Raw genomic sequence first — 72089 nt, 5'->3', positions numbered from 1 at the left:
CTGAACCCTTCTTTATTTTGAAAAGTTTCAAAGAAGTCGTTTTCCAGAATCTGCAAAGGGATATTTTGGAGCCCTTTGTGGCCTCTAGGGAAACCGAACATAATTTCACATAAAAAATAGACAGAAACTTTCTGAGAGATTTCTTTGCAATGTGTACCTTCTTCTTACAGAGCTGAAGCTTACTTTTGATTGAGCAGTTTGGAAACAGTTTTTTGCAGAATTGGCAAATGGATATTTGGAGTTCTTTGCGGCCTCTGGTGGAAAAGGAAATATCTTTACATAAAAACTAGAGAGAAGCATTCTGAGAAACATCTTTGAGGTGTGTGCATTCAACTCACAGAGTTGAACCAATCTTTTGATTGAGCAGTTGGAAACTTTCTTTTTGTAGTATCTACAAATGTATGTTTGGAACGCTTAGAGGACTATATTTGAAAAGGAAGTATCTTCACATAAAAACTAGACAGAAGCATTCTGAGAAACTTCTTAGTGATGTGTGCATTCATCTGGGGGAGTTGAAAGACTCCTTTGATTGAGCAGTTTGGAAACAATCTTTTTGTAGTATCTGCATGTGGATATTTGGAGCGCTTTGTGGCCAATGATGGAAAAGGAAATATCTTCACACAAAAGCTAGACTGAAGCATTCTGAGAAATTTCTGTGTGATGTGTGCATTCATCCCACAGAGTTGGAACTTTCTTTTCATTGAACAGTTTCAAAACACTCTTTCTGTAGAATCTTCAAGTGGATATTTGGAGAGCTTTGCAGCCTCTTCTGGAAAAGGAAATATCTTCACATAAAAATTAGACAGAAACATTCTGAGAACCTTCTTTTTGATGGGTGCATTCATCTCACCACGTTGAACGTTTCCTTTGATTCAGCAATTTTGAAACACTCTTTTTGTAGAATCTGCAATTGGATATTGCAGCGCTTTGAGGCCTATGTTCAAAAGGAAATATCTTCACATAAAAACTAGACAGAAGCATTCTGAGAAACTTCATTGTGATGGATACATTTTTCTCACAGACTTGAAGCATTCTTTTGATTGAGTAGTTTTGAAACACTCTTTTTGTAGAATCTGCAGGTGGACATTTGGAGTGCTTTGAGGCCTACAGTGGAAAAGGAAGTACCTTAACATAAAAATTAGACAGAAGCATTCTGAAAAACTTCTTTGTGATGTTTGCATTCATCTCACAGAGTTGAACCTTTCTTTTGATAATGCAGTTTTGAAACATTCTTTTTGTAGAATCTGCAAGTGGATATTTGGAGCGATTGGTGGCCTACGATGGAAAAGGAAATATCTTCACATAAAAACTAGACAGAAGCATTCTGAGAAACTTCTTTCTGATGTGTTCATTCAACTCACAGAGTTGAACAACTGTTTTGTTAGAGCAGTTTGGAAATAGTCATTTTGTAGTATCTGCAAATCGATATTTGGAGTGCTTTAAGGCCTGTGGTGGAAAAGGAAAAATCTTCACGTAAAAATTGGACAAAAGCATTCTGAGAAATTTCTTTGTGATGTGTGCATTTCTCTCACAGATTTGAACATTTCTTTTGATTTAGCAGTTTTGAAACACTCTTTTTGTGGTATCTGAAATTGGATATTTCGAGCGCTTTGCAGATTCCAGTGGAAAAGGAAATATCTTCACATAGAAACTCGACAGAAGCATTCTGAGAAACTGCTTTGTGATGTGTGCATTCATCTCACCGAGTTCAAACTTTCTTTTTATTGACCAGTTTTGAAATACTCTTTTTGTTGAATCTGTAAGTGGATATTTGTTGTTATTAGAGGCCTTTTTTGAAAAAGGAAATATCTTCATATAAAAACTAGACAGAAGTATTCTGAGAAACTTCTTAGTGATGTGTGTATTCATCTCACAGAGTTAAACCACACTTTTGATTGAGCAGTTTGGAAACAGACTTTTTGTAGTATCTGCATGTGGATATTTAGAGCACTTTGATGCCTATGGTGGAAAAGGAAATACCTTAACATAGAAATTAGAAAGAAGGATTCTGAGAAATTTCTTTCTGTTGTCTGCATTCATCTCACAGAGTTGAACCTTTCCTTTGATTGAACATTTTTGAAACACTCTTTTTGTAGTATCTGCAAGTGGATATTTGGAGTGCTGTGAGGCCTATGGTGGAAAAGGACATATCTTCACATAAGAACTGTAAAGCAGGTTTCCTAAAAACAGCCTTGTGATGTGTGCATTCATCTCACAGAGGTAAGGGTTTATTTTCTCTGTTCAGTCTGGAAAATCTCTTCTTCTACAATCTGAAAAGGGGTATTTTTGAGCACTTTGAGGCCTATGTTGACAAAGGAAATATCTTCAAATACAAAGTAAAAAGAAAGTTTCTCAGATACTTTTTTGAGATATGTGCATTCATCTCACAGAGTTGAATCTCTCTTTTGATTGAGCAGTTTGGAAATGGCATTTTTACAGAATCTGCAAATGGATATTTTTGAGCACTTTGAGGCCTATGCAGAAAAAGAAGCATCTTCAAAGAAAACTATAAAGAAGGTTTCTAAGAAACTGTTTTGTGATGTCTTCATTCATCTCACAGATGTAAATGATTCTTTTCTTTTATCAGTTGGGAAACTCTGTTTTTTTAGAATCTGCTAAGGGATATTTGTGAGTGCATAGAGCCTTATGGTGAAAAAGGAATTGTCTTCACATAAAAACTAGACAGAAACCTACTGAGAAACTTCTTAGTGATGTGTGCATTCATCTCACAGAATTGAAACTTTCTTTTGATTGAGCAGTTTGGAAACATCTCTTTGTGGAATCTGTAAAGGGATATATCTGAGCACTTTGAGGCCTATGGTGAAAGAGAAAATATGTCCACATAAAAACTAGACTAAAGAATTCTGAGAAACTGCCTTGTAATGTATGCATTCATCTCACAGATTTCAACAATTCTTTTGATTGAGCAGTTGGGAAACCGTCTGTTTGTAGAATCTGCAAAGGTATATTTGTGAGCGCTTTGAGGTCTGTGGTTAAAAGGAAATATCTTCACATAAAAACTATAAACAAGGTTTGTGAACAACCTCTTTGTGATGTGTGCATTCATCTCACAGAGTTGAACCATTCCTTTGACTCAGCAGTTTGGAAAGAGTCTTTTTTTAGGATCTGCAAAGGGATACTTTTGAGCACTTTGAGGCCCGTGGTGAAAAAGGAAACACATTCACATAAAAACAAGATAGAAGCTTTATGAGAAACATCTTTTTGATATGTGTATTCATCCCAGAGAGGTGAACCTTTCTTTTGATGAGCAGTTTGGAAGCAGTATTTTGTAGAATTTCCAAATGGTTATTAGTTAGCACTTTGTGTCCTATGTTGAAAAAGGAATTATCTTTACATAAATACTAGACAGAATATTTCAGAGAAACTGCTTTGTGATGTGTGATATCATCCCACACGGTTAACCATTTCTCTTCATTGAGCAGATTGGAAATTCTGCTCTTGCAAAATCTGCAAAGGGATATTTGTCAGTGCTTTGAGGCCTATGGTGAAAAAGGAATTATCTTCATGTAAAAACTGGACAGAAGCTTTCTGTGAAACAACTTGGAGATGCGAGAATTCATCTCACAGAATTGAAACATCCTTTTGATTGAGCAGTTTGTAAACAGTATTTTGGTAGAATCTGCAAAGGGATATTTGAGATGCTTTGATGCCTATGGTGAAAAAGGAAATATTTTCACATGAAAACTAGAGAAAAGTTTTCTGAGAAACCTCCTTGTGATGTGTGCATTCATCTCACAGATTTGAACCTTTCATTGGATGGAGCAATTTGGATACAGTATTTTTGCAGAATCTGTAAAGGCATATTTTTGAGAACTTTGAGGCTTATGATGAAATAGGAAATATCTTCACATAAAAACTAGACAGAAGCTTCCCAAGAAACTTCTTTGTGATGTGTGCATTCATCTCATAGAGCTCAACCATTCTTTTGATTGAACAGTTTGGAAACAATCTTTTTGTAGAATCTGCAAAGGGATATTTATGAGTGCTTTGAGGCCTATGGTGAAAAAGGAAATATATTCACATAAAAAGTATAAACAAGGTTTCTCAGAAACAGCTTTGTGATGTAAGCATTCATCTCACAGAGGTAAAATTTTCTTTTCTCTGGTCAGTCTGGAAACTCTTCTTGTAGAGTTGGCAAAGGGATATTTGAGTCCTTTGAGGCTTATGGTGAAAAAAGAAATATCTTCACATAAAAATTAGAGAGAGGCTTTCTGAGAAACGTCTTTGTGATGTGGGAATTCATCTCACAAAGATGAAACTTACTTTTGATTGAGCAGTATGGAAACTATCTGTTTGTGGAATCTGCAAAGGGATATTTATGAGCATTTTGACACCAATGGTAAAAAAGGAAAGGTATTCATATAAAAGGTATAAAGAAGGTTTCTTAGAAACAGCTTTGTGATGTGTGCATCGATCTCACAGAGGTAAATGTTTATTTTCTCTGATCAGTCTGGAAACTCTGTTCTTGTAGAATCTGCAAAGGGATATTTGTGAGTGCTTTGAGGCCTATGGTGAAAAAGAAAATATCTTCACATAAAAACTAGACGGAAGAGTTCTTAGTGGCTTCTTTGTGATGGGTGCAATCATTTCACAGAGTTCAACCATTATTTTGATTGAGGAGTCTGGAAACTGCCTTTTTGTAGAATCTGCAAGGGATATTTTTCAGGACTTTGAGTGCTATGGTGAAAAAGGAAATATCTTCACATAAACAATGGACAGAAAATTTCTGAGAAACCTCTTTGTGATGAGTGCATCCATCTCACAGAGTTCAAACATTTATTTGGTTGAGCAGTTGGGAAGACGTCTTTTTGCAGAATCTGCAAAGGGATATTGCTGAGCACTTTGAGGCTTATGGTGAAAAAGGAAATACCTTCACATAAAAACTATAAAGAAGGTTTCTGATAAAATTCTTTGTGATGTATGCATTCATCTCATGGAGTTGAACTATTTTTTTGATTGAGCTGTTTGGAAACAATCTTTTTGTAGAATCTGCAAAGGGATATTTTTGAGCGCTTTGAGTCCTAGGGAGAAAAAAGAAATATCATCACATTAAAAGTATAAAGAAGGTTTCCGAGAAAGAGTTTTGTGATGTGTGCATTCATCTCACAGAGGAAAACATTTGTTTTCTTTGATCAGTCTGGAAATTCTGTTCTTGTAAAATCTGCTAAGGGATATTTGTGAGCAGATGGAGGCCTATGGTGAAAAAGGAAATGTCTTCATATAAAAATTACACAGAAACCTCCTGCAAAACTTCTTAGTGATGTGTGCATTCATCTCACAGATTTGAAACTTTCTTTTCTTTGAGACGTTTGGAAACAGTCTTTTTGTAGAACCTGCAAAAGGCTATTTGGAGCACTTTGAGGCCTATGGTGAAAAAGGAAATATATTCACATGAAAACTAGACTGAAAGTTTCTGAGAAATTTTTGAGGTGTGTGCATTCATCTCACAAAGTTCAATAATTATTTTTACTGAGCAGTTTGGAAACAGTCTTTTTGCAGAATCTGCAAAGAGATATTTGTGAGGGCATTGAGGCCTAAGGTTTAAAAGGAAATATTCACATAAAAACTTAATAGAAGCTTTCTGAGAAACTTCTTTTTGAAATGTGCATTCATCTCACAGAGTTGAAACTTTCCTTTGATGAGCAGTGTGGAAACAGACTTTTTGTAGAATCTGCAAAGGAACAATTTTGAGCACTTTGCATCCAGTGGTGAAAAAGGAAATACCTTCACATGAAAACTAGACAGAATGTTTCTGAGAAACTGCTTTGTGATATGTGCACTCATCTCCCAGATGTTTCTGTTTCTTTTCATTGAGAAGATTTGAAACTCTTTTCTTGTAAAATCTCCAAAGGGATATTTATGAGCCCTTTGAAGCATATGGTGAAAAAGGAAAAATCTTCACATAAAAACTTCACAGAAGCTTTCTGAGAAACATTCTGGTGATGTGAGCATTCATCTCACAGAGTTGAAACATTCTTTTGATTGAGCAGTGTGTGAAGAGTCTTTTTGTAGAATCTGCAAAGGGATATTTGTGAACCTTTTGAGGCCTATGGTGAAAAAGGAAATATCTTCACATAAAAACTAGAGAGAAGCTTTCTGAGAAACCTCTTTGTGGTGTGCATACATCTCACAGAGTTGAACCTTTCTTTTGATTGAGCAATTTGGTAAAAGTATTTTTGAAGAATCTGTAAAGGGATATTTGTGAGTACTTTGAGGCCAATGGTGAAAAAGCAAGTATCTTCACTTAAATTCTAGACAGAAGCATTCTGAGAAACTTCCTTTTGATGTGTGCATTCATCACACAGAGTTAAACCTTTGCTTTGGTTGAGCAGTTTGGAAACAGTCTTTCTGTAGAATCTGCAAATGGATATTTGGAGTGCTTTGAGGCCTATGGTGAAAAAGGAAATATATTCACATAAAAACTAGACTGAAGGTTTCTGAGAAACTTCTTTGAGATGTGGGCATTCATCTCACAGTGTTCAGTAATTCCTTTTATTGAGCGGTTTGGAAACAGTCTTTTTGTAGAATCTGCAAAGGGACATTTGTGAGGGCTTTGAGGTGAGGCCTATGGTGAAAAAGGAAATATCTTCACAGAAAAACTATAAAGAAAGTTTCAGAGAAACTTCTTCATGATGTGTGCATTCATCTCACAGAGTTGAAACATTCTTCAGATTGAGCAGTTTGAAAACAGTCTTTTTATACAAACTGCAAAGGGATATTTAGGAGCGCATTGAGGCCTATTGTGAAAAAAGAATTATCTTCACATAAAAACCAGAAAGAAGCATTCTGAGAAGCTGCTTTAAGATATGTGTATTCATCTCACAGAGGTAAACATTTCTTTTCATTGAGCAGTTTGTAAATTCTGTTATTCTAGAGTCTACAAAGGGATATTTTTGAGTGCTTTGAGGCCCACATTGAAAAAGGGACTATCTTCACATAAAAACTAGTGAGAAGCTTGCTGAGAAACTACTTTCTGATGTGTGCATTCATCTAACAGAGTTGAAACTTTCTTTTGATTGAGCAGTTTGGAAAGTCTTTTTTTAGATTCTGCAAAGGTATATTTGGGAGCGCATTGAGGACTATGTTCAAAAAGGGAATATCTTCACATAAAAACGAGAAGGAGGTTTTCTGAGAAACTTCTTTGTGATGTGCACATTCGTCTCACAGTGTTGAACCACTCTGTTTATTGAGCAGTTTGGAAACATTCTTTTCATAGAATTTGCAAAGGGATATCTGGGAGCACGTTGAGGCATATGGTGAAAAAGGAAATATCTTCACATAAATAGTATAAAGAAATTTTCTGAGTAACTCCTTTCTGACATGTGCATTCATCACACAGAAGTAAAAGTTTCCTCCCATTGAGCAGTTAGTTTTTATGTGAAGATGTTTCCCTTTTCACCATAGACCTCAAACTGCCTATATATATCCCTTTGCAGATTCTACAAAAAGACTGTTTCCAAACGGCTCAAAGAAAGTTTCCACTCTGCGAGATGAATGCACACATCACAGAGAAGTTTCTCAGAAAGTTTCTGTCTACTTTTTATTTGTTGATACTCCCTTTTTCACCATAGGCCTCAAACCACTCATAAATAACCCTTTGCAGATTCTACAAAAAGACTGTTTCCAAACTATTCAATCAAAAGAAAGGTTCAACTCTGTGAGGTGAATGCACACATCACAAAGAAGCTTCTCAGAAAGCTTCTGTCTAGTTTTTATTTGATGATGTTTCCTTTGTCAATATAGGCCTCAAAGTGCTCACAAGTATCCCTTTACAAAATTTACAAAAAGACTGTTCCCAAACTGCTCAACCAAAAAAAAGCTTCAAATTTTTGAGATGAATGCACACATCACAAAGAAGTTTCTCCAGTTTTTATTTGAAGGTATTTCCTTTTTCACCATAAGTCTCAAAGCATTCAAATTATCACTTTGCAGATTCTACAAAAACATTTTCCAACCTGCACTATCTAAAGAAAGGTTCAAAGCTGTGAGAAGAAAGCACACATCAAAAAGAAATTTCATAGAATGCTTCTGTCTAGTTTTTATGTGTAGACATTTCCTTTTTCACCATAGGCCAAAAAGGGATCCCAAATATCCCTTTGTACATTCTACAAAAGGACTGTTTCAAAACTGCTCAATCCAAAGACAATTTCAACTCTTCGGAATGAATGCACACATCACAACGAAGTATCTCAGAAAGCTTCTGTCTAGTTTTTGTGTGAAGATATTTCTTTTTTCACCATAGGCTTCAAAGAACTCACAAATATCACAAAGCATGTTCTACAAAAAGACTCTATCCAAACTGGTCAATGAAAAGAACACTTCAAATCTGTGAAAAGAATGAGCACATCACAAAGAATTTTCTCAGAAAATTTCTGTCTAGTTTTTATGTGAAGATATTTCCATTTTCACCATAGACCTGAAATCACCTACATACGTCCCTTTGCAGATTCTACAAAAAGATTGTTTCCAAACTGCTCAATCAAAGAAAGCTTTCTACTCTGTGAGATGAATGCACACATCACAGAGAAGTTTCTCAGAAAGTTTCTATCTAGTTCTTGTTTGTCGATACTCCTTTTTTCACCATAGGCCTCAAACTGCTCATAAAAAACCCTTTGTAGATTCTACAAAACGACTGTTTCCAAACTGCTCAATCAAAAGAAAGGTTCAACTCTGTGTGATGAATGCACACATCACAAAGAATTTTCTCAGAAGGCTTCTGTCTAGATTTTATTTGTGGATATTTCCTTTTTCACAACAGGCCTCAAAAAGCTCACAAATATCCCTTTGCATATTCTACAAAAAGACTGCTTCCAAACTACTCAATGAAAGAAAATTCAACTCTGTGAGATGAACGCACACATCACAAAGTGGTTTCTCAGAATACTTCTGTCCAGTTTTTATATGAAGATATTTCCTTTTTCACCACATGACACAAACCACTCAAAAACATCCCTTTGCAGATTCTCCAAAAAGACTCTTTCCAAACTGCTCAATCAAAAGAAAGATTCAACTCTTTGAGATGCATACACCCATCACAAAGAAGTTTCCCAGAAAACATGAGTCTAGTTTTTATGTGAAGATATTTCCTTTCTCACCATAAGCCTCAAAGCCTTCACAAATATCACTTTGCAGGTTCTATGAAAAGACTGTTTCCAAACTGCTCAATCAAAAGAAAGTTTCAACCCTGTGAGAGGAATGCATGCATCACAAAGAAGTTTTTTGGAAAGCTGCTGTCTATGTTTCATTTTTCGATATTTCCGTTTTCACCATAGGACTCAAACCACTGAAACATATCACTTTGCAGATTCTACAAAAAGACGGTTTCCAAACTGCCCAATGAAAAGAAAGGTTCAACTCTCTGAGAGGAATGCGCACATCATGAAGAAGTTTCTCAGAATGCTTCTCTCTTGGTTTTATGTGAAAATATTTCCTTTTTCACTGCAGAACTCAAACCACCCATAAATATCCCTCTGCACATTCTACAAAAAGACTGTTTCCAACCTGATAAGTCAAAAGAAAGTTTCAACTCTGTGAGATGAATGCATACATCACAAGGAAGTTTCTCAGATTGCTTCTGTCTACTTTTTATGTGAAGGTATTTCCTTTTTCACCATATGCCTCAAAACGCCTTCAAATATCCCTTTACAGATTATACAAAAAGACTCTTCCCAAACTGCTCAATCAAAACAAAGGTTCAACTCTGTGAGATGAATGCACACATCTCAGAGAAGTTTCTTTGAAAGCTTCTGTATAGTTTTTATGTAAAGATATTTCCTTTTACACGATAGGCCTCAAAGAGCTCAAAAATGTCTCTTTACAGATTCTACAAAAATACTGTTTTTGAACTGGTGAATCAAAATCAATGTTCAACTCTGTGAGACGAATGCACACATCCTAAAGAAGTTTCTCAGAAAGCTTTTTTATAGGTTTAGGTGAAGATATTTCCTTTTCCACCATAAGCCTGAGAGCATTCACAGATATCTCTTTGCAGATTGTACAAAAAGACTATTTAAAAACTTCTCAATCAAAACAAAAGGTCAACTATGTGAGATGAATGCACATATCACAAAGAAGTTTCTCAGAAAGCTTCTGTTTAGATTTTATTTGTAGATAATTCCTTTTTCACCATAGGTTTCAAATTGCTCACAAATATTCCTTGCAGTTTCTAAAAAAGACTTTTTCCAAACTACTCAATCAAAAGAGAGGTTCAACTCTGTGAGATGAACACACACATCACAAAGAAGTTTCTCAAAAAGCTTCTGTCTAGTTTTCATGTGAAGATAATTCCTTTTTCAACATAGGCCTCAATGGGTTCACAAATATCGCTATGCAGATTCTACAAAAGACTGTTTCCAAACCACTCAATCAAAAGGAAGATTCAACTCTGTGAGATGAATGCACACATCACAAAGAAGTTTCTCAGAGAGCTTCTGTCTAGATATTATTTGTGGCTATTTCCTTTTTCACCATAGGCCTCAAAGGGCTCACAGATATCCCTTTGCAGATCCTATAGAAACACTGTTTCCAACCTGCTCAATCTGAATAGGGGTTCAACACTGTGAGCTGAATGCACACATCCCAAAGAAGTTTCTCAGAATGCTGCTGTCTAGTTTTTATGTGAATATATTTCCTTTTTCACCATAGGCCTCAAATCGCTCACAAATGTCCCTATGCAGATTCTACATAAAGACAGTTTTCAAACTGCTCGATGAAAAGAAAGGTTCAACTCGGTGAGACGAAAGCACACAACACAGCGAAGTTTCTAAGAATGCTTCTGTCTAGTTTTTGTATGAAGATATTTCCTTTTTTACCATAGGCCTCAAAGGGTTCACAAATATCACTATGCAGATTCTACAAAAAGAATGCTTCCAAATGGATCAATCAAAAGGAAGCTTCAACTCTGTGAGATGAATGCACACATCACAAAGAAGTTTCTCAGAAAATTTCTGTCTAGTTTTTCTGTGAAGATGTTTCTTTTTTCACCATAAACCTCATATTGTTCACAAATACCACTTTGCAGATTATACAAAAAGCTCTCAAACTGCTCAATCAAAACAAAGGTTCAACCCTGTGAGATGAATGCACACAGCACAAAGAAGTTTCAGAGAAAGCTTCTTTCTAGCTTTTATTTGTGGATATTTCCTTTTTCACCTTAGGCCTCAAACTGCTCACAAATTTTTGCAGATTCTCCAAAGAGACGTTTTCAAACAGCTCAATCAAAAGACAGGTTCAACTCTGTGAGATGAATGCACACATCACAAAGAAGTTTCTCAGAATGCTTCTCTATATTTTTTTTGTGAATACATTACCTTTTTCACAATATGCCCCAAAATTTTCACAAATATACCTATGCAGATTCTATAAAAAGACTGCTCCCAAAATTCTGAATCAAAAGGAACCTTCAAATCTGTGAGATGAATGCATACACACCAAGGAAGTTTCTCAGAAAGATTCTGTTTAGTTTTCATTTGCATATATTTCCTTTTTCACCATATGCCTCAAAGCGCCCAGAAATATCTCTTTGCAGATTCTATCAAAAGACTGTTTCCAAAATGCTCAATCAAAAGAAAGGTTCAAACCCATGAGATGAATGCACCCATCACAAAGAAGTTTCACAGAAAGATTCTGTCCAGATTTTATTAGTGGATATTTCCTTTTTCACAATAAGCCTGAAAGGGCTCACAAAAATCCTTTGGCAGAATCTACAAAAAGACTGTTTACAAACTGCTCAATCAAAAGAAAGTTTCAACTCTGTGTGATGAACACACACATCACAAAGAAGATTCTCAGAAAGATCCTGTCTAGTTTTTATGTGAAGATATTTCATTTTTCACCATAGATGTCAAACCTCCTACATATATACCTATGCAGATTATTCAAAAAGCCTGCTTCCAAACTGCTCAATCAGAAGAAAGGTTCCACTCTGTGAGATGAATGCACACATTACAAAGAAGTTTCTTAGAATACTTTTGTCTAGTTTTTATGTGAAGACATTTCCTTTTTCACTGTTTGCCAAAAATGGATCGCAATTATCCCTTTGCAGATCCTACAAAAAGATTGATTCAAAACTTCTCAATCAAAAGAAGGGTTCAACTCTATGAGACAAATGTACACATCTCAAAGAAGTTTGTCAGAAAGCTTCTGTCAACCTTTCTGTGAATATATATCTTTTCTCACCATGGGCCTCAAACTGCCCACAAATATACTTTTGCAGATACTTCAAAAAGACTATTTACAAATTGCTCAATCAAAAGAAAGGTAAAACTCTGTTTGATGAATGCATATATCACCAAGAAGTTTATCAGAAACCTTCTGTCTATTTTTCATTTGAAGATATTTCCTTTTTCACTGTAAGTATCAAAGTGTTCACAAATATCACTTTGCAGATTCTACAAATAGACTGTTTCTAAATTGCTCAATCAAAAGAAAGGTTCAACTCTGTGAATTGAGTGCACACATCACAAAGAAGTTTCTCAGAAAGCTTCTCTCTAGTTTTTATATGAAGATATTTCCTTTTCCACCATAGGCCCCAAAGCGCTCCAAATATCCACTTGTAGATTCTACAAAAAGATTGTTTCCAAGCTGTTCTATCAAAAGAAGGTTCAACTCGGTGAGAAGAATGAACACATCACAAAAAAGTTTCTCAGAAAGCTTCTATCTAGTTTTTAAGTGAAGATATTTCCTTTTTCACCATAGACCTCAAAGCTCTCTCAAATGTCTTTCTTCAGATTCTACAAGAAGACGGTTTCCAAACTTCTCAATCAAAAGGCAGGTTCATATCTTTGAGGTAAATGCACACATCACAAAGAAGTTTCTCAGAAAGCTTCTGTCTAGTTGTTATGGGATGATATTTGCTTTTTCACCATAAGCTTCAAAACCTTCAGAAATATCAGTTTTCAGATTGTACAAAAAGTGTGTTTCCAAACTGCTCAATGAATAGAAAGGTTCAACTCTGAGAGATGAATGCACACATCACAAAGAGGTTTCTCAGAAATCTTCTGTCTGGTTTTTATCTGAAGATATTTCCTTTGTCACCATAGGCCTCCTATCACTCACAAATATCCCTTTGCAGATTCTACAAAAAGACTGTTTCCAAACTGCTCAATCAAGAGAATGGTTCAACTCTGTGACACGAAGGCACACACCACAAAGAAGTTTCTCAGAAATATTCTGTCTAGTTTTTATGTGAATATATTTACTTTCTCACCATATGCCTTAAGACACTCACAAATATCCCTTTGGAGATGCTCCAAAAAGATGGTTTCCAAACTGCTCAATCAAAAGAAAATTCAACCCTGTGAAATGAATGCACACATGACAAAGAAGTTTCTCAGAAAGTTTCTGTGTATATTTTATTTGTAGATATTTCCTTTTTCACCATAAGCCTCAAACTGCTCACAAATATCCCTTTACAGAATCTACAAAAAGACCGTTTGCAAACTGCTCAATCAACAGCAATGTTGAAATCTGTGAGATGAATGTACACATCACAAAAAATCTTCTCAGAAAGTTTCTGTCTATTTTTTATGTGAAGATATTTCCTTTTTCAACATAAGCCTCAAATCGTTCACAAATACCATTTTGAAGATTCTACAAAAAGACTGTTTCCAAACTGCTCAATCAAAAGAAAGGTTCAACTCCGTGAGATGAATGCAAACATCACAAAGAAGTTTCTCAGGAAGATTCTTTCTAGTATGTATTTGTAGACATTTCCCTTCTCACCATAGGGCTCAAACCGCTCACAAATATCCATTTATAGATCTACAAAAGACTCTTTCCAAACAGCTCAATTAAAAGAAAGGTTCAACTCTTGAGATGAATGCACACATCAAATAGAGGTTTCTTAGAAAGCTTCTGTCTAGTTTTTATGTGAATGTATTTCCTTTTTCACCATTAGCCTCAAAGCTTTCACAAATGTCCCTTTGCAGATTTTACAAAAAGACTGTTTCCTAACTGCTCAATCTAAAGATCAGTTCCAAACTGTGAGATGCATGCTGACATCACAAAGAAGTTTCTCAGAAAGATTCTGTCTAGTTTTTACCTGAATATATTTACTTTCTCACCTTTGGCCTCAAACCACTCAGAAATATCCCTTTGCAGATTTTCCGAAAAGACACTTTACAAACTGTTCAATCAAAAGAAAGTTTCAACACTGTGATATGAATGCTCACATCAAAAAAAAAGTGTCTCAGAAATCTTCTGTCTAGATTTTATTTGTGGAAATTTCCTTTTTCTCCATAAGCCATAAACTGCTTAAAAATATCCCTTTGCAGATTCTACAGAAAGACAATTTACAAACTGCTCAATCAAAAGAAAGTTTCAACTCTGTGAGATGAATGCTCACATCACAAAAAAGTGTCTCAGTAAGCTTCTGTCTAGATTTTATTTGTTGATATTCCCTTTTTCACTTTAAGCCATAAATCACTTAAAAATATCCCTTTGAAGATTCTACAAAAAGACTGTTTCCAAACTGCTCAATGAAAATAATGGTTAAACTCTGTGAGTTGAATGTGCGCATCACAAAGAAGTGTCACAGAAAGATTCTGTCCAGATTTTATTAGTGGATATTTCCTTTTTCACCATAAGCCTGAAAGGGCTCACAAATATCCTTTGGCAGAATCTTTAAAAAGACTGTTTACAAACTGCTCAATCAAAAGAAACATTCAGCTCTGTGTGATGAATGCACACATCACAAACAAGGTTCTCAGAAATATTCTGTCTAGTTTTTATGTGAAGATATTTCCTTGTTCAACATAGGCCTCAAAGCGCTCCAAATATCCAATTGCACATTCTACTAAAAGACTTTTTCCAAACTGCTCAATCAAAAGAAAGTTTCAACTCTGTGAGATGAAAGTGCACATCACAAAGAAGTTTCTCAGAAATATGTGTCTAGTTTTTATGTGAAGATAGTTCCTTTTTCACCACAGGCCTCAAAGGGCTCACAAACATCCCTTTGCAGATTATACAAAAAGACTTTTTCCAAACTCCTCAATCAAAAGAAATGTTTAAATCTGTAAGATGAATGCACACATCACAAAGGAGACTCTCAGAATGCTTCTGTCTGGTTTTTATGTGAAGATATTTCTTTTTCAGCATAGGCTTCAAACCACTCAGAAATATCCCTTTGCAGATCGCACAAAGAGACTGTTCCAAACTGCTCTATGAAAAGAAACTTCAATTCTGTGATGTGAATGAAAACATTACAAAGAAGTTTCTCAGAATGCCTTGGTCTAGTTTTTATGTGAAGATATTACCTTTTCCACCATAGGGCTCAAACTGCTCAGAAATATCCCTTTGCAGATTCTACAAAAAGACTGTTTGCAAACTGCTCAATGAAAAGAAACCTTCAACTGTGTGAGACGAAAGCACACATCCCTAGAAGTTTCTCAGAATGTTTCGGTCTTGTTTTTATGTGACGATATTTCCTTTTTCTCCATAGGCCTCAAATCCTTCCAAATATCCATTTGCAGATTCCACAAAAAGATTGTTTCCAAACTGCTCAATCAAAAGAAAGTCTCAACTCTGTGATATGAAAGCACACATCACAAAAATTTCTTAGAAAGCTTTTGTCTAATTTTATGTGTAGATATTTCCTTTTTCAGAATAGGCCTCAAAGTGATCAGAATTGCCCTTGCAGATTCTACAAATAGACTTTTTCAAAACTGCTCAGTCAAAAGAAAGGTTAAACTCTGTGAGAGGAATTTTTTCACCACTTGCCTCAAAATGCTACAAACATCCATTTGCATATTCTATGAATAGACTGTTTCCAAACTGCTCAAAATCAAAACAAAGGTTCAACTCCATGATATGAATGCACACATCACAAAGAATTTTCTTAGAAATCTTTTGTCTAATTTTTATGGGAAGATATTTCTTTTTCACCATAGGCCTCAAAGCACTGCAAATATCCACTTACAGATTCTACAAAAATACTGCTTCTAAACTGCTAAATCAAAGGAAAGTTCAACTGTGTGAGATGAATGCACACATCACAAGGAAGTTTCTCAGAAAGCTTCTGTCTACTTTTTATGTGAAGATATTTCCTGTTTCACCATAAACCTCAAAGGGCTCACAAACATCCCTTTCTGGATTCTACAAAATACTGTTTCCCAAGGGCTCAATCAAAAGAAAGGTTCAACTCTGTGAGAGGAAACCACACATCCCAAAGAAGTTTCTCAGAAAGCTTCTATCTAGTTTTTATGTGAAGCTATTTCCTATTTCACCATAAGCCTCAATGGGTTCACAAATATCCCTATGCATATTCTAAAAAAAGACTGTTTCCAAACTGCTCAGTCAAAAGCAAGTTTTAACTCCATGAGATGAGCACACACATCTCAAAGAAGTTTATGAGAATGCTTCTGTCTAGTTTTTGTGTGAAGATATTTCCTATTTCACTGTAGGCCTCAAAGTGCTCGCAAAAATCCCTTTGCAGATTTTATAAAAAGACTTTTTCCAAGCTCCTCTGTCTAAAGAAGGTTTCAACACTGTGAGATAAATGAACATATCACAAATACGTTTCTCAGAATGCTTCTATCTAGGTTTCATGTGAAGATATTTCTTTTTCACCATAGGGCTCAAACCACTCAGAAATATCCCTTTGCATATTGAACAAAAACACTATTTCCTAACTACTCAATGAAAAGAAAGTTTCAACTCTGTGAGGTGAATGCAAACATCACAAAAAAGTTTCTCAGAAAGCGTCTGTCTAGTTTTCATGTGAAGATATTTCCTTTTTCACCATAGGCCTCAAAGCCCACAAAATATCCATTTGCAGATTATACAAAAAGACTGTTTCCAAACTGCTCAATCCAAAGAATGGTTCAACTCTCTGAAATGAAAGAACACACCACAAAGGAGTTTCTCTGAAAGCCTCTGTCTAGTTTTTATATGAAGATATTTCCTGTTTCACCGTAGGCCTCAAAGCGCTCTCAAATATCCCTTTAAAATTCTGTGAAGAAAGTCATTGGTAGCTTGATGGGGATGGCATTGAATCTATAAATTACCTTGGGCAGTATGGCCATTTTCATGATATTGATTCTTCCTACCCATAAGCAAGGAATGTTCTTACATTTCTTTGTATCCTTTTTTATTTCATTGAGCAGTGGTTTGTATTTCTCCTTGAAGAGGTCCTTCATGTCCCTTGTAAGTTGGATTCCTAGGTATTTTATTCTCCTTGAAGCTATGCAGCCATAAAAAATGATGAGTTCATGTCTTTGTAGGGACATGGATGAAATTGGAAATCATCTTTCTCAGTAAACTATCGCAAGAACAAAAAACCAAACACCACATATTCTCACTCATAGGTGGGAATTGAACAATGAGAACACGTGGACACAGGAAGGGGAACATCACACTCTGGGGACTGTTGTGGGATGTGGGGAGGGATGAGTGATAGCATTAGGAGATATACCTAATGCTAAATGACAAGTTAATGGGTGCAAAACCTCAGCATGGCACATGTATACATATGTAGCTAACCTGCACATTGTGCACATGTACCCTAAAACTTTAATTATAATAATAATAAAATAAAAATAAATATAAAAATAAATAAAAAATAAGAAAAAAAAATCCCTTTGCAGATTCCACAAACAGACTGTTTCCCAACTGCTCAATCAAAAGAAAAGTTCAACTCTGTGAGATGAAAGCACACATCACAAAGTTGTTTCGCATAAAACTTATGTCTAGTTTTTATGTGAAGATATTTCCTATTCCACCGTAGGCCTCAAAGGGCTCACAAATATCCCTTTGCAGATTCCAAAAAAATACTGTTTCCAATTGCTCAATCAAAAGAAAGGTTAAGCTCTTTGGGATAAATGCACACATCACAAAAAATCTTTCTAGGAATGTTTCTGTATAGTTTTTATGTGAAGTTATTCCCTATTTCACCATAGTCCTCAAAGGGATCAAAACTATCCCTTTGCAGATTCTACAAAAATACCGTCCCCAAACTGCTCTATGAAGAGTAAGGTTCAACTCTATCAGATGAATGGAAAAAATCACAAAGAAGTTTCTCAAAAAGTTTCTGTCTAGTTTTCATATGAGGATACTTCCTATTTCACCATAGGCCTCAAAGGGCTCAAAAATATCCCTTTGCACATTCTACAAAAAGACTGCTTCCAAACTGATCAATCAAAAGAAAGCTTCTACTCTGTGAGAAGAAAGCACACGTCATAAGGAAGTTTCTCAGAATGCTTCTGTCTAGTTTTCTGTGAAGATATTTACTTTTTCACCATAAGCTGCAAACTGCACACAAATATCCCTCTGCAGATAGTACAAAAAGACTGTTTCTGAATTGTGCATTCATAAGGTTCTACTGTGTGAGATTAATACACACGTCAGAAATAAGTTTCTCAGAATGCTTCTGTCTATTTTTTATGTGAAGATATTTCTTTATCTCCATAGGGCTCAAAACGCTCAGATATATCCCACTGCAGATACTACAAAAAGACTGTTTCCAATCTGCTCAATAAAAAGAAAGCTTCTACTCTGTGAGAAGAAAGCACACATCATAAGAAAGTTTCTCAGATTGTTCTGTCTAGTTTTTATGTGAAGATATTTCCTATTTCACCTTATTCCTCAAAGGGCTGACAAATATCCCTTTGCAGATTCTACAGTAAGATGGTTTCCAAACTGATCGATGAAAAGAAAAGTTCAACCCTCTGCAAGGAATGGACACATCACAAAGAAGTTTCTCAAAGTTCATCTGTTTAGTTATTATGTGAAGACATTTCTTTTTCACCGTAGGCCTCAAACCACTCAGAAATATCCTGTTGCAGATTGTACAAAAAGACAGTTTCCAAACTGCTCAGTCAAAACAAAGGTTCAACACTGAGATGAATGCACACATCACAAAGACGTTTCTCAGAACGCTTCTGTTTAGTTTTTATGTGAAGATATTTCCTTTTTCACCATAGACCTCAAAGGACTCCAAATATCCATTTGCAGATTCTGCAAAAAGAGTGTTTCCAAGCTGCTCAATCAAAAGAAAGATTAGACTCTGTGAGATGAATGCAAACATCACAAAGCAGTTTCTCAGAATGCTTCTGTCTAATTTTTATGAGAAGATATTTCCTTTTTCATCATAGGCCTTAAACTGCTCACAAATATCCCTCTGCAGATATTACAAAAAGACCGTTTCCAAACTGCTCAATCAAAAGAAAGGTTCAACTCTGCAAGATGAAAGCACTCATCAAAAAGAAGTTTCTCAGAAAGCTTCTGTCTAGTTTTTATGTGAAGATATTTCATATTTCAACAAAGGCCTCAATGGGCTTAGAAATATGCCTTTGCAGATTGTCCAAAGAGACTCTTTCCAAACTGCTCAATCAAAGGAAACGTTCAACATGTGAAATGAAAGTGCACATCACAAACAAGTTTCTCAGATGGTTTCTTTCTAGTTTTAATATGAAGATATTTCCTTTTTCACCATATGCTTCAGTGGGCTCAAAAATATCTCTTTGCAGATCCTACAAAAGGCCTCTTTCCAAACTGCTCTAACAAAGGAAAGTTTCAACTCTGTGAGGCGAAATCACAAATCACAAATAAGTTTCTCAGAAAGCTTCTGTCTAGTTTTCATGGGAAGATATTTCCTATTTCACCTTAGGCCATAAAGGGATAACAAATATCCCTTTACAGAATCTACAAAAAGACTGTTTCCAAACTGCTCCACCAAAAGAAAATTTCAACTGTATGAGACTAATGGATGCATCACAAAGCAGTTTCTCAGAATGCTTCTGTCTAGTTTTTATGTGAAGATATTTCTTTCACCATAGGCCTCAAACATCTAAGAAATATCCCTTTGCAGATTGGACATAAAGACTGTTTCCAAACTTCTCAATCAAAAGAAATTTTCAACTCTGTGTGATGAATGTACACATCACAAAGAACTTTCTCAGAATGCTTCTGTCTAGTTTTTATGTGAAGATATTTACTTTTTCACCATAGGCCTTAAACCGCTCCCAATTATCCCTCTGCATATTATACAAAAAGACTGCTTCCAAACTGCTCAATGAAAAGAAAGTTCAACTCTGTGGGATAAAAGCACACATCACAAAGACGTTCTTCAGAAAGTTTCTCACTAGATTTTATGTGAAGATATTTAGTTTTTCACCACAGGCCACAAAGCGCTCCAAATATCCATTTGCAGATTTTTCAAAAAGACTGTTTCCAAACGGATCAATCAAAAGAAAGTTTCAACTCTGTGAGATGAATGCAAACATCACAAAGAAGTTTCTCAGAATGCTTCTGTCTAGTTTTTCTGTGAAGATATTTCCTATTTCACCATGGCTGTCAATGGGTTCACATATATCCTTTTGCAGAGTCTACAGAAAGACTGTTTCTGAACTTCTCAATGAAAAGAAATGTTCAACTCTGGGAGATGAATGCACACATGAAAAAGAAGTTTCTCAGAATGCCTCTGTGTAGTTTTTATGCTAAGATATTTCTTTTTCACCGTAGACCTCAAACCACTCAGAAATATCCCTTTGCAGATTGTATGAAAAGATGGTTTCCAAACTGCTCAATGAAAAGAAAGATTCAACTCTGTGACATGAATATGCACATCACAAAGAAGTTTTTCAGAAAGCTTCTGTTTAGTTTTTAAGTGAAAATATTTCCTTTTTCACCATAGGCCTCAAAGCCCTCCAAATATCCTTTTGCAGAATCTACAAAAAGAGAGTTTCCAAACTGTTCAATGAAAAGATAGATTCAAGTCTGAGAGATGAAAGCACACATCACAAAGAAGTTTCCCATAATGCTTCTGTCTACTTGTTTTGTGAAGATATTTTCTATTTCAATATAAGCCTCAAAGGGTTCACAAATATCCCTTTGTAGACTCTACAAAAAAGACAGTTTTTGAACTGCTCCATGAAAAGAAAGTTTCAACTCTGTGAGATGAATGCACAAATAATAAATTAATTTCTCATAATGTTTCTGTCTAGTTTTTATGTGAAGATATTTCTTTTTCACCATAGGCATAAAACCGTCCAGAAATATCCCTTTGTAGATTCTACAAAAAGACTGTTTCCAAACTGCTCAATCAAAAGAAAGGTTCAACCCTGTGAGATGAATGCACATATAACAAAGTAGTTTCTCAGAAATCTTCTGTCGTGTTTTTATGTGAAGATATTTCCTTTCTCAACATAGGCCTCAAAGTGATCCAAATATCCATTTGCAGATTCTACAAAAAGACTGTTTCCAAACTGATCAATCAAAACTAATTTTTAACTCTCTGAGATGAAAGCACACATAAAAATGAAGTTACTCAGACAGCTTTTCTCTAGTTTGTATGTGAAGATATTTCCATTTCACCTGAGGCCATAAAGGGCTCAGTAATATTCCTTTGAAGTTTCTACAAAAAGACTGTTTCCAAAGTGCTCAATCAAAAGAAAGGTTCAACTCTGTGAGATGAATGCACACATCACAAAGAAGTTTCTCAGAATACTTCTGTCTAGTTATTATGTGAAGATATTTCCTTTTTCACCATAGTCTTTAAACTGCTGAAAAATATCCCTCTGCAGATACTACAAAAAGACTATTTCCAAACTGGTCCATCAAAGAAAGTTTCAACTCTGTGAGATGAATGGACTCATCACAAAGTAGTTTCTCAGAATTCTTCTGTCTAGTTTTTATGTGAACATATTTCCTTTTTCACCGTAGGACTCAAATTGCTCCAAATATCCATTTGCAGATCCTACAAAAAGAATGTTTCCAAACTGCTCAATCAAAAGGTAGGTGCAACTCTGTGAGATGAAAGCACACATCACAAAGAAGTTTCTCAGAAAGCTTCTGTCTACTTTTTATATGAAGGTATTTCCTTTGGCACCATGGGCCTTAAACTGCTCACAAATATAACTCCGCTTATACTTCCAAGAGACTTTCTCCAAATTGCTAAATCAAAAGAAACGTTCAACCTTGTGAGATGAATGCACACATCACAAAGAAGTTTCCCAAAATGCTTCTGTCTAGTTATTATGTGAAGATATTTCCTTTTTCACAATAGTCTATAAACCACTCAAAAATATCCCTCTGCAGATACTACAAAAAGACTGTTTCCAAACTGGTCCATCAAAGAAAATTTCAACTCTGTGAGATGAATGGACTCATCACAAAGAAGTTTCTCAGAATTCTTCTGTCTAGTTTTTATGTGAACATATTCCCTTTTTCACCATAGGACCCAAATTGTTCTAAATATCCATTTGCAGATTCTACAAAAAGAATGTTTCCATACTTCTTAATCAAAAGAAAGGTGAAACTTTGTGAGACGAAAGCACACATCACAAAGAAGTTTCTCAAAAAGCTTCTGTTTACTTTTTATATGAAGGTATTTCCTTTTGCACAATAGGCCTTAAACTGCTCACAAATATAGCTCCGCTTATACTTCCAAGAGACTTTCTCCAAATTGCTAAATCAAAAGAAACGTTCGAATTTGTGAGATGAATGCACACATCACAAAGAAGTTTCTCAAAATGCTTCTGTCTAGTTTTCATGTGAAGATATTTATTTTTCACCATTGGCCTCAAACCACTCTGAAATATCCCTTTGCAGTTTGTACAAAAAGACGTTTCCAAACTGCTCAATGAAAAGAAATGGTCAACTATTAGAGATGAATGGAAATGTCACAAATAGTTTTCTCAAACATCTACTGTCTAGTTTTTATGTGAAGATATTTCCTTTTCCTTTATAGGCCTCAAAACGCTCCAAATATCCATTTGCAGATTCTACAAAAAGACTGTTTCCAAACCACCCCATAAAAAGAAAGGTTCAACTCTGTGAGAGGAAAGTGCACATCACAAAGAAGTTTCTCAGAAAGCTTCTATCTAGTTTTTATGTGAAGATATTTCATATTTCAACATAGGCCATATGGGGCTCACAAATATCCATTTGCAGATTCTAAGAAAATACATGTTCCAAACTGCTAAATCAAAAGAAAGGTTTAACTCTGTGAGATGAATGGACACATCACAAAGTAGTTTCTCAGAAAGCTTCTGTCTAGTTTTTATGTGAAGATATTTCTTTTTCACCATAAGCCACAAAAGGCTAAGAAATTTCCCTTTGCAGCTTCTACAAAAGACTGTTTCCAAACTGCTCAATCGAAAGAAAAGTTGAATTCTGTGACGTGAATTCACACATCACAAAGAAGTTTCTCAGAAATCTTCTGTCTAGTTTTTATGTGAAGATTCTTCCTTTTTCACCATGGGCCTCAAATAGCTCCAAATATCCATTAGCAGATTCTACAAAAAGACTTTCCAAACTGCTCAATCAAAAGAAAGATTCAGTACTGTGAGAATAAAGCACACATCACAGAGAAGTTTCACAGAAATCTTATGTCTAGTCTTTATGTGGAGATATTTCGTATTTCATCACAGGCCATAAAGAGCTCACAAATATCTCTTTGCAGATTCTACAAAACGACTGTTTCCAAACTGCTCAATCAAAAGAAATGTTCAACTCTGTGACATGAATGGACACATCACAAAGAAGTTTTTCAGATGCTTCTGTCTACTTTTTATGTACAGATATTTCGTTTTCACCATAGACCTCAATTTGCTCAGAAATATCCCTTTGCAGATTTTACAAAAAGACTATTTCCAAACTGCTCAAACAAAAGAAAAATTCAACTCTCTGAAATGAAAGCTCACATCACAAAGAAGTTTCTCAAAATGATTCTGTCTAGTTTTTATGTGAATATATTTCCTTTTTGACCTTAGGCCTCAAAGCTCTCCAAATATCCATTTGTAGACTCTTCAAAAAGACTGTTTCCAAAGTGATCAATCAAAAGAAAGGTTCAACTGTGTAGGATGAAAGCACACATCACAAAGAAGTTTCTCAGAAAGATTCTGTCCAGTATTTATGTGAAGATATTTCCTATTTCTCCATAGGCCTAAAGGGGATCACAACTATCCCTTTGCAGATACTACAAGAAGACTGTTTCCAAACTGCTCAATGAAAAGAAAGGATCAACTCCGTGAGGTGAATGCACAGATAAAAAAGAAGTTTCTCAGAATGCTTCTGTCTAGTTTTCATGTGAAGATATTTCTTTTTCACCACAGGCCTGAAACCACTCAGAAATATTCCTTTGCAGATTGCACAAAAAGAATGTTTCCAAACTCTTCAAAGAACAGAAAGGTTCAACTCTTTGATATGAATGCAAACATCACAAAAAGTTATCTCTAAAAGCTTCTGTCTGGTTTTTACGTGAATATTTAGTTTTTCAGCATAGGCATCAAACCGCTCACAAATATACACTTGCAGATTCTATACAATGACTTGTTCCCAAACTGCTCAATGAAAAGTAATGTTCAAATCTGTGAGATGAAAGCACGCATCACAAAGAAGTTTCTCAGAAAGTTTCTGTCTAGTTTTTAGGTACAGATACTTCCTTTTTCACCTTGTGCCTCAAAGCGCTCCAAATATCCGTTTACAGATTCTACAAAAAGAGTGTTTCCAAACTGCTCAATCAAAGGAGAGGTTCAACTCTGTGAAATGAAAGCACACATCACAAAGAAGTTTATCAGAATGCTTCTGTCTAGTTATTATGTGAAGATATTTCCTATTTCACTATAAGACTCAAAGGGCTCAGAAATATCCCTTTGCAGATTCTAGAAAAGGACTGTTTCCAAACTGCTCAATCAAAAAGAAGGTTTGCAAACATTACAAAGAAGTTTCTCAAAAATCTTCTGTCTAGTTTTTATGTGAAGATATTTCCTATTTCACCATAGGTCTCAAAGGGCTCAGAAATATCCCTTTGCAGAGTCTATGAAAAGGCTCTTTCCAAACTACTGAATGAAATGAAAGTTTCAAATCTGTGGGATGAATGCACACATCACAGAGAAGTTTCCTGGAATGCTTCTGTCTGATTTTTATGTGAAGATATTTCTTTTTCACCATAGGCCTCAAACCACTCAGAAATATCCCTTTACAGATTGTGCAAAAAGACTGTTTCTAAACAGCTCAATGAAAAGGAAGATTCAACTCTGGGAGATGAATGCAAACATCACAAAGAAGTTTCTCAAAAAGCTTCTGTCTGGTTTTTATGTGAAGGTATTTCCTTTCTCACCATAGGCCTCAAACTGCTCACAAACATCCCTTTGCAGATTCTACAAAAAGACTGTTTCCAAACTGCACAATGAAAAGAAGGGTTAAACTCTGTGAGATGAAAGCACACATCACAAAGAAGTTTCTCAGAATGCTTTTGTATAGTTTTGTGTGAGGAAGTTTCCTTTTTCACCATAGCAATCAAAAGAACGGTTCAAATGTGTGGGATGAATGCACACATCCCAAAGAAGTTTCTCAGAAAACTTCCGTTTAGTTTTTTGTGAAGACATTTCCTTTTTCACCATGGGCCTCAAAGCACTCCAAATATCCACTTCAGATTCTACAAAAAGAGTGTTTCCAATCTGCTCAATCAAAAGAAAGGTTCAGCTCTGTGAGGTGAAAGCACACATCACAAAGAAGTTTCTTAGAAACCTTCTGTCTAGTTTATATGTGAAGATATTTCATATTTCAAAATAGGCCTCAAAGGGCTCAGAAGTATACCTTTGCAGATGCTACAAAAAAAGAGTGTTTCCAAACAGCTCTATCAAAAGAAATCTTTAACTTGGTGAGATGAATGCACACATTACATAGAAGTCTCTCATAATGTTTCTGTCTAGTTTTTTTGAGAAGCCATTTCCTTTTTCACATAGGCCTCAGTCTGCTCATTAATAGCCCTCTGCAGATACTAGAAAAAGAGCCTTTCCAAACTGCTCAATCAAAATAAAGGTTCAAATCTTTGTGATGAAAGCCCACGTCACAAAGAAGTTTCTCAGAAAGTTTCTGTCTAGTTTTTATGTGAAGATATTTCCTATTTCACCTTAGTCCTCAAAGGGATCACAACTATCCCTTTTCAGATTCTACAAAAAACTCTTTCCGAACTGCTTCATCAAAGGAAAGGTTCAATTCTGTGAGATGAATGCACACATAAAAAATTAGTTTCTCAGAATGCTTCTGTCTTGTTTTTATGTGAAGATATTACTTTTTCACCATAGGTCTCAAACTGCAAACAGATATTCCTTTGCAGATTGCACAAAATGTATGTTTCCACACTGCTCAATGAATAGGAAGTTTCAACTCAGTGATATGAATGCAAACATCACAAAGAGTTTTCTCAAAATACTTCTGTTTAGGTATTATGTGAAGATATTTACTTTCTCACCATAGGCCTCAAACTGCTCACAAATATCCCTTTGCAGATTCTACAAAATGACTTGTTGCCAAACTGCTCAATGAAAAGGAAGGTCCAAATCTGAGATGAAAGCACGCATCACAAAGAAGTTTCTCAGAAGTTTCTGTCTAGTTTTTATGTGCAGATATTTCCTTTTTCACCATAGGCCTCAAAGCACTCCAAATATCCCTTTGCAGATTCTACAAAAAGAGTGTTTCCAAACTGCTCAATCAAAAGAGAGGTTCAACTCTTTGAGATGAAAGCACACAGTACAAAGAAGATTTTCAGAAAGCTTTTGTCTAGTTTTTATGTGAAGATATTTCCTATTTCACCATAGGCCTCAATGGGCTCACAAATATCCCTTTGCAGATACTTCAAAAGGACTCTTTCCAAACTGCTGAATCCAAGGAAAGTTTCAACCCTGTGACATGAATGCACACATCACAAAGAAGTTTCTCAGAATGCTTCTGTCTAGTTTTTATGTGAAAATATTTTCTGTTCACCATAGGCATAAAACGTTGCAAATATCCATTTGCAGATTCTACAAAAAGACTGTTTCCAACCTGCTCAATCAAAAGAAAAGTTCAACTCTGTGAGATGAAGGCACACATGACAAATAAGTTTCTCAGAAAGCTTCTGTCCAGTTTTTATTTGAAGATTTTCCCTATTTCACCATAGGCCTGAAAAGGCTCACAAATATCCTTTTGCATATTCTAAAAAAAGACTGTTTCCAAACTACTCAATCAATAGAGAGGTTCAAATATGTGTGATGAATGCACACATCACAAAGAAATTTCTCAGAATGTTTTTGACTAGTTTTTATGTGAAGATATTTCTCTTTCACCATAGGCCTCAAATGGCTCAGAAATATCCCTTTGCAGTTTGTACAAAAAGACTGTTTCCAAACTGCTCAATCAAAAGAAAGTTTCAACACTGTGAGATGAATGCACACATCACAAAGAAGTTTCTCAGAAAGCTTCTGTTTAGCATTCATGTGAAGATATATCCTTTTTCACCATAGGCCTCAATGGGCTCAGAAATATCCCTTTGCAGATTCTACAAAAGGACTGTTTAGAAAACTGCTTAATCCAAAGAAAGGTTCAACTCTGTGAGTTGAATGCATACATCTCAAAGAAGTTTCTCATAACGGATCTGTCGAGTTTTTTTTTGTGAAGATATAACCTTTTCAACCATATGTCATAAACTGCTCATGAATATCCCCCTGCAGATACTACAAAAAGACTGTTTCCAAACTGCTGCATCCAAAGAAATGTTCAACTCTGTGAGATGAATACACCCATCACAAAGAAGTTTCTCAGAATGCTCCTGTCTGGTTTTCATGTGAAGATATTTCCTTTTTCACCATGGGCCTCAAAGTGCTCCAAATATCCATTTACAGACTCTACAAAAAGAGTTTTTCCAAACTGCTCATTCAAAAGAAAGGTTCAACTCTGTGAGATGAAAGCACACATCACAAAGTAGTTTCTCAGAAAGCTTCTGTCTAGTTTTTATGTGAAGATATTTCCTATTTCACCGTAGGCCATAAAGAGCTCACAAATTTTTTTTGCAGATTCTTCAAAAAGACTGTTTCCAAACTGCCCAATCCAAAGAAAGGTTCAACTCTGTGAAGTGAATGGACACATCACAAAGAAGTTTCTCAGAATGCATCTATCCAGTTTTATGTGAAGATATTTCTTTTTCATCCTAGGCCTCAATGGGCTCAGAAATATCCCTTTGCAGATTCTAAAAAAGAACTGTTTCCAAACTGCTCAATCTAAAGAAAGGTTCTCCTCCGTGAGTTGAATGCACACATCACAGAGAAGTTTCCCAGAATGCTTCTGTCTACTTTGTATGTGAAGGTATTTCCTTTTTCACCATAGGCCTCAAACCGTTCACAAATATCCCTCTGGAGATACAACAAAAGGACTGTTTCCAATCTACTAAATCAAAAGATAGGCTCAACAACGTGAGATGAATGCACGCATCACAAATAAGTTTCTCAGAATGCTTCTGTCTTGTTTTAATGTGAAGATATTTCCTTTTTTCACCATAGGCCTCAAAGCACTCCAAACATCCACTTGCAGATTCCACAAAAATACTGTTTCCAAGCTGCTCTATCAAAACAAAGGTTCAACTCTGTGAGACGAAAGCACACATCACAAAGAAGTTTCTCACAAAGCTTCTGTCTAGTTTTTATGCAACGATATTTCCTATTTCACCACAGGCCTCAATGGACTCAAAAATATCCCTTTCAGATTCTACAAAAAGAGTGTTTCTGAACTTCTCAATGAAATGAAAGTTTCAACCCTGTGAGGTGAATGCACACATAAAAAAGAAGTTTCTCAGAATGCTTCTGTCTAGATTTTATGTGAAGATATTTCTTTTTCACCATAGGCCTCAAACTGCTCAGAAATATCCCTTTGCAGATTGAACCAAAAGACTCTTTCCATACTGCTCAATGAAAAGAAAGATTCATCTGTGTGAGATGAATGCACACATAAAAAAGAAGTTTCTCAGAATGCTTCTGTCTAGTTTTTATGTGAAGATATTTCCTTTTTCACCATAGTCCTTAAACCATTCACAAATATCCCTCTGCAGATACTACAAAAAGAATGTTTCCAAACTGCTCCATGAGAAGAAATGTTCAACTCTGTGAGATGAATGCACACATAAGGAAGAAGTTTCTCGGAATGATTCTGTCTAGTTTTTATGTGAAGATAATTCTTTTTCACTACAGGCATCATACGGCTCAGAAATATCCATTTGCAGATTGTACAAAAATACTGTTTCCAATCTGCTCAATCAAAAGAAAGGTTCTGCTCTGTGATATGAATCCAGGCATCACAAAGAGATTCTCAGAAAGCTTCTTTTTGTGTTTTTGTGAAAATATTTCCGTTTTCACCATAGGCCTAAAAGAGCTGCAAATAACCATTTGTGGATTCTACAAAAAGACTGTTTTGAAACTGCTCAATCAAAAGAAAAGTTCAAGTCTGTGAGATGAAAGCACACATTGCAAAGCCTTTTCTCAGAAATATTCTGTCTAGTTTTTATGTCAAGGTGCTTCCTGTTTCATCATAGGCTGTGAAGGGCTCACAAATATCCATTTGCATATTTTAAAAAAAGACTGTTTCCAAACTGCTCAAAGAAAAGAAAGGTTCAAATCTGTGAGATGAATGCACGCATCAGAAAGAACTTTCTCAGAATGCTTCTGTGTAGTTTTTATGTGAAGATATCTCTTTTTCACCTTAAGTCTCAAATGGCTAAGAAATATCCCTTTCCAGATTTTACAAAAAGACTGTTTCCAAACTGCTCAATAAAAAAAAGTTTCAACACTGTGATATGAATACACACATCAAAAAGAAGTTTCTCAGAAAGCTTCTGTTTTCTTTTTATTTGAAAATATTTCCCTTTTCACCATAGGCCTCAATGGGCTCAGAAATATCTTTTTGCAGATTCTACAAAATGACTGTTTAGAAAACTGCTGGATCCAAATTACACCATTATGGCTCACACACTGCAGCCTCAACCTCCCGAGGGTTAGGCGATTCCTCAAGGGATCCTACAGCCTCGGCCTCCCAAAGTGTTGGGGTTACAGGCATGAGCCACCAGCACCCGGCCTGAGTTAATACATCTGGTCTCACTACGTCTTAACCACACACCCATGAAGAACTCAACTCAAGAGAAAGTTGGCAAGAGACTCTCAGCATTCTCTCCCGAAAGCAGTGAGGTGGATGGCAGACGTGTGTCCCGAGCTCCTGGGGTTTTAGGTGACCATGTGTAGAGGAGAGATTTCCAATGTTTCCAGAGAGGCACGAGCCACAGTTATTCGGGGCATCGGAACACGAGATGGGGTTTCTGACAGCAACTTAATGGCCAGGAAGGTCCAGAATCTGCCAAGGCCCATGTCCCAGGGTGGGGCCAATGGAACCCAAGGTAGAGGGAGTCAGCGGTCCTCACAGAGAGGACTCCAGCCCTAGGCTCCGCTGTGCAGACCAAATCAGAAGGAAGAGACACCTTCGTCCTACATTCCACATCCCTCCACTGAACTTGGGAGTGGATCTGTTTCCCAAACATAAGGTGACTTTCGCTTTGCAATGGATCACAAGGGGCCAGGCTTTCCAGAGTCAGCCAGATAAAGAAGTCACTCTGGCTCGGCCACCCCATTCCCCCGGTAACTGGTGAATTTAAATGAGACGAGGCTGGCCGGGCCAGAGCCGCTACAGGGGGGAGGTGGTTGGGTGGGGTGGGGTTTTCCTAAGGCACTGCAGAAATTGGGCCTTTGCTTAGAGGATGACAGTGCTGCAGGAACCCGTCCAGCTGCTATATGGCAAGCACTAAACCACTATGCTTACCGAGATGGGGTTTTCCTCACAGAACGCCTTTATGCAGAAGTACACTCAGAAGAAGCCTTGTTTTTAATGGCGACCTGTTCTTACCTCCCAGGAAAGGCCTATAAAGCATATAGACTCTTGAAAAGACACAGTTGTCCTACACTGCAATGCAAATACCTGCTTGCAAAATGTTGTGTTGATCTCAGTAAGCTTGCAGACTGGGAACAAATCTTATCTGGTGGAGCGTTTAATAAGCAGAAAAGCCATGATGATATTGTTACTGAGTTTGGTGATTCAGTTTGCTTTCCCCTTCCATTGTTGGGACGTGTATATTGCAAGACAGATCGGCTTGCTAAAGGAAAAGAATGTTACCAAAAGAGGCTTAGTTTAAATCCTTTCCTCTGGTATCCCTTTGAATCATTATGTGAAATAGGTGAAAAGCCAGATCCTGACCAAACATTTAAATTCACATCTTTACAGAACTTTAGCAACTGTCTGCCCAACTCTTGCACAACACAAGTACCTAATCACAGTTTATGTCACAGGCAACCTGAGACCATTCTTATGGAAACTCCCCAGGACACAACTGAATTAAACAGAGTCAATTTAGAATCCTTCAATTCAAAGTACTCCTTGAATACAGATTCCCCAGTGTCTTTTATTGATTCAGCTGTAATTTCACCTGAAACTGTCCCACTGGGAAGAGGAACTTCCATATTATCTAAACAGGTTCAAAATAAACCAAAAACTGGTCGAAGTTTATTAACAGGACCAGCAGCTTAGTCCATTTACCCCACGTTTTGGGATTTTGCCATTAGAAACCCCAAGTCCTGGAGATGGATCTTATTTACAAAACTACACTAATACACCTTCTGTAATTGATGTGCCATCCACCGGAGCCCCTTCAAAAAAGTCTGTTGCCAGAATTGGCCAAACTGGAGCAAAGTCTGTCTTCTCACAGAGTGGAAATAGCCAAGAGGTAACTCCAATTCTTCCACTAACAGAAAGTTCTGGTCCATAAATAACTACAACACCTCAGGTAATGAGCCCCACTATGACATCTCCCCCAAATGCACTGCATCAAAGAAGTTCATGACTCTTTACTAGTGACAGTTCCACAACCAAGGAGAATAGGAAGAAGTTAAAAATGAAGTTTCCACCTAAAATCCTAAACAGAAAAACAAAAAGTAAAACTAATAAAGGAGGAATAACTCAATCTAATATAAATGACAACCTGGAAATTACAAAATTGGACTCTTCCATCAATTCAGAAGAGGAAATATCCACAATCACACCTCAGATTCAGGCTTTTAATCTACAAAAAGCAGCAGCAGAAGGCTTGATGAGCCTTCTTCATGAAAGGGGGAAAGGTTATTTAGCTTTATGTTCATACCACTGCAAAGAAGCTAAAAATATTTTGAGCCATCTACCTTCTCACCACTACAATACTGGTTGGGTACTGTGCCAAATTGGAAGGTCCTATTTTGAACTTTCAGAGTACATGCAAGCTGAAAGAATATTCTCAGAGGTTAGAAGAATTGAGAATTATAGAGTCAAAGGCATGGAAATCTACTCTACAACACTTTGGCATCTTCAAAAAGATGTCACTCTTTCATTTCTGTCAAAAGACTTAACAGACATGGATAAAAATTCGCCAGAGGCCTGGTGTGCTGCAGGGAACTGTTTCAGTCTGCAACAGGAACACGATATTGCACTTAAATTCTTCCAGACAGCTATCCAAGTGGATCCAAATTATGCTTATGCCTGTACTTTATTAGGGCGAGAGTTTGTCTTAACTGAAGAATTGGACAAAGTGTTAGCTTGTTTTCGAAATGCTATCAGAGTCAATCCTAGACATTGCAATGCATGGTAAGTGGTAATGAATTGTAAAGACAAAGTCTTGTTGATGGTGCTGGTAGTCACTGATTTTTCTTGTTAGATAGCTTTTTATTGTCATGAACTTTGTTACTAATACTTAAGAATGGTACATAATGGTCAATAACTTCAAACTAACTTTTTTTTATGAAATGTATGTCTTTAACAAACTCTTCAGTTAACTAATGATAATAGAATACGTGATGCTTATACTCAACAGTTTCAGTCTTCTACAAAACTTTTGCAGATACTGTAGTTGTGTTTTGTTTGTTTGCTTGTTTAGTTTTGTTACTTGATTTGTTACATTTTCTTCGAACACAAAATTGGTGATTGGGACAAAAAGTGCTTGGGAAATTGGAAAGGAATAGCATAATTCACTTATTGGATAATAGAAAAAAACACTGAAAAAGTTCACTAGTTGCTTTTTGACAACGTTCCAGTTTATTCAGTTACTATTAAGAACTTAATGTATCCTTTATTTAGCAGTATCTCTGTTTTACTTTTTTGTATTTGTGTATAAGTAGACACATAGGAAATTACTACCCAGGTCATATTGTTATCAACTGAATAACATATGAAAAAGTTTGGTCCTACTTCTGCCTCAACACCATACTTACTGTTGACATTTATTGTATTTCTCTGGACTGACTTAAAAGTTTAAATATCAAGAGAAGGCCAGGCATGGTGGCTCATGCCTGTCATCCCAGCACTTTGGGAGGCCAAGTCGGGCAGATCACAACGTCAAGAGTTCGAGACCATATGGTGAAACACCGCCTATATTAAAAGTATAAAAATTAGCTGGGCATGGTGGCAGGCGCCTGTAGTCCCAGCTACTCAGGAGGCTGTGGAAGGATAATCACTTGAACCTGGGAAGTGGAGGTTGCAGTGAGCCAAGATTATGCCATTGCACTCCAGCCTGGGCAACAGAGTGAAACGCCGTCTCAAGAAAAAAATAAAATAAAAATAAAATAAAATAAAATAAAATAAAATAAAATAAAATAAAATAAATATCAAGAGAAAGTATAATTCTGAAGTAGTAACTCTGCGGAAGCTTTTTTGTCAGATACGGTTATCTTTGGGGTTAGTTATTATAGCAATTGGGTTTTAACACTTGATTTGCTTCTAAATCTGAAACATTATATTACTAAAATATCTTTTGATTTGTGATTATGTTGTTTAATGGATTATATATCATTTTGCAGTAGTAGTTGCAGTGCCTGAAAGATTGCCAAAAAAAATAGTGCTAGCTATTGCTGACCAATGTAACAATCAACTTGCCAATATTGCCATCTCTTCCAATAGCTATGTTCTCCATAATATTTTAAGAACTCAGTTCTTCATAAGGCTTGTGTTGTTTTTGATTTTTTCCCAAGTCTGGTGGATCCTTGTGCTGTTCTTTTTTAAATGTGTATTGTCTGTCCAGCTATTCTGCAGGAGTCATATTCTTAAAAACCTTAACCATATCAAAAATTGTGTTTAAAGGAGGATTATTCAGACTGGCATGCTTTTAGTAGGAGGAGTTTAAATGCTGACGCATTTAGGTAACTCTAAATACTGAGCAACTTTATTCTATCTACAAAATAGATAGTCTTTCTTTTCTTTTCACTTTCACTATCATTTAATACCTTTTCTTCATCTATAACACAATTATAACGATATACAAAGCCACTCAAATAAAGCAGATATATTGTGCTTTAAAAAAAAAAAAGAAGTCATTATATGGCACACAATGAGGTGTGACTCAAATCTAGAATCTCCAGTGAAAACCAATGAAACAGAGTCAAATCCCGTGTCTACTAAAAATAAAAAAATGAGCCAGGTGTGGTGGTGCTGAGGCAGGAGAATCACTCTAACCCAGGAGACAGAGGTTGCAGTGAGCTGTGATCACACCACTGTACTCCAGCCATGGGGGGGACAGAGCAAGACTCCGTCTCAGAAGCAAGCAAACACAGAAAGCCAATAAAGTTGTTTAACTCAATGTGTCAGGCTCAGGTCTCTTGACAGGATACATCCAGCACCCAGGGAAACGTTGATGGGTGGGATGGAATCTATTTTGTGGCCTCAAGGAAGGGTTTGAGAGACAGTCCCACAAACGTGACGGCCTAAAGAAGCCCCTCCGCCCAAGAAGCGATATTCATTTGTATCCTGTAGCCACCCACGAGGGAGAATCAGGCTCCCTACAGACCCCCAACCCCCACCCCACCCCACCACAACCCACGCCCCCGCTTCGTGAAATGAGCTCTCACTCCATCAGGCTCTATTCAGGCCGTGTGGTTTTGTAACCTCCAGCGTGTGTGCCTGGGTTGTGGGGTGGGGTTGTGGCGGCTGTGGACAGAGGAGGGGAAAAAGTGGTGGTGTCCCGTGGGTGCCCAGTACGTGGGACGTGGGTGGGGTGGCCAGAGCCTAGGGAACTCATTGCCTGTCAGGACATCTCCCCTCCTGGTCCCCTCTCTGACCTACGCTCCACATCTCTGCAGTTCAGTGGGGATCTTGTGGGTGGAAGTCACCATCCCTTTGGACTTTAGCCGAGGAAGGCCGGGCTCCCAAGAGTCTCCCCGCACTCGGGGCCTTGGGCAGGCTCACAAGGATGCTGAAGGTAACAGTTGGTGACAGTGATGTAAGTTGGAGGTCTCGGGCCAATGCAGAGGTATCCATTTGACCTCAGTGGGACAGGTCAGCTTTGTGGAGTCCCGTGCTTCCTTCCAGAGACTCATCCAGTGCTAGCAAGCATGGTCCCGAGGATCCCAGCTCCCAGCAGAAGCACTTTTTTTCACACAGAATCCTGGGCAGGAAAGTTCTCAGCAGGTTTAGACCTCCTAGCCAAAAAGATAAAGCCACTTCTGGGATTTTTTTTCAAAGAGGCAGTGGTTCCACAATGGGCCATGGGTAGTTGTGGAAATGGAGAGAAGTGTTTGCAGATACATATTTCAGACAGAACGGACAGGGTTTGGTCATAGGTCATGAAGGACATGAGCAGATGCACATTGAGAAAACCCTCCCAGCATCCTAGGTGAACAGAGGTATGATTTTTTGAGACAGTGGAGCTAGATGCAACCCCAGATTTTAGGGTTGGATCTTTATTAATATGTAGTATCTATGAGGTATCAAAGTCCAGAAATCAACTATCCAGTTCTGTACAGCATTTTGTAGGGAGATCAAATCTGGGATGTCTAAAGTTAAGAATTCAGGCCGTGGTAATGAATTAAATTAGATGTACTTGAACTTATTTTGCCAAGAAAGAGAGGGCAGGAGATAGAGAGAGCCAGAGAGTGAGTGAGCAAGAGAGAGAGAGAGACACAGAGACAGAGACAGAGAGACAGACAGAGAGACACAAAGATACACAAAAAGAGAAAGACAGAGAGAGACAGAGAGATAAAGACACAGAGAAAGACACAGATGGAAAGAGACAGAAAGAAACTGAAAGACAGACAGAGACAGAAAGAGAGAGAGATAGACAGAGAGAGAGACAGACCGACAGGCAGCCAGACAGGCAGAGAAAGAGAGTAAGACAGAAAGCAGACACACACACACAGAGAGACAGAGACAGTTGGAGTGACAGAGAGAAAGAAAGAGAGAGACAGACAGAGGGAAAGAGACAGAGAGAGAAAGAAACAGACAGAGGGAGAGACAAAAACAGACAGAGAGAGAGACAGACAGAGACAGAGACAGAGAGAAACAGACAAGGAGAGAGAGACAGACAGACAGGAAGAGAAAGACAGTAAGACAGAAGACAGACACAGAGAGAGAGAGACAGAGAGACAGAGACAGAGAGACAGACAGGCAAAGAGAGAGAAAAAAACAGACAGACAGGGAGAGAGAGAGACAGACAGGGAGAGAAAGAGAGAGATACTGACAGACAGGCAGAGAAAGAGAATAAGACAGAAGACAGACACAGTGAGAGAGACAGAGAGAGACAGAGACAGTGAGACAAAGAAAGAAAGAGAGATACAGACAGACAAAGAGACAGACAGAGAAAGGCGAGATGGACAGAGAGAGACAGAGAGAGAGAAAGAGAGAGAGAGGCAGGCAGAGAAAGAAAGAAAGAAGACAAACACCATGAGAGAGACAGGCAGAGAGAGAGACACACAGAGACAGAGAGACAGAGAGAAAGAAAGAGACAGACAGAGATAAAAACAGAGATGGACAGAGAGAAACAGACAGACAGGGAGAGAGAGAGACAGACAGGCAGAGAGAGAGAGACAGAAAGGCAAAGAAAGGGAGTAAGAGAGAAGACAGACACAGTGAGAGAGACAGGCAAAGAGAGAGAGAGAAAAATAGACAGACAGGCAGAGAGAGAGAGAGAGACAGAGAAAGAGAGACAGAGAGACAGAGAGAGGAGGAGGAATGACGTGGTCAGGAAATAAATACACATATTTTATAACGCTTTTGATTCCGTAAAGGGTGGCCGGAGTGGGCTTTGAAAACAACAACAACAGCAACAAGAGCAGCAGCAGCAGCAGCAGGAGCAGCAGCAGCATTCGCTTATGGATTTCTAGAAAATAAGATGTTCTGAAGTAAACATCAACCGACTCTCACTACACGTTGAGAGATTCACAAAAGCGCTAGTTAACAACAGGAGAAAACAGCAGCTAACATGTCTTGGGGAAAAGATACGTCTTCCTGAAAATTAGGGATTTCTACTTCACCTGAAAAGAAATACATACCAAAAAGGAAAAACAAGAACAAAACAAAACAAAACAACAAACACGGGCCAAGGCACCATCCCTGGAAATCTTAAGTGAGCAAAGTATTAGTTTTCAGAAAACGTTTCTATTATGGGCAAATACTAAGAACGCCCAGACTAGAGCTGTGACGCCATTCCCATTGTGAAACTATACTGGCTGGAGGGCGGAGAAACTAAAACATCATGTTATAAGGTGATGGAGACCCAGCCAGGGTGAAGCTTTCCTAGGGAGGGAGGCCTGAGGAGGGAAGTGGGGGGAAAAACCCCACAACAGCAGGCTCGCCCACTTGCCCACGTGGGTCAAGGGCTATGCCATCGGTCTGAGCTCCCTACAGGGAAGTGGGACCGTGCCACCCCCATCTTCAAAAACGGTGGCCACTGAGTGAGGCCTGATGACCACCGTTGCAAATGTCAGCCTGGCAAGAATGAGATTGCCAGTAATGGGTGGGGGAAGAGGAAAGAAGAGGGAGGCACACCAGGGTGGCTCCGGAAGGTTTCCAAGCAGGGTGTTGGGAGGCGGGGGGTGGGGGGTTTGGGGGGAACCCACCTAACTGACTCACTAAATGAAGGTAAAGGGACGTGGGTAGTGGTGGGAGCCGGGGGGCGACTTGAAAATTAAAGTGACCCCTCCTAAAACCCAAGTAGAGGAGTCTATGCGCATGAAAGAAACCAACACACAAAGAAAACTAAAGCGCTGATAAAAGAACAATAGGGCCCCCCCCAGGGCGGAGGTTCCCTAGGCAACCAGGGAGAGAGGGAGGGACCTCCAGAAGGGAGAGAGAGAAACCCGTTGCCCAGGCTTAGTGAAGTAAGCAAGACCTCCCTCCATATCACCTAGACTTTCAATAACAGTGGCCGCTAGATGATGCCCGAAGACAACCGATGCCTGCAAGTGTCAGTCAGCATGGAAAAGAATGCATTTATTTATTTATTTATTTATTTATTTATTTATTTATTTGTTTGTTTGTTTAGAGACAGAGTCCTACTCACTCTACAGCCCGGGCTGTAGTGCAGTGGCACGATCTCGGCTCACTGCAGTCTCCGCCTCCCAGGTTCAAGTGATTCTCCCACCTCAGCCTCCCGAGTAGCTGGCATTACAGGCGCATACCCCACCATGCCCTACTCAGTTTAGTATTTCTTGTAGAGACGGGGTTTTACCGTGGTGGCAAGGCTGGTCTCGAACTCCCAACCTCAAGTGATCCCCCGCCTCGGCCTCCGGAAGTTCTGGGATGACAGACGTGAGCCACCACGCCCGGCCTTAACCATGTATTTTTGAGTCGAGGAGCTTATCGCGGAAATACGAGAAGTAGGGACGCCACACGTGACAGAGAAAAGTCTGAAAATGCCCCTTCCATCCAAGTGGGGACCCGGCCTCGACCTCCCAAAGTCATACACCGAGTGGTGAAGCATAGCAAGGACCGTCTGTCTGGATTCCTCCCGGCCTCTCTAAGCAGGCCCTTCTTACTTTCATGGAAGGGGCAGGGCCCTCTCCATCATGAGGGGTCTGACAGACTGACAGAGAAAGAGACAGACATAGAAAGACAGAGATGGACAGAGAGAGACAGAGAGAAACAGACAGAAAGAGAAAGAGACAGAGACAGAGACATAGAGAAACAGACAGGAAGGGAGAGAGACAGAGAGAGAGACAGACAGACAGAAACAGACGGAGAGGAAACAGAGAGAGAGACAGAGAAAGAGAGAAACAGACAGACACACAGAGACAGACAGAGAGAAAGAGAAAGAGAGAGACAGAGAGAGAGAGAAAGGGAGGGAGAGAGAGACAGACAGACAGGCAGAGAAAGAGAGTAAGACAGAAGACAGACACAGTGAGAGAGACAGGCAGAGAGAAAGAAAGAGACAGAGAGAAAGAGAGAGACAGACAGAGAAAGAGACAGACAGAAAGAGACAGAGATGGACAGAGAGAAACAGAAAGAGAGAGACAGAGATAGAGAAAGAGACAGAAACAGACAGACAGGGAGGGAGAAAGACAGAGACAGAGAGAAACAGACAGAGAGAGAGGGAGAGAGTGAGAGATATATAGAGAGAAAGAGAAAGAGGGGGGAGAGAGAGACAGGCAGGCAGAGAAAGAGAGTAAGACAGAAGAGAGACACAGTGAGAGAGACAGGCAGAGGGAGAGACAGAGACAGAGAGAAAGAAAGAGAGAGACAGACAAAGAGAGAGACAGAGATGGACAGAGAGAAACAGCAAGAGAGAGAGACAGAGAGAGTGAGAGTGAGAGAGACAGAGAGAGAGAGAAAGACAGGGAGGGAGAGAGACAGACAGAGAGAGAGAGACCGACAGGCAGAGAAGAGAGTAAGACAGAAGATAGGCACAGAGAGAGAGAGAGAGAGGAAAGAAAGAAAGAGAGAGACAGGCCGGGTGTGGTGGCTCATTCCTGTCATCCCAGCACTTTGGGAGGCTGAGGCGGGTGGATCACGAGGTCAGGAGATCGAGACCATACTGGCTAACTCGGTGAAATCCCGTCTTTACTAAAAATACAAAAAATTAGTCGGGCTTGGTGGCGGGCGCCTATAGTCCCAATTACTCGGGAGGCTGAGGCAGGAGAATGGCGTGAACCTGGGAGGTGGAGTTTGCAGTGAGCCGAGATGGTGCCACTGCACTCTAGTGTTGGCAACACAGTGAGACTCCATGTGAAAAAAAAAAGAGAGAGAGAGACAGACAGACAGAGAAAGAGACAGTCAGAGACAGACAGAGAGAAACAGACAGAAAGAGAGACAGAGCAAGAGAGAACAGAAAGGCAGGCAGAGAGAGAGACAGACAGGCAGAGAAAGAGAGCAAGACAGAAGACAGACACAGTGAGAGAGACAGGCAGAGAGAGACAGACAGAGACAGACAGAAAGAGAGACTGACAGAGATGAGACAGAGAGACAGAAACAGACAGAAAGAGAGACTGACAGATAGAGAGTGAGAGAGAGAGGGAGAGAGACAGAAAGGGAGGAAGAGGGACAGACAGAAAGAGAGACAGACGGGTAGAGAAAGACAGTAAGACAAGATAGGCACAGAGAGAGAGAGAGTGAGAGAGACAGACAGAGAGACTCAGAAAAAGAAAGAGAGAGACAGACAGAGAGACTCAGAAAAAGAAAGAGAGAGACAGACAGAGAGACTCAGAAAAAGAAAGAGAGAGATAGAAAGACAAAAACAGAGACAGACAGAGACAGACAGAGAGAAACAGAGACAGACAGAGACAGAGAGAAACAGACAGAAAGAGAGAGACAGAGAGAGAGAAACAGACAGGGAGGGAGACAGAGAGAGATAGGCAGAGAAAGAAAGTTGGACAGAAGACAGACACAGTGAGACAGGCAGAGAGAGAGAGAGACAGAGATAGAGAGAAAGAAAGAGACAGAGAAAGAGACAGATAGAGAAAGACAAAGACAGACAGAGAGAGACAGAGAGAAACACAGAAATAGAGAAGGTCCTAGCCGAGTAGTGATATAGTGCCTTTTCTTTCATTTTCTCTTTCTTTTCTGGTTTTCTTTTCTTTTCTTTTCTTTTTTTGTTTTCTTCTCTTCTCTTTTCTTTTCTTTCTTTTCTTTTCTTTCTTTCTTTCTATTTATTTATTTAGAGACCAAATCTCACTCTGTCATCCAGGCTGTAGTGCTGTGGCGCCATCCCGGGTCACTGTAACCTCCGCCTGCCAGGTTCAAGTGATTATCCTGCCTCAACCTCCCGAGTAGCTGGGATTACAGGTGCCTGCCCCACCGCGCCCGACTCAGTTTCGTATTTTCAGTACAGAGGGGGTTTCACCATGTTGGCTAGGCTGGTCTTCAACTCCTGACCTCGTGACCCACCCAACTCGGCCTCCCAAAGTGCTGGGATGACAGACGTGAGCCACTACTTTCAGTGTACAGTGCCATTTATTAGAAATCACTCATGGGAACACGCACTTATAGGTCATGTGTAGATATTTTATTTATTTATTTATTTACTTATTTACTTATTTATTTTTTGCACGGGAAGGTGGGGGGACGGAGTTTCGCTCTTGCTGCCCAGGCTAGAGTGCAATGGCATAGGGGACGCAAAGAGTCAACCCATGGCAGAGAGGACACGTCATTCTGAGTGTAAGGGCCGCAGCGAAAGGTTGCAGGGCCGGCACTTTTAAAGGCTTAAATCCCTGCGGCTCAGACCTGTCGTCGCAGCACTTTGGGAGGACCAGGAGGGCAAATCACTTCAGGTCAGGAGTTCAATACCAATGCGGCCAACATGGAGAAACACCATCTCCACTAAAAATAGAAAAATTAGCCGTCTGTCATGGTGCGCGTCTGTAATCCCAGCTACCGAAGAAGAATCACTGGAACCCGGAAAGCAGAGGTTTCAGTGAGCCAAGAGAGCGCCACTGCACCGCAGCCTGGGTGACAGAGTGAGAGAGACTCAGTCCAAAAAAAAGAAACGAAGAAAAAAAGAAAGAACAGGCCCAAATACTACCTTGTCGCTGAATGTTCCCCCAAAAGGCCGGAAACCCCCGACTCAGGTCAAGGAGGTGGTGTTTCGTTTCACTTCTCTCTCTCTCTCTTTCCTTCTCTCCCTCTCTCTCTCTTTCTCCTCTAACTTTCATTTCTTGTTCAAGCATACACGTGCAAGATTGTTACGTAGGTAAACTTCTGATATGAAGTTCAGTGTGCAGATGATTTCATCACCCAGACACTGAGCGCAGTACTCGACAGTTTTCATGTTTCATTTTGTTTTGGTTTCTCCTGAAGCTGTCTCTCTGTCCACCCGTCCTCCCTCAAGTAGGCTCCCGCGTCCCTCGTGTCCCTCGTTCTGCCCACGCAGAACTTTCATCTATAAGTTCCCACTTATGGATGAGAACACGCGGTATTTAACTGATTGTTGCTTTCATCTTCGGTGGTGGCGGTGAAAGAGGCATGACACTAAATCGACCCTTAGGACGTTCCCCTCTGTCCCCACCCCACACCCCCTCCCCCTACACACCCTCATTCCTGCACACACTCCTCAAAAGCAGGAAAGGAAGAAAGACAGAAATTAAAGTAAGAGGTCAGCCTCCAAGGTGGTGGAGGGAGGGGATCTCAAAGGGTGAGCAAGCGATGGGGGTCAGGGGATATCTTGGCTGAGCTTGCAACAATGGGAGAAAGAGTTTCCAGCCCCACCACATCCCGTAATCCTCAGCCGTAGCCAGCCTCTGGGTGGGGTTTTGCCTGTAAAACTTCTGAATGGAGAGAAACCCCAGGCAATGGAAGGCATCAGCTCCAAGTCCAGGAAGTCAATAGGGCTTTGTGCATTTGAATGGGGCTTTAGAAGGCGGTGCTGCGGCTTCCAAAGCACTGCACCTCGCCTTGCCTCACCTCGCCCAGAGTGAGACTCCATCTCAAAATCAATCAATCAATCAACCAATAATAAAAAAATCATCAATGAAAGAAAGAAAGAAAGAAAGAAAAGAAAGAAAGAAAGAAAGAAAGAAAGAAAGAAAGAAAGAAAGAAAGAAAGAAAGAAAGAAAGAAAGAAAAAAGAAAGAAAGAATCAGTACAGTGGTCATGGTCGTGAATCATTCCCCGGAGTCCAGGCGCAGTGGCTCATGCCTGTCACGCCAGCACTTTGAGGCACTGGGTCAGGAGGGTTGCAACAAAATGATGAGACCCTGTCTGTGGAAAAACATTGAAAAATGAAGGCCAGGCTCGGTGGCTCATGCCTGCCATCCCAGCACTTCGGGAGGCTGGGGAGGGCGGATCACCTGAGGTCGGGAGTTCAAGACCAGCCTGACCAACATGGAGAAGCCCCGTCTGCACTAAAAATACAAAATCAGCCAGACGTGGTGGCGCATGCCTGCAGTCCCAGCTGCTGGGGAGGCTGACGCAGGAGAATTGCTTGAACCCAGGAGGCAGAGGTTGTGGTGGGCCAAGATCAAGCCATTGCACTCCAGTCTGGGCAACCAGAGAGAAACTCTGTCTCGGAAAATAAAATAAATAAATAAATAAAAATTATCTAGGCACAGTGGCGCATGCCTGTGGTCCCAGGTACTCTACTCTGGAGGCTGAGGTGGAAGGATCACTTGAGTCCAGGAGCATCCATGCTGCAGTGAGTGAGTTATGATGGCACCACTGCCAGGGTGACAGAGTGAGACGCTGCCTCTAAATCAGTCAATGAATCAATCAGATCACTGGAAGGCGCTGTCTGTGTCTTACTTTCAAAGGGTGTCTCTTTAGGCCAAGCAGGCATGGTGCCTCATGCCAGTAATCCCGGCACTTTTGAAGGCTGAGGCAGGAGGAAAGAAGAAAGGGAGGAAGGGAGGAAAGAAGAAAGGCAGGAGGGCAGTCAGGCAGGAAAGGAAGGAAGGAAGGAAGAAAGAAAGAAAGAAAGAGAGGGAGAGAGGGAGGGAGGGAAGGAGAAGAAGAGAGAAGAAAAGAGAAGAAAAAGAAAAGAAAAGAAAACGGGGAGGGGCATATCTCCTTGACTGGTGACTGCCCAGGATACAGCTGACTGAAGCCTCGACCTGTGGGGCCTCAAGTGTTCTTCTCCTTACCTCAGCCTCCCGAGTAGCTGAGACTACATGCAGGTATTACCACGCAAAACTAATCTTATAATAATATTATAATTATTATTGAGACAGAGTCTCGCTCAGTCTCAATAATTGCCATGGCAGGATGTCAGTTCACTGCAACTTCGGCCTCCCTAATTCAAGCAACTCGCCTGCCTCAGTCTCCTGAGTAGTTGTGATTACAAGTCTATGCCACCAGAACTGGTAATTGTTCTATTTTTCATAGAGATGGGGTTTCACTATGTTGGCCAGCCTGGTCTTGAATTCCTGGCCTCAAGTGATCAACCCACCTTGGCCTCCCAAAGTGCTGGAATGACAGGCGTGAGCCACTGTGCCCAGCCCAGATGATCTTTTTTATAAATTGTAGAGAAGGAGTTTTGTCAACCGCCGGGTGGAGTGTGGGGTGGGTTTTACTCAGACTGCGTACTGTGAAAACAGTAAATTAGTGTGGTTTGTGAGCTAGATGTGGAAATTGTGTGTGTGTGTGAGAGAGAGAGAGAGACCAATCCCACCATGAGGACGCGGAAATGGTGTTTGATTTGGGTACCTGCCTATTCACCTGTCTGTGTGTAGATGACTGAAGACTCCACAAATGAAGGTCAGCAGTATCTATTGAGCTGTTTCTCCCTCTCATGCGTCTCATGTGTGTGGTGGAGAAAGGAAAGAAAAGAGGTTCTGATGGGAAGTTGTCTTCACGCCTGAGGAAGCTGAAGGCAGGCTGACAGGACGGAGGACATCCTATGTGACATTTCCATACCTGGACACCCTTTACAATGCTGGGGCTGCCAGTCCACCCTGTATGTCAACATATCCCCAAGAACAGCATGGTACGGGGTGGTCCAGTCTCATCCCATCCGGCCCACCCAGGGAATCTGGTGGAAGTCTTCACTGGAGGATTCGACACCATGGAATACTATGCAGTCATAAAAAATGATGAGTTAATGTCATTTGTAGAGACATGGATGAAACTGGAAACTATCATTCTCAGCAAACTATCGCAAGGACAAAAAACCAAACACCGCATGTTTTCATTCATAGGTGGGAATTGAACAATGAGAACACATGGACACAGGAAGGGGAACATCACACACCAGGGACTGTTGTGAGGTGGGGGAAGGGGGGAAGGACAGCATTAGGAGATATACCTAATTCTAAATGACGAGTTAATGGGTGCAGCACAACAACATGGCACACGTATACATATGTAAAAAACCTGTACGTTGTGCACATGTACCCTAAAACTTAAAGTATAATAATAATAAAATTTTTAAAAAAGAAAAAAGAAAGCGTCATCGCAGTTCCCTTGGGGTCACCAGGCAACGGCCCGCCAGGGGAGGGTGGTGGGACATGAACGGGGGCGGGGCATCAGCCTCAGAGCTCCCTGGAAGGTGGCAGGCAGCCGGTGGGGGACGCTGAGCCAGAGACGTCTGGCAGGATATAGATCTGGAAGGTGCATCAGTCCTCTCCCATACCTCTCCCACGGAAAATCCCACAGCGGCGGTGGGAGCCTTGGCTGGGGGAGAAGCAGGGACAAGGGGGAGAGGGAAGGAGGTCCCCGGGAGGATTTAGCACAGAAAACCCACCCAGGCAAGCTCCCTCCCTCCTATCGGTTCCAAGGTACACCCTGGGAGGCGGCAAGAGAAACGTTCACCCCATATTTTTGTCTTTCTCTTTTTTTTTTTTTGTCTTTTCCATTTTACAAGAGATGCTCATTTCAACAACCAGGTGGTGGATGTGATGGGAGAAGTGTCAAGGCCAGGAGACCAACCTGATCAACTGAGCAACACAAGTAGGAGAGCCCAGCTGAAAAAAATGAAAAAAAAGGGGGAGGAGGGGGAAAGAAAAGAAAAGAAAAAAGAAAAACAATCATCAAGAAAGTTAAAATTCTCTAATGGTGTAGGCACAAAAAAGAGTGATTTCACGTCTTTTCCCACAACATGGATAGAGCTGGAAGCAAGTATGTACCCAGTGAACTGCCTTCTGCTTAAAAGTGGGAGGTAAACAGTGAGTACGCACAAGGTCATCAAGATGGAAATAAAAGACACTCCAAAAGGGAGGAGGAGAACAACAGGGGGATGAGGGATGAATAAATCGCCCGTCAGAGACAACGTTTGCCACGTGGGTATCGGATACACTGGAGGTCCACTTCTACATCCGGAGGCAGTAGTATGCTGATCTAACAAACAAGCAGGTACACCCCCTAAGTCTGTAAAATACCAAAACAACGACGACAGCATCAGCAGCAGCAGCAGCAACAAGAACAACAGAACAGAAGCTGGAACACAAAACTACCACCACCACCACCACAATCACCAGTTGGGGGTTGGGGGAGGGTGGCCGCGCTCCAAGCCCTCAGGCTCAGTCCCCTCGGGTTTAAAAAAGAAAACGGCAGACTCATTCCTGCCTGTAGGCAGGAAAAATCCAATCAATGTTCTCCATTGCTAGAAAGGGAAGTAGAATAAGGAGAAGGGCTTATTGATCTTGTGATCGATCGTGGCCATACATGTAGGAAAAAATTAAATACAGACAGCAACACTTTCTACACTGTTCAAAAGCATCGTAGATCAGACGCACCACACTCCATGGGGCTTGTGCCACTAGAAAGAAAAGACAGGTCGGGCGCGGTGGCTCATTCCTGTCATCCCAGCACTTTGGGAGGCTGAGGCAGGTGGATCACGAGGTCAGGAGATCGAGACCATCCTGGCTAACACGGTGAAACCCCATCTCTACTAAAAATACAGAAAATTAGCTGGGCCTGGTGTGGGCGCCTGTAGTCCCAGCTACTCGGGAGGCTGAGGCAGGAGGATGGTATGAACCCGGGAAGCACAACTTGCAGTGAGCCGAGATAGAGCCACTACACTCTGGCCTGGGCTAAAGAGCGAGACTCCATCTCAAAAAAAAATATATATATATCCAAGCATAGTGCTGCATGCCTGTAGTCCCAGCTACTCTGGAGGCTGTGGTAGAACAATCACTTCACCCAGCAGTTTGAGGCTGCAGTGAGCTATGATCATACCACTGCACTCTGGCCTGGGTGACAGAGAGAAACCCCTTCTCAAAACAAAGAACAACCAAAAACTTTCAAGAATACTCAGAGATAGTGTAGGCTTGGTTCCAGACAACCACAATAAGGCAAATGTTACAATCAAATTAGTCACATAAACATTTTGTTTCCTAGTACTTATAAAAGTTGTGCTTAAACTGTGTTGTAGTCTAATGAGTATTTAATAATTATTAATTAATTAATTAGTAATCACATTATGTCTAAAACTCCATGTACATACCTTAACTTAAAATATCTCATTGCTGAAAAATACTAATGAATATCTGAACCTTACCAAGTCATAATCTTTTTGCTGGTGAGTGAAGGGGCAGCCTGCTCCTCCACACTTGTGGGTATTTCTAGTCAAGTGGGACGAGAGACTGAGAAAATAATTAAGACACAGAGACAAAGTATAGAGAAGCACTAGTAAGCCCAGGGGACCAGCACTCAGCATACCAAGGACCTGCACAGGCACCGGCCTCTGAGTTCCCTCAGTTTTTATTGCTTATTATTTTCATTATTTGAGCGAAAAGGAATGTAGTAGGAGAGCAGGGTGATAATAAGGAGAAGTTTTTATTGCTTATTATTTTCATTATTTCAGCAAAAAGGAATGTAGTAGGAGAGCAGGGTGATAATAAGGAGAAGGTCAGCAAAAAACATGTGAGCAAAATAATCTATGTCAATTAAGTTCAAGGGAAGGTACTATGACTGGACGTGCACGTAAGCCAGATTTATGTTTCTCTCCACCCAAACATCTCAGTGGAGTAAAGAATAACAAAGCACATTACTGCAAACATGTCTGCCCTCCCATCATAGGGCGGATTTTCTCCTATCTCAGAATTGAATAAATGTACAATCGGGTTTTATACTGAGACATTCAGTTCCCAGGGGCAACCAGGAGACAGTGGCCTTCCTCTATCTCAACTGCAAGAGGCTTTCCTCTTTTACTAATCCACCTCAGCACAGACCCTTAACGGGTGTCAGGCTGTGGGACAGTCACGTCTTTCTCATCCCATGAGGTCATATTTCAGACTTTCACATGGGGAGAAACCTTGGACAATATCCCGCTTTCAAGGGCAGAGGTCCCTGCGGCTTTCTGCAGTGCATTTTGCCCCTCGTTTATTAAGATTAGAGAATGGCGATGACTTTTACCAAGTATACTGCTTGTAAACATTTTGTTAACAAGGCACGTCCTGCACAGCCCTAGATCCCTTAAACCTTGATTTCATACAACGCATGCTTTTGTGAGCTCCAGGTTGGGTCTGAGTGGCTGGGGCAAAGTGGCTGGGGCAAAGCGGCTGGGGCAAAGCTACAAATTAACAACATTTCACCAAAGCAATTGTTTAAAGTACAAGTCTTTTTCAAAATGGAGTCTCTTATGTCTTTTCTTTCTATATAGACACAGTAACAGTCTGATCTCTCTTTCTTTTCTCTACAGTGAGGGTCTTGCCTCTATGTTGATGGCTGCTGACTGATCAGTATGGGGGATGCTGAAGTTTGGGTACCTGTGTCAATTTCTTAAAACAATGAAGTTTGTTCCTTTCACAAAAGATTTCCCTATAGCATGTGATGCTGTTTGATAACATTTTTTCCACAGTAGAACTTCCTTCAAAATTGGAGTAAACCCTCTGAAACCCTGCTGCTGCTTTATCCACTAGGTTTACGGAATATTCTAAATCCTTTGTTATTATTTCAACAATGTTCATAGCATCTCCACCTGGAGTAGATTCCATCTCAAGAAAATATTTTCTTTGCTCATCCATAACAAGCAACTCGCCACTTGTTCAAGTTTCATTATGAGTTTACAGCAATTTAATCTCATCTTAAGGCCCTAATTCTAATTCTGATTGTCGTGCAATTTCTACCACATCTGTAGGGACTTCTTCCACTGACATCCTGAGCCCTCAAAGTCATCCATGAGGGCTGGAATCAACTTCTTCAAAACTCCTTTTAATGTTGATATTTCAACCTCCTCCCATCAAACACAAATGTCCTTAATGGCATTTGCTATTAAGGACATTTGTGATTCACAGGAGGAGTTTGAAATATCATGAAGGGATTAATGGTGAAATCTTTCCAAAAGGTTTTCAATTCAGTTTATCCAGACTCATCAAAGAAATTACTATCTATGACAGCTATACCTTTACAAAATGCATTTATTATTTAATAAAAACACTTGAAAGTCAAAACCACTCTTTGATCCACAGGCTGAAGGATAGATATTGTATTAGCAGCCATGAACATAACATTAATTTCCAAGTACATCTCCATCTAAGCTTCTGGGTAGCTAGGAGAATTATTAATAAGCAGCAATCTTTTTTCCTTTTTTCTTTTCTTTCCTTTTTTTTCTCCTTTATATAGTTTCCCTCTTGTTGCCCAGGATGGAGGGCAGTGGCGTGGTCTTGGCTCACTGCAACTTCCGCCTCCAGGGTCCAAGCCATTCTTCTGTGTCAGCCTCCCAAGTAGCTGAAATTACAAGTACCACCACCATGCCCAGCTAATTTTTTTGTATTTTTATTAGACATGGGGTTTCATAAATTTCTCCAGGCTGGTCTCCAACTTCTGACCTCAGGCGATCCAACCACCTCGGCCTCCCAAAGTGCAGGGATTATAGGTGTTAGCCACTGCACCAGGCCAAGCAGCAATCCCTTTAAAGGACTCGTGTTTTTTTTTTTTTTTTTCTGAGCAGTAGGTCTCAATAGTGGGATTAAAATATTCAGTAAACCATACTGTTAACAGTTATGTTGTCACTCAGACTGTGATATTCCATTTCTAGAGCACAGAAAGAATAGATTTTGAATAATTCTTAAGAGCCCTGAGATTTTCAGAGTGGTCAATGAGCATTGGCTGTAACTTAAAGCCACCAACTGCAGTGGTCCTCAAAGACAGTCAGCCCATCCTTTGAAGTTTTGAAGCCATGTGTTGACGTCTCTCTAGCGATGAAAATTTTACATCTTCAGTAAGCTTAATCATTTCTAGCTTTTTACTTAAAGTGAGAGACGTGCAATTCTTCCTTCCATTTGAGCTCTTTGAGGCCACTGTGGTTACTAATTGACACCCCCAGTGGGTGTCATCCTCATCCCTCCTCAATCGAGTTCACCCACATCTCTGCGTGGGGAACGGGACTTTCTGCACCACACACGCCCTGCATGCCTGGGGCTCTCCCACAGGGGGCTTTCGTGAGCCAGGTAGCAAGGGCCGTCCCCCCGCTCCAGCCCAGCCAGGCTGTGCAGGCAGAAGGAATCTCTCAACCTGCCATTGCACGTGGGAATTTTTGTGTTCACTGCCCTGGCTCCTCTGGAAGTAGGACTGTCTCACCCTCAGACACCTCGGTGGCCTCCACACCCCAACAAATGCCAGGAGGACGAGGATCCCAGCACGGCAGCCTGCTGGGCGTGTGCTCAGTGGGACAGCTTGGGCCCCCTCAAGCTGAGTCACAGGGGCAAGGTGTGTTTGCACCACCCACGTCCCACCGGAGTCCGCGGTGGGTCTGGAGCCCCAGGTCGCCAGGGCGGGGTGGGAAACCAAAGATGGGGCACCTCCACCTCCGAAGCTAGCGACCCCGGACTCCTCCGCATCAAGCACAGATGCAAGCCATCCAGGCACCTCTCAACCGCTCCGGGAGCCGGGGCACTCTTCTACACTCACCTCCAGCTTGTTAGATAAGCTCCTGTCAACCCCAGAGTTTCAGCAAAAGGCACAACCTTTCCTAGGCCAGGCGCCACTGGGGAAGCTGAAGGAAGTGGAAGAGCCCATTCCGCTGGAACCACTCCTCAGCCAGGAAGAACACCGGGCTCTGCTGGAGAAGCTTTAGGAAGCGGGGTGGGGGCGGGGTGGGGGCAGGGCGGCCGCCTCTCTTTCGTGGTGAACCTCTGACTCGGTATGGAGAGGCGTGTCTTCCCTTCCAGCTGACCTGCCTAGGATCGCTGAGTTCCAGGTCCCATGAGAGACTCCACTAAGAGGAGGGCTGTCATTCTTTCTTGAGCATCCTGGGGATCCCAGGGCCCGTCCAGGTACCGGGAGATGGAGTGTCTACTGCTCATGCGCGGGTGAGCAGGCAGCAGCCTACGTTTTCTAACCAGCTCAGGCAGAGCTCTCATCCCTTCCCTCTTGTGCCCCCGCCGCGTTCTTCAGTGGGGCGGGTGGAGACCTCCATCCCGGGAAACACTGGCCTGGGCAGGTGCCAAGCCTACTCTTCTTTCCGCGTCTCGCCACCTCTGTCTCCCTGCCCCACCGTCACTCGCCTACCCTTGCCCAGCCAGCTTCCTCGGCTTCACCGTGGAGTGCCTGATAGCTAAATGCAGACCCGAGACCCCACGCAAACTGGGGTGCTGCCCTTTATACGCGGGAGGGAACTCAGGCAGATATGGGGAGAGGAACAGAGACAGAGAGGGAAGGAGCGATGGAGGGAGAAAAGAACGGATGGACCCAGGGACCTTGGAAGTTTTGGAAGGATAGGAGGGAGAGAGGGAAGGAGGGAGGGAGGGAGGAAGGGAGGAACTGAGGGAGGGACGGAGGGAAAGAGGGAGGGAGGGTGGGAGCAAGAAACAAAGGGGGGAAGGCAGAGAGAAAAGCGGTCTTCTTCCTCCAGGACCAGCAGGATCTTGCACTCCGGGAAGATGTTGGGTGCCCAGGGCAGGCTAAGTGCTTGGCCCACAGCCGCGTCGGCCTGCGGGGCTCTCACCGGCCCTCTGGATCGCCAGCCTGGGTTACTTCATCTGGGAGCGATTCAGACGAATTTCGTCTCCAAAGGAATAAGCGAATTACCCAGGGAGCAATGAGCCGAGATTCGGGTGATTGTCCATTTTTCATCCACATGGTTCACAGATGAGATAGCCCCACGTTGAGCCTGCAACGGAGCGCGAGGTGGATAGTCCCGCCCACACAGGAGTCACACTCAGGCCTACTGAAGCATGGTTTCGGGTTCCACGTTCCTTTGTCTTCTGCAAGGGGACCTTTTGCTCATGTGTCTCTAGCCCCCGAAAGCGTGACCATTTTGACTGTTTGTTTCCCGAGCTCTGTGGGGACACAGAAACCTCCAGAGAATAGTGGAAAAGCAGCATTGTGTTTTCGCTCTCCTTTCCAGTTTCCTCTTTGGAAACAGGTCATAGTGGAGACTCCCCATTTCTTACGAAACAGGAAACCATCGTCAGGCCGTGATGCACCGGGCGTTTCTTTTCTCTGTAGTTTCGCTCTCGTTTTCTACATGAAAATGAACGAGATTCGTAAGGAATCAGAAAAGAATTTGTGGTACACAAGTCTTGACTACTGTTGCATTCCATTTTGAAATCACTTTGAGCTAAAACAACAGTTTTCCAAGATTTAAAGAAAAATAGATTTTATAAAAGGGATTCTTTTATTCACTCAATACATAATTTAAGTTACTGAGAGTAACAAGTGATATTTTTTCCACTATAATTTGCTCTGATGAAAGAAATAATTCTTTTAACTCCTCACAAATGCTTCATTTTGAGGACTAAAGGAATTATCAGTAGGCATTCTTTCTTCTTGATCTCAGTTATTTGTCTCTAAAATATGTCAAGTTAGCTTTTAAAGATTCAGGGAGGGGCAGTTTCATGATTTTTTTCACTCAGAAAATTTTGAGGTGGCTCCTCTGGCTTCATCGCTTCACTGTGATCTTTTTCTTCCTCTTCTTTGCTATCTTCTTCCATTTTTTCATCCTCCTCACTGTCTAGAGGCTGAAGAATAAGCTGATTACCCACAAATACATAAGTGGTAATTCTCTGTTTAACTATTTCTTTTCCTTTTGGGTGGAGCCCTTTGAGGAATCCCCTTGGCCTGCATCTCATCATTTATGAAATTTCTAAGTGTGGGTCGAATGTAAATACAAGCCATGTCCTATAGATTCCTGACAGTGATTCCTTACAGATTTGTAGTGGTGAGTGTTAGATTTAATTTTATATAAGGGTTAAATAATAGTTAAGCTTATGTAACCTGATCTGAATTTGCATTTCCTCTATGAAAACTTCATTTATCTAATAAGGAAATCAAATGATTGTAGACCTATTTACCTTACTTTTGTTGCAATCACTGTTGCTGTGTTGCTGTATATATATTCTGGGCAATATATGAGTAGAATAACAATACAAAATATTGAATAATTTAGATTTTAAAAGTCCCAAAAACTTCATGAAATTTTACAGCACTGCTACTTTTGCTTTTGAATCTCTTTCCAAAAGACATGAGTAAAATATTGACTTCTCTCACACAGATTTTAAGAGCAAAGCAAGTGAATTATTAAAATAGGAAGTATGTACTTAATGCAGCTTTTTATATGGACCCTTTACAATTTCAGTATTTTTAAAAATGAGGTTATCTTAACTCTCTAGAATTTTTTTTATTTTTATTATACTCTAAGTTTTAGCGTACATGTGCACAATGTGCAGGTTAGTTACATATGTATACATTTGTCATGCTGGTGTGCTGTACTCATTAACTCGTCATTTACAAGTAGGTAAATCTTCTAAAGTTATCCCTCCACCCTCCGCCCACCCTACGACAGTCCCCAGAGTGTGATGTTCACCTTCCTGTGTCCCTGTGTTCTCATTGTTCAGTTCCCACTTATGAGTGAGAACATGTGGTGTTTGGATTTTTGTCCTTGCGATAGCTAACTGAGAATGATGATTTCCAATTTCATCCATGTCCCTACAAAGGACATGAACTCATCATTTTTTATGACTGCATTGTATTCCATGGTGTATATGTGCCACATTTGCTTAATCCAGTATATGATTGTTGGACATTTGGGTTGGTTCCAAGTCTTTGCTATTGTGAATAGTGCCACAATAAACATACGTGTGCATGGGTCTTTATAGCAGCATGATTTATAGTCCTTTGGGTATATACCCAGTAATGGGATGGCTGGGTCAAATGGTATTTCTAGTTCTAGATCCCTGACGAATCGCCACACTGACTTCCACAATGGTTGAACTAGTTTACAGTCCCACCAACAGTGTGAAAGTGTTCCTATTTCTCCACATCCTCTCCAGCACCTGTTGTTTCCTGACTTTTTAATGATCGCCATTCTAACTGGTGTGAGATGGTATCTCATTGTGTTTTTGATTTGCATTTCTCTGATGGCCAGTGATGGTGAGCATTTTTTCTTGTGTTTTTTGGCTGCATGAATGTCTTCTTTTGAGAAGTATCTGTTCATGTCTTTCACCCACTTTTTGATGGGATTGTTTGTTTTTTTCTTGTAAATTTGTTTGAGTTCATTGTAGATTCTGGATATTAGCCCTTTGTCAGATGAGTAGGTTGCGAAAATTTTCTCCCATTTTGTAGGTTGCTTGCTCACTCTGATGGTAGTTTCTTTTTCTGTGAAGAAGCTCTTTAGTTTAATTAGATCCCATTTGTCAGTTTTGGCTTTTGTTGCCATTGCTTTTGGTGTTTTAGACATGAAGTCCTTGCTCATGCCTGTGTCCTGAATGGTAATGCCTAGGTTTTCTTCTAGGGTTTTTATGGTTTTAGGTCTAAAGTTTAAGTCTTTAATCCATCTTGAATTATATTTTGTATAAGGTGTAATGAAGGGATCCAGATTCAGCTTTCTACATGTGGTTAGCCAGTTTTCTCAGAACCATTTACTAAATAGGGAATCCTTTCCCCATTGCTTGTTTTTCTCAGGTTTGTCAAAGATCAGATGGTTGTAGATATGCGGTGTTATTTCTGAGGTCTCTGTTCTGTTCCATTGATCTGCATCTCTGTTTTGGTACCAGTACCATGCTGTTTTGGTTACTGTAGGCTTGTAGTATGGTTTGAAGTCAGATAGCGTGATGCCTCCAGCTTTGCTCTTTTGGCTTAGGATTGACTTGGCGATGTGGGCTCTTTTTTGGTTCCATATGAAATGTAAACTAGATTTTCCAATTCCGTGAAGAAAGTCATTGTTAGCTTGATGGTGATGGCATTGAATCTATAAATTACCTTGGGCAGTATGGCAATTTTCACGATATTTATTCTTCCTAACCATGAGCTTGGAATGTTCTTCCATTTGTTTGTATCCTCTTTTATTTCATTGAGCTGTGGTTTATAGTTCTCCTTGAAGAGGTCCATCACATCCCTTGTAAGTTGGATTCCTAGGTATTTTATTCTCTTTGAAGCAATTGTGAATGGGAGTTCACTCATGATTTGGCTCTCTGTTTGTCTTTTATTGGTGTATAAGAATGCTTGTGATTTTTGTACATTGATTTTGTATCCTGAGACTTTGCTGAAGTTGCTTAACAGCTTAAGGAGATTTTGGAATGAGAAAGTGGGGTTTTCTAGATATACAATCGTGTCATCTGCAAACAGGGACAGTTTGACTTCCTCTTTTCCTAATTGAATACCCTTTATTTCCTTCTCCTGCCTCATTGCCCTGGCCAGAACTTCCAACACTATGTTGAATAGGAGTGGTGAGAGAGGGCATCCCTGTCTTCTGTTAGTTTTCAAAGGGAATGCTTCCAGTTTTTGCCCATTCAGTATGATATTGGCTGTGGGTTTGTCATTGATAGCTCTTATTATTTTGAGATATACCCCATCAATACCTAATTTATTGAGAGTTTTTATCATGGAGGGTTGTTGAATTTTGTCAAAGGCCTTTTCTGCATCTATTGAGATAATCATGTGGTTTTTGTCTTTCGTTGTGTTTATAAGCTGGATTACATTTATTCATTTGTGTATATTGAACCAGGCTTGCATCCCAGGGATGAAGCCAACTTGATCATGGTGGATAAGCTTTTTGATGTGCTGCTATATTTGGTTTGCCAGTATTATATTGAGGAGTTTTGCATAAATATTCATCAAGGATATTGGTCTAAAATTCTCTTTTTTGGTTGTGTCTCTGCCCAGCTTTGGTATCACGATGATGCAGGCCTCATAAAATGAGTTTGGTAGGATTCCCTCTTTTTCTATTGATTGGAATAGTTTCAGAAGGAATGGTACCAGTTCCTCCTTGTACCTCTGGTAGAATTCGGCTGTGAATCCATCTGGTCCTGGACTCTTTCTTGTTGGTAAGCTATTGATTTTTCCTCAATTTCAGAGCCTATTATTGGTCTATTCAGAGATTCAACTTCTTCCTGGTTTAGTCTTGGGAGGGTGTATGTGTCGAGGAATTTATCCATTTCTAATAGATTTTCTAGTTTATTTGCATAGAGGTGTTTGTAGTATTCTCTGATGGTAGTTTGTATTTCTGTGGGATCGGAGATGATAACCCCTTTATCATTTTTTATTACGCCTTTTTGATTCTTCTCTATTTTCTTCTTTATTAGTCTTGCTAGCGGTCTATCAATTTTATTGATGTTTTCAAAAAACCAGCTCCTGGATTCATTGATTTTTTGAAGGATTTTTGTTTCTCTATTTCCTTCAGTTCTGCTCTGATTTTACTTATTTCTTGCCTTCCGCTAGCTTTTGAATGTGTTTGCTCTTGCTTTTCTAGTTCTTTTAATCTTGATGTTAGGGTGTCAATTTTGGATCTTTTCTGCTTTCTCCTGTGGGCATTTAGTGCTATAAATTTCCCTATACACTGCTTTGAATGTGTCCCAGAGATTCTGGTATGTTGTGTCTTTGTTTTCGTTGGTTTCAAAGAACATCTTCATTTCTGCCTTCATTTCATTATGTACCCAGTAGTCATTCAGGAGCAGGTTGTTCAGTTTCCATGTAGTTGAGTGGTTTTGAGTGAGTTTCTTAATCCTGAGTTCTAGTTTAATTGCACTGTGGTCTGAGAGACCGGTTGTTATGATTTCTCTTTTTTACATTTGCTGAGGAGAGCTTTACTTCCAACTATGTGGTCAATTTTAGAATATGTGTGGTGTGGTGCTGAAAATAATGTATATTCTGTTGATTTGGGGTGGAGAGTTCTGTAGATGTCTATTAGGTCCGCTTGGTGCAGAGCTGAGTTCAATTCCTAGGTATCCTTGTTGACTTTCTGTCTCGTTGATCTGTCTAATGTTGACAGTGGAGTGTTAAAGTCTCCCATTATTATTGTGTGGGAGTCTAAGTCTCTTTGTAAGTAAATCAGGACTTGCTTTATGAATCTGAGTGCTCCTGTATTGGGTGCATATATATTTAGGATAGTTAGCTCTTCTTTTTTAATTGATCCCTTTACCATTATGTAATGAGCTTCTTTGTCTCTTTTGATCTTTGTTGTTTTAAAGTCTGTTTTATCAGAGAGTAGGATTGCAACCCCTGCCTTTTCTTGTTTTCCATCTGCTTGGTAGATCTTCCTCCATCCTTTTATTTTGAGCTTATGTGTGTCTCTGCACGTGACATAGGTTTCCTGAATACAACACCCTGATGGGTCATCACTCTTTATCCAATTTGCCAGTCTCTGTCTTTTAATTGGAGCATTTAGTCCATTTACATTGAAAGTTATATGGTTATGTGTGAATTTGTTCTTGTCATTATGATGTTAGCTGGTTATTTTGCTCGTTAGTTGATGCAGTTTCTTCCTAGCCTCGATGGTCTTTACAATTTGGCATGATTTTGCAGTTGCTGGTACTGGTTGTTCCTTTCCATGTTTAGTGCTTCCTTCAGGAGCTCTTTTAGGGCAGGTCTGGTGGTGACAAAAATCCCTCAGCATTTACTTCTCTGTAATGTATTTTATTTCTCCTTCACTTACGAAGCTTAGTTTGGCTGGATATGACATTCTGGGTTGAAAATTCTTTTCTTTAAGAATGAGGAATATTGGCCCCCACTCTCTTCTGGCTTGTGGAGTTTATGCTGACAGATCTGCTGTTAGTCTGATGGACTTCCCTTTGTGCATAACCCGACCTTTCTCTCTGGCTGCCCTTAACAATTTTTCCTTCATTTCATCTTTGGTGCCTCTGAAAATTATGTGTCTTGGAGTTGCTCTTCTCGAGGAGTATCTTTGCAGTGTTATCTGTATTTCCTGAATCTGAATGTTGGCCTGCCTTGATAGATTGGGGAAGTTCTCTTGGATAATATCCTGCAGAGTGTTTTCCAACTTGGTTCCATTCTCCCCGTCACTTTCAGGTACACCAATCAGATGTAGATTTGGTCTTTCCACATAGTCCCATATTTCTTGGAGGGTTTGTTTGTTTCTTTTTATTATTTTTTCTCTAAACTTCCATTCTCGCTTCATTTCATTCATTTCATCTTCCATCACTGATACCCTTTCTTCCAGTTGATTGCATCGGCTCCTGGGACTTCTGCATTCTTCACCTAGTTCTTGAGCCTTGAGTTTCAGCTCCATCAGCTCCTTTAAGCACTTCTCTGTATTGTTTATTCTAGTTATACATTCGTCTAAATTTTTTTCAAAGTTTTTTAACTTATTTGCCTTTGGTTTGAATTTCGTCCTGTAGCTCGGAGTAGTTTGATCATATGAAGACTTCTTCTCTCAACTCATCAAAATCATTCTCTGTCCAGCTTTTTTCCATTGCTGGTGAGGAACTGTGTTCCTCTGGAGGAGGAGAGGCACTCTGCTTTTTAGAATTTTCAGTTTTTCTGCTCTGTTTTTTCCCCATCTTTTTGGTTTTATCTACTTTTGGTCTTTGATGATGGTGATGTACAGATGGGTTTTTGGTGTGGATGTCATTTATGTTTGTTAGTTTTCCTTCTGTCAGACGGGACCCTCAGCTGCAGGTCTGTTGGAGTTTGCTAGAGGTCCACTCCAGACTCTGTTTGCCTTTATAACAGCAACAGTGGCTGCAGAACAGCGGATTTTCATGAACCGCAAATGCTGCTGTCTGATCGTTCCTCTGGAAGTTTTGCCTCAGAGGAGTAGCCGGCCGTGTGAGGTGTCAGTCTGCACCTACTGTGGGGTGCCTCACACTTAGGCTGCTTGGAGGTCAGGGATCAGAGACCCACTTAAGGAGGCAGTCTGCCTGTTCTCAGATCTCCATCTGCATGCTGGGAGAACCATTGCTCTCTTCAAAGCTGTCAGACAGGGATATTTAAGTCTGCAGAGGTTACTGCTGTCTTTTTGTTTGTCTGTGCCCTGCCCCCAGAGGTGGAGCCTACAGAGGCAGGCAGACCACCTTGAGCTGTTGTTGTCTCAACCCAGTTCGAGTTTCCCGGCTGCTTTGTTTATCTAAGCGAACCTGGGCAATGGCGGCACCCCTCCCCCAGCCTCACTGCTGCCTTGCAGTTTGATCTCAGACTGCTGTGCTAGAAATCAGCGAGACTCCATGGGTGTAGGACCCTCTGAGCCAGGTGCAGGATATAATCTCCTGGTGAGCCGTTTTTTAAGCCTGTCAGAAAAGTGCAGTATTAGGGTGGGAGTGAACCGATTTTCCAGGTGCTGTGTGTCACTCCTTCCTTTGACTAGGAAAGGGAACTCCCTGACCCCTTGCACTTCCCATATGAGGCAATGCCTAGCCCTGCTTCGGCTCACACACGGTGCACTGTACCCACTGTCCTGTGCCCACTGTCTGGCACTCCCTAGTGAGATGAAACCGGTACCTCAGATGGAAATTCGGAAATCACCCATCTTCTGTGTCACTCACACTGGGAGCTGTAGACCTCAGCTGTATCTGTTCCTCCATGTTGGCTGCCCCCACTCTCTAGAATTTTAAATTATATTTAGAAATGTTTTTTCTATAGTTCACTGTATAAGTATTTGTTTTTTTTAGAAAAGCAAAATCATCGTTATGTGTGACTCTTGATAGGCCACAGAACGAGTGAATGAGCATGAGTGAGGCCACTTTCTTAGATGTCTGTAAGTAGAAGGGCCATGGTAGACCTGGTCAGCAGATGCACTTTAGCAGATGGAACTTCTAGTTTCCCTGAATATTCATCCTTGACAAGGTAGGGCTGAGCCTACATTTGCTTTGGATCTTTCTAGTACAAGAAATATTCATGTGTTCTCATTGTTCAATTCACACATGAATATTTCTTGTACTAGAAAGATCCAAAGCAAATGTAGGCTCAGCCCTACCTTGTCAAGGATGAATATTCAGGGAAACTAGAAGTTCCATCTGCTAAAGTGCATCTGCTGACCAGGTCTACCATGGCCCTTCTACTTACAGACATCTAAGAAAGTGGCCTCACTCATGCTCATTCACTCGTTCTGTGGCCTATCAAGAGTCACACATGGACACAGGAAGGGGAACATCACACTTCAGGGACTGTTGTGGGTTGGGGGGAGGGGGGAGGGATAACATTGGGAGATATACCTAATGCTAGATGACGAGTTGGTGGGTGCAGTGCACCAGCATGGCACATGTATACATATGTAACTTACTGCACATTGGGCACATGTACCATAAAACCTAAAGTATAATAATAATAATAATAATAATAATAATTACAATAAAAGAAAAAAAAAAAAAAAAAAAGAAAAAAATAACCCCATCAAAAAGTGAGCGAAGGATATGAACAGATACTTCTCAAAAGAAGATATTTATGCTGCCAAGAAACATAAGAAAAAAAGCTCATCATCACTGGTTATTAGAGAAATGCAAATCAAAACCACAATGAGATTCCATCTCACACCAGTTACAATGACAATCATTAAAAAGTCAGGAAACAACAGATGCTGGACAGTGTGGGGAAATAACGCTTTTACATTGTTGGTGGGAGTGTAAATTAGTTCAACCATTGTAGAAGACAATGTGGCAATTCCTCAAGGATCTAGAACAAGAAATACCATTTGACCCAGCAATCTCATTACTGGGTATATACCCAAAGGATTATAAATCATTCTACTATAAAGACACATGCACACGTGTGTTTATTGTGGCACTGTTCACAATAACAAAGACTTGGAACCAACCCAAATGCCCATCAATGATAGACTGGATAAAGAAAATGTGGCACACATACACCATGGAATACTATGCAGCCATAAAAAAGGATGAGTTCATGTCTTTTGCAGGGACATGGATGAACCTGGAAACCATCATTCTCAGCAAACTAACGCAAGAACAGAAAACCAAGCACGGCATGTTCTCACTCGTAAGTTGGAGTTGAACAATGAGAACACATGGACAAAGGGAGGGGAACATCACACACCGGGGTCTGTCAGGGGGTGGGGGGCTAGGGGAGGGATAGTATTAGGAGAAATACCTAATGTTGATAATGGGTTGATGGGTGCAGCAAACCACCATGGCACGTGTATACCTATGTAACAAACCTGTGCGTTCTGCACATGTACCCCAGAACTTAAAGTATAATAATAATAAAAAAATAAAGCACCATGAAAAAAAAAAAAAAAAAAAAAAAAAAAAAAAAAGAAATATTCACAGAAATTGTATGTAGATAGCTTTTTTTTTTTTTTGGAAAATCCTGTTCAGAATCATAATGTAATCTTTGGGACTCATGCCATGCTCATTTGACTTCTTCCCATATTTTTTATGTTTCTTTTGGTAAAACTATAATGGTTTTCATTTTTTACTTAATATCACACAATTAAACTGTCCATATTTGAGCTTTCTTGTAGCTTATCAGTGATAAAAAACAGGTAGTAACTGCCGTTGTTTGTTTGTTTGTTTTCCTAATAAGGCCTGAAAACAGCCATTCCTTATTAAGAAAGTGTGCAATGTAATATATTTGCTAGAGTTACATGGATTATATATTTCTTAAAGGGAATAATTTGAGAGTATCATGGATTACCACCAGGATTATTATTACAGTAGTTGCTCAGATCAGTTTAAGGAAGCCCAATCAATGTATAGTGAAAGGATTATTATCTGTCTGCTAAGATTCAGATACAGTTTCAAAAATCTCAGCCCCAGTAATTCCACAACATCTGAAAACAAGTGTTTGTGATCATGTGTAAACATGAAATTGTTCCAAGTAACTGAGGATATTTTAGTTATGTGAAAGACAGTATCAATGGAAGGTTATTTGTTTTATACCAGTGGCTAAGATGGTGGAACTGGGGTTATATCTACGGTTATTCTTAGATGATTAGTAAACGGTTAAGAAATGTCCCATATCATTTGTATCTAGGAAAGAAAAAAATCAGTATCATACTGTTGTCATCTGTCAGAAATGTTCACTTTATTCTGAATTAAATGTGGCTTTTGAAGTTACCTTGAATTCCTGGTGACCACACGTTTTTATCTGGAAAACCTGGGGAAAGTTGTCTGTCCCATCTACCCTGCTTTTTTTTTTTTTTTTTCTCGGTTGGAACTGCTGTTTAGATGATGCTTTTACTATGTAGGAGAGAGTTTTTGTTAAGAATATATTTGAAGATAGGCTTTTCCGTATTGTCTTTCATTCTTTGACTTTGGCAAAGTGTACAGTAGATTTTCGTGATCATTGCATACTTCTCGTAACTGAAATGTATTTTTATATTTTTAAATGCATTCATTTTGCACTTGTGACTTTATTGTTGACTTTAAGAGGTAGAAATAAGAAATGAAAATTTAAAAAAACGAAAATAAATGAGATCCACACACCTGCCTGTGTGAGACTATCACGGCAACAGCGACACCCACAAGCATTGCTGCCTTCATGGAGTGGGCATGGAAAACTCAAGATATCATGGAGGTTCAGTTCTACACGCCACGCTTCCAAGGTGGTTTCTCCCTGAAATCGTGTGTGAGCCCAGAGAGAAACTTCCAGTTTCTGTAGAATTCTGGAGAACTCAGAGAGCCAGCCCCGGAAGCCCCCCTTTCCCGGCTGATCTGGCCCCACCTTCACCTACCACACAAGGCCCTGGTCTGTGGTTTCTGGCTTCAGAGGGCGGATTACCCAGGGCCCTTAGGTGCTCATGCATATTCGTGAAGGGGTGAAGCTGGTGGGTCTTTATAAGGGCCACTGGCGGGATTGGACTCCTGACTGGCCTGTGTGCAGCACAAAGGCCAACAGAGGCACGTGGGAGCCACCAGCCACTCTCTGCCCATGTCTGTCCATGACATTCTGGCTAGGTGCCCTCGCGATAGCTCTCCCAACACCTTCTGACAGCCCCTTCCCTCCGGAAGCCTGAGGACGAGGACAGCAAAGGAGACTCGTTTGTAACCTGAACAAAATAGATGCCCTGCCAGCATGCTTTGAGCAGAACCCCTACCCGAACTGGCCAGAGAGACCTGCCTTTTAGAGTCCAGGATTCAGTTTTCGTGTCAGAATCGAAAGTTCAGGCATCCAGGCCAGGGTGGCAGGGAACCCGTGCATGCAGGCAGCCTGTGCAACATGGCCCACCAAGGTGCCACCCTCCCTCCTTTGTCACATTCACCCCCACCAGGGCGTAGGGAACAGGGGGCTTTCTTGAGTCAGACAGCAAGGCTCGCCCCTCTGCTGCAGCCCAGTGAGGCTTCACATGCAGAAGGAATCTCCCAACCTGCCGTGGCACACGGAGATTTTGGGTTTGCTGCCCTGCCTTCTTCAGAAGTGGCGCTGTCCCACCCTCAGACACCTGGGAGACCTCCGCACCCAAACTGATGGCAGGGGGACCAGGATCCGCACTACTGTGTCTTTCTGGGTGTGTGCTCAATGGGACAGCTTGGGCTGCTCACGTTGAGTCAAACAGATGGCAGGGGTACCAGGACCCACAGCAAGGCGGCCTTCTGGGTGCCTGCTCAGTGGGACAACTTGAGCCACTCAGGCTGAGTCACAGGAGCAAGGTGTGCTTGTACCGCACACGTCCCAAGTGAGTCCATATTGGGGCTGGGGCCAGGGTCTCCAGGTCGCCAGGGCACTTGGGGTCACGAAGCCGAGGCACATCTACCTCCACAGCTGACGCCCGTGGAGGCCTCTGCATGTCAGAAGCAGATGTAAGCCATCCAGGCACCCTCCCAACCACTACAGGAGCTGAAGCATTCATCTGCACTCACATCCACCCTGTTATATGAGCTCCTGTCGACCCCAGAATTTCAGCAAAAGGCACATCCTTTCCTAGCAACAGAGCCATTGGGGGAGTTGAAGGACGTGGAAGATCCCACTTTTCTGTAACCACTCGTCAGCCAGGAAGAACACTGGGCTCAGCTGGAGGAGCTTTAGGATGCGGGGTTGGGACAGGATGGGGGCAGGGGGCTGGCCCTTCTTTTGCAGTGAATCTCTGGCTCGGTATGGAGACCTGTGTCTTCCCTTCCAGCTGACTTGTCTAGGATCCCTGAGTCCAGGTCCAGCGAGAGACTCCACAGAAAGGAGGGCTGTCATTCTTTCCTGAGCATCTCAGGGATTTCAGAGCCAGCACAGGTACTCAGAGATGGGCCGTCTACTGTGCATGCGTGGGTCCGCAGGCAGCCAGCTAGGGTTTGGGACCAGCCCAGGCAGGGCTCTCCTCCCTTCCCCAGCCCCCCCACACCGTATACTCCCCCCGCCCTCGCGTTCTTCAGTTGTGTAGGCGGAGATCTCCACCCTGGGAAACACCGGCCGGGGCAGCGGCCAGGCCTGCTCTCCTTTCTGCGGCTCAACTCCACAGCCTCCCTGCTCCACCATCACTCACCCACCCGTGCCCTGCCATCTTCCCCGGCATCATGTGGAGTGCCTGGCAACTAAATGTAGACCTCGAGATCTCTCACAACCTGTGGTTCTGCCCTTTCTAGGCGGGAGGGAAGCCAGCCAGAGATGGGGAAAGGAATGGAGACAAAGTGAGTGGGAGTGACAGAGGGAGGAAAGGGCGGATGAACGGAGGGACCTTGGAAGGGATGGAAGGAGGGAAGGAAAGTAAAAGAGAAAAAGGGAGGGAGGGAAGGAGGGAGAAAGGGAGGTATGGATGGACGGAGAGAGGGAAGGAGAGAAGAACAGAGGGAGGGAGGGAGAGAGGGAGAGAAGGAAGAATAGAGGGAAGGATGGACAGAGGGAGAAAAGAAGCAAGAAACAGAGAAAGGAAGGCAAAGAGAAAAGCTGTCTTCTGCCTCCAGGACCAGCAGCACCTCGAACTCCGGGAAAATGTTGGGTGCCCAGTGCAGGCTGAGTGCTCGGCCAAAGGCCGCGTAGGCCGACAGTGCCCTCACCGGCCCTCAGGATTACCAGCCTGGGTTACATCAACTGGGAGCGATTCAGACGAATTCCGCCTCCCAAGGAATGAGCGAATTCCTGAAAGAGCAGAGCTGAGACTCGAATGGTTGTATGTTTTTCATCCACATGGTTCACAGATGACATATCCCCACGCTAAGCCTGCAACAGAGTGCGAGGCAGATACTCCCATCCACACAGGAGTCACACTCAAGCCGAGTGAACCATGATTCCGGATTCCACGTTCCTTTGCCCTCTGCAAAGTGGTCTGTTGCTCACTGGCCTCTGGCCCCCGAAAGCATGACCATGTTGACTGTTTGTTTCCCGAGCTCTGTGGGGACACAGAAACCTCCAGCGAAGCGTGGAAAGGCGGCATCGTGTCTTTGCTCTCCTTTCCAGTTTCCAAACAGGCCATTTTGGAGACTCCCCATGTTGCAGGAAACAGGAATCCGTTGTCAGGCTGTGATGCCACAGTCCCCTGCCCTGGCTCCAGGCCCACCAGGCGGCCTCCCTTTCACTGACACTCCAGGCCTTCCACTGGCTCACGAGGTCCCAAGATTACAACACATGGGTCCGGCTCAGGAGAGGGTGTATTTGGAGGCGTTAGGGCTCAAGGCCCACAGTCCTGGGATCCCCTCTGGTCCTCTGCCTTACCGCGGAAAAATTGTTTTGGATCCCTCGCTGCCCGTCCTGCAAGGCCCGCTCTTGCCCCACACACCCAGAGCCGCCAGGGCTGCCCAGGGTCGAACAGCCTGCTCAGCCGTTTTTCTCACAATGCCCACACCATCATCGCTTGTCCCGAAGAGGACCCGCCTGTGGCCAACGGGACTAGAAGGCCCTGCTTTGCTCCAGGTGGCACTAGAGCCCCAGCAGCCTGATCCCGGGAAAGAGGGGCTGACGGATACCCAGACACACCACACCAACAGTACGAGCAAACCCACCACGACACACACACAGATACACATAGGTGCACGTGCACAGGCACACAAGCACACACTCGGACACACACACAAGGACATACAGACAAAGACACAGACACAGCTTGAAAGAGAGCTAGGGAGACTGGGATGGAGAGATAGGAATGTGGGGAGAGAGAGAAAGGTGGAGGAGGAGAGAGACAGAAGGTGACAGAAGAGTGAGAGGTGGAGGGGGAAATAGAGAAAGGGAGATGGTGAGGGAGTTGTAGAGCAAGAGAGACAGAGCCTTGGAGAGGGAGGCTCTGCTCAGGTAGACAGGGCACCTTTGAGCAGGCCGGGGTGAGGTGGAGGGTGCTTGGGCCAGGCTAGAACAGGGGGTCAGGACTGCCCAAGCGGGAAAACCAATGGAGCCCTGAGACGTGATTTTTTTTTTTCTTGGATTGGTTGGTTGCTTTGGGGATGCATTTCGTAGGGTCCTTCTGTCTCCTTGGTGTGGTGGTCCCTGAGATTTGTAGAGTGCACCCGTCCATCTGGTGGAAGCAGTGGCACTGAGCATGTCCATGTGGTCAGGCCTGGGTCTCTCTCGTGTCCTGAGGACTAGAGTTTACACAAAGTCAGTGGCAATGGGAAATAGGGTGCACAGGGACGGATTTCTTCGTGGCTGGTAAAGACAATGTCCTTCCCTCAGGGAAAGCAGCCCACGTGTTCTGGAGCGGAGGTCTTGGCTAGCGACTCTGGGACCCGCTGCCCCAGCTTGGATGGTTGCAGTGGCGCTTGATCAATGAATTGAATTGCCTGGGGTCCGGGGAGTGGGAAGACAACGCAGAGGGCAGTAAACCCTAGCCTGTGCCTTCAGGGTCTACTACCTGCCACAGCGCCCCTGCTGGAGCCGGGCTCCTGGTGGGGCTGTAGCCAGGCGGAAGAGGTGGGATGTTGCCCCTTGGCGGTATTGCAGCTGCGGATCCCCACGAGGAGGTTTCATCTCGACATAAATATTTTTCTTTCTTCAGCTGATATGTATCCTTAATTTTAGATTAGTGGTAACTGCACAAATTTACAGGCACAAAATATGATTGCCCACACCTTATAATCGCATTACCACCTCGCATTACCATCACCTTTCCCCCTCCTCACCATCCTCAACCCGTAGACTAGGTCTCGCCATGTTGCCCAGGCTGGCCTCAAACTCCTGGGCTTAAGTGATATGCCTGCCTTGGCTTCTCAAAGTGCTGGGATCAGAGGTGTGAGTCCCCATGGCCAGACAACCACCACCAAGTTTTGATTCAGCAGCACTGGGTCGTGGAGCTAAGGACCCAGAAATTTAGAAAAGTTTTTAAATATCATAATTTCTCTGTGAGGAAATAGTATTTGGTATTACATTTTTAGACTCTTTTATAATGTTCTGTTTTTTTCCACTGAGCACAGGACTAAGTAGTAATTGGAAAATCACAGCATAAGTCATATTACTTTTTCTAATACAGAGTCCTTCGCTGTTCTCTAAGCTACACTTGATCAGCTACATTGAGAAAAAGAAAAAGCCCCAGAGTGTGAGGAGACAGGAGATAGTAGCCAAACATCCAAAGGGGTGGGAGTGAATAAGGCAGATGACACGGATGAGATATCCAAAGGTCAAGGAGAAAGCCAGATCTTAAAGTGTGGTTTGCGAAGTTATGCTCCAATGGAAATCTTTTCTGAGAAGCCCTGAATTCTTTCTCTTGCTTTCATTAGAGACAAACATCTTCTGCCCCATGCTCTTCAATTTTCTAGGACTGGACTTCCACTTCAATGATCATTCATCTAAGTTACAAAGAAAATCAAACCCTTTGCATGGCTTGCAAGTGACTGGAGGACCTGACTGCTTGCTCTTTTATTGCTTTTGAGGACATGGGACCATCTGTGATTTTTAAGGAACTCTATGTTAAACATTTTCTAATTTCCATTTTGAATCTTGTCTAAAATGTGTAAGAGTAGTGGAGATATTGGGATTTGGTTTAGAAATTGCAGAGACACCACATCCAGGTGTCATATGTTTTCTGCTTTATAATTTCATATCCTGTGAAGGTTTCAAATGTGATTCTACGGAAATTCATACTCAATAATTTTATCAGAACACTAAGCATCTGCCCCATATAATAAAACCTAATGTTATTTTACTTCAAAATTTTAAGTTTTTGGTATATATTGAGGCTAAAACTGTAAACACTCTGTGCCATAATTCCTAAACTGTAATATGGTTTAATGTATCTACTTTCTACATTTAAAACATGTACTTTGCCATTGAGTAACTTAGAATATTGCTGAGCATGTATTAAATACCCATTTGTTTCCTGATTTTTAAATAGTTATCACTTTATAATTTTCTCTTGTTTAGTTTGAAGCTTACTAGGATTTTGTCATTGATATGTATGTGTACATATATATATATATATATAAACACACACAAGTATATACATAACAACTTATGTAATTGATATATACGTATATGTTTTATATATGTGTATGTACACACTTATGTGAATATATGCATGTGTACATAACACTAATTTTTTGACCAATAAAAATTGCATAATTATGTTTTGACTACATTATAATAATTTGATAGGTATATATATTGTAAAATGTTTAATACAATTAAGTTGATGAAAAGTTATGTCACCTCACATGGTTATGATTTTGCAGTGAGAGCATTTGAGGTCTCCTACTGTTGTAGCAAATTCTAAGCATAAAAAACACTGTTATTAACTACATTTTAAAGCTATACATTAGACCACCAAAACTTATTTATCTTATAACTGAAAGTTTGTACTGTTTGAACACCTTATCATTTTTTCTACCTCCAGGCCTGGTCTTTACCATTGTACTCTCAGTTTCTGTGAGTTCAGGCTTTTTAAATTCTCAATTTAAGTGAGAACATACACTGTTTGTTTTTCTGTGCCCAACTTATTTTGTGTAGCATAATGTACTCAGGTCCATTCATGTTGTTGAAATAGCAGAATTTCATTCTTTTTTATGGGTGAATAATATGTGGTTGTCTATTTATACCACATTTTCCTTATCCATTCATCATCTACAGATAAGTCATTTAAAAAAAAAAAAAACTACCCTTGACAGTTGTGAATAACGCTTCATTGAATACAGGGGTGCAGATTATTTTTGAGATGCTGATTTTATTTTGTTTATAGACAGAAGTGGAATTTCGGGATTGTATGATAGTTCAATTTTTTAAAATAACCTGCATACTAATTTTCATAATGACTCTTCCAATTTACAACTCATTAAGGCTGTACAGAAATATTTTGTCACATCCTTGTTAACACTTGTCATATTTCTTTTTTTGATATTAGCCATTCCAACTGCTGTAAAGTGATATCTTTTGATTTGCAATTTTCTCATGAATGGTAATGTTTAGCATATTTCTACACACCTGTTGGACATTTGAATATGTTTGTAAAAAATATTTAGTCTTGCTCGGTGGAGCCAAGATGGCTAAATAGGAACAGCTCCAGTCTACAGATCCCAGCTTGAGTGACGCAGAAGATGGGTGATTTCTGCATTTCCAACTAAGGTACCAGGCTCATCTCACTTGGGAGTGCTGGTCAGTGGGTACTGGACAGTGGGTACAGTGCGCCACACATAAACCAAAGCAGGGTGAGGCATCGTGTCACCTGGGAACTGCAAGGGGTCAGGGAATTCCCTTTCCTAGTCAAAGAAAGGGGAGACAGATGGCACCTGGAAAATTGGGTCATTCCCACCCTAATACTGCACTTTTCCAATGGGCTTCACAAATATCACACCAGGAGATTATATCCTGCACCTGGCTCAGAGGTTCCTATGCCCACAGAACCTCGCTCATTGCTAGCACAGCAGTCTGAGATCAAACTGCAAGGTGGCAGTGAGGCTGTGGGAGGTGTGCCTGCCATTGCTCAAGCTTGAGTAGGTAAACAATGTGGCTGGGAATCTCGAACTGGGTGGAGCCCACCACAGCTCAAGGAGGTCTGCCTGCCTCTGTAGGCTCCCCCTCTGGAGGCAGGGCACAGACAAACAAAAGACAGCAATAACCTCTGCAGATATTAATGTCCCTGTCCCACAGCTTTGAAGAGAGTAGTCATTCTCCTAGCATGCAGCTTAAGATCTGAGAATGGGAAGATTGCCTCTTCAAGTGGGTCTGAGACCCCTGAGTAGCCTAATTGGGAGGCACCCCCCAGTAGGGTTGGACTGACACCTCACACGGCCAGGTACTCCTCTGAGACAAAACTTCCAGGGGAAAGATCAGGCAGCAGCATTTTTGGTTCAACAATATCCGTTTTTCTGCAACTACCACTGCCAATACCCAGGCAAACAGGGTCTGGGGTGGACCTCCAGTAAACTCCAACAGACCTGCAACTGAGGGTCCTGACTGTTAGAAGGAAAACTAACAAACAGAAAGGACATCCACACCAAAAGCCCATCTGTACATCACCATCATCAAAGACCAAAGGTAGATAAAACCACAAAGATGAGGAAAAAAAGAGCAGAAAAACTGGAAACTCTAAAAATCATAGCACCTCTCCTCCTTCAAAGGAACGCAGCTTTTCACCAGCAATGGAACGTAGCTGGATAGAGAATGACTTTGACGAGTTGAGAGAGGAAGACTTCAGAAGATCAAACTACTCCAAGCTAAAGGAGGAAGTTCAAACCAATGGCAAAGAAGATAAAAACTTTGAAAAAAAATTAGACAAATGGATAACTAGAATAACCAATGCAGAGAAGTCCTTAAAGGACCTGATGGAGCTGAAAACCATGACACCAGAACTACGTGATGAATAAACAAGCCTCCGTAACCAATGCCATCAACTGGAAGAAATGGTATCAGCGATAGAAGATGAAATGAATGGAATGAAGCATGAAGAGAAGTGTAGAGAAAAAAGAATAAAAAGAAACGAACAAAGCCTCCAAGAAATATGGGACAATGTGTAAAGACCAAATCTACGTCTAATTGGTGGACCTGAAGGTGACGGGGAGAATTGAAACAAGTTGCAAAACAATCAGCAGGATATTATACAGGAGAAATTCCCAAATCAAGCAAGGCAGGCCAACATTCAAATTCAGGAAATACAGAGAACACCACAAAGATACTCCTCGAGAAGTGAACTTTAAGACACAACATTATCAGATTCACCAAAGTTGAAATGAAGGAAAAAATGTTAAGGGCAGCCAGAAAGGTCGGATTACCCACAAACGGAAGCATATCAGACTAACAGCAGATCTGGTAGCAGAAACTCTATAGGAAAGAAGAGAGTGGAGGCCAATGGTCAACATTCTTAAAGAAAAGAATTTGGACCCAGAATGTCATATCCAGCCAAACTAAGCTTCAGAAGTGAAGGAGAAATAAAATCCTTTACAGACAGGCAAATGCTGAGAGATTTTGTCAGCACCAGAAATGCCGTAAAAGAGCTCCTGAAGGAAGCACTAAACATGGAAAGGAACAACCGGTAACAGTCACTGAAAAAACATGCCAAATTGTAAAGACCATCCAGGCTAGGAAGAAACTGCATCAACTAACGAGCAAAATAACCAGCTAACATCATAATGATAGGCTCAAGTTCACACTTAACAATACTAAACTTAAATGTAAATGGGCTAAATTCCTGAATTAAAAGGAACAGACTGCCAAATTGGAAAAGAGTGAAGACCCATCAGTGTGCTGTATTCAGGAAACCAATCTCACGTGCAGAGACACACATAGGCTCAAAATAAAGGGATAGAGGAAGATCTACCAAGCAAATGGAAAACAAAAAAGGCAGGGGTTGCAATCCTAGTCTCTGATAAAACAGACTTTAAAACAACAAAGATCAAAAGAGATAAAGAAGGCCATTACATAATGGTAAAGGGATCAATTCAAAAAGAAGAGCTAACTATCCTAAATATATATGCACCCAATACAGGAGTACCCAGATTCATAAAGCAAGTCCTTAGTGACCTACAAAGAGACTTACACTCCCACACAATAATAATGGGAGATTTTAACACCCCATTGTCAACATTAGACAGATCAACGAGACAGAAAGTTAACAAGGATACCTAGGAATTGAACTCAGCTCTGCACCAAGCGGACCTAATAGGCAATTACAGAACTCTCCACCCCAAATTAACAGAATATACATTATTTTCAGCACCACACCACACCTATTCCAAAATTGACCACATAGTTGGAAGTAAAGCACTCCTCAGCAAATGTAAAAGAACGGAAATCATAACAAACTGTCTCTCAGACCACAGTGCAATCAAACTAGAACTCAGGATTAAGAAACTCACTCAAAACCGCTCAACTACATGGAAACTGAATAACCTGCTCCTGAATGACTACTGGGTATTTAACGATATGAAGGCAGAAATAAAGATGTTCTTTGAAACCAACAAGAACTGAGACAAAACATACCAGAATCTCTGGGACACCTTCAAAGCAGTGTGTAGAGGGAAATTTATAGCACTAAATTCCCACAAGAGAAAGCAAGAAAGATCTAAAATTGACACTCTAACATCACAATTGAAAGAACTAGAGAAGCAAGAGTAAACACATTCAAAAGCTGGTGGAAGGCAAGAAGTAACTAAAATCAGAGCAGAACTGAAGGAAATAGAGACACAAAAAACCCTTCAAAAAATTAATGAATC

At 40.9% G+C, this 72089-nt stretch overlaps 1 pseudogene; it reads left to right on the top strand.

Moving 5' to 3' along the window:
* The first annotated feature begins 30514 nt into the window (after positions 1 to 30514).
* Positions 30515 to 32428, top strand: LOC129026276 (cell division cycle protein 27 homolog; annotated as a pseudogene).
* The last annotated feature ends 39661 nt before the right edge of the window (positions 32429 to 72089 follow it).

The sequence above is a fragment of the Pongo pygmaeus genome, chromosome 13 (genome assembly GCF_028885625.2).
Source record: "Pongo pygmaeus isolate AG05252 chromosome 13, NHGRI_mPonPyg2-v2.0_pri, whole genome shotgun sequence".
Classification (NCBI taxonomy): domain Eukaryota; kingdom Metazoa; phylum Chordata; class Mammalia; order Primates; family Hominidae; genus Pongo; species Pongo pygmaeus.
Note: the sequence above shows the minus strand (reverse complement) of the source record. Positions and strands in the feature narration are given on the sequence as shown.